General features: G+C 48.6%; 1 protein-coding gene and 1 long non-coding RNA gene across 3 annotated transcripts; both read left to right on the top strand.

Moving 5' to 3' along the window:
• The first annotated feature begins 16,075 nt into the window (after positions 1-16,075).
• On the top strand, positions 16,076-22,017 carry LOC133360801 (uncharacterized). 2 transcript variants are annotated; one of them, XR_009757299.1, is made up of 3 exons: positions 16,076-16,130; positions 20,041-20,265; positions 21,881-22,017. It is a non-coding gene; the product is annotated as an uncharacterized LOC133360801 (long non-coding RNA). The 2 variants fall into 2 exon arrangements; XR_009757300.1 differs by lacking the exon at positions 16,076-16,130 and adding an exon at positions 16,137-16,347.
• Positions 22,018-22,492: 475 nt separating this feature from the next.
• Positions 22,493-58,171, top strand: LOC133360783 (tumor necrosis factor receptor superfamily member 3-like). The gene is made up of 7 exons (XM_061579658.1): positions 22,493-22,596; positions 22,910-23,036; positions 24,497-24,545; positions 25,050-25,153; positions 25,544-25,634; positions 26,308-26,369; positions 55,993-58,171. Exons 1-7 carry the CDS (start codon positions 22,567-22,569, stop codon positions 56,211-56,213), a joined length of 684 nt encoding a protein of 227 aa, XP_061435642.1. The 5' UTR covers positions 22,493-22,566; the 3' UTR covers positions 56,214-58,171.
• Positions 58,172-72,089: the final 13,918 nt, after the last annotated feature.

The following is a 72,089-nucleotide window of genomic DNA, read 5'->3' as shown; positions in this document are numbered from 1 at the left end:
ATCGTCGCTGGACAAATCAAGAGGCCAGGCGAGGTGCTGGCCACACCACCCCTCGTGCTTTGTACTGGCCTTAATAGATGCTCGCTAACAGCACCTGCTCCAAACGCCTGGAGGGCTACCCAGGGTATACCTCTGTCCGTTTGTTACAGGATATCGTCGGGTGACCTGGTGCAATGCTGGATCTCCCACTCGGTGTGAGCGCTGCCGTCCGGACACTCCCAATCGGTGATGGGGCAGTTGTGGAGAGAGTGGAGAGTTTTCCATACCTGGGCAGTGTGCTTATGACCGGCTCCAGTTTAACAGCAGAGGTCTCACTCTGAATCAGTCGAACGGCAATATCTTTTCATCGGTTACGTAACACTGTGTGGAAGCTACCTGGTCTGTCACGCACGAAGCTTCAGGTCTTCTCGGCCACAGTCATTCCCTCCCTTCCCTACGCTTGCGAAACATGGACCCCCCTAATGGAGCATCTTTGCCGGTTAGAAACATTTAGGCTGGCCTGCCTACGATCCATCCTGGGTTTAACCAGGCTGGATTGTGTGAGGAGCTCACAAATCCTTGAAAGATCTGGGCAAAGTCCCATCGGTGAGCTCCTCTGGCAGGCAAGGCTGCGTTGGCTCCGGCTACCCCTGCCGTAACTGCACGCGGTGAGCTTCGTAAGATAGTGGGTGACGTATAGCGATCTGAACCCACGTTCTTCCAGATGCTGGTGCATTATGCAGTACGTGTGAAACAACCCAGAAATGTATCAGTACCTTTCAGGTTCTCTGATGAGAAAATGAATCAAATGTATTGAATCGCACAATATATATAGGGATACCTTGCACTTCCATCTGGTTAGGGATCAGAGCATGGACAAATGTCAAAAATGGACGAATGTCAAAGCAGAGACTTAATTTAGACTTGCTCATTAAGTTTGATTATGTCAAGCTTATCTTGCAAATTGAGAACGTTATTGTTTTTTAGCTTTACTATCACCACACTTAGGACCCATTATGAATATATTAAAGCACAAAAGTAAGTATTTTACAGTAATCACAAATAAAGCACAGTATTAATACTGTACACATGTGTTATAATCACGAAAATAACTATGAACACTGTAGTATTATACTGTTATCACAAAAATAACTATGAATTGTTCATAGTATCATCACATAAATATCTACAGTATTAATAATATATGAATAAACACAAATATAAAAGATGCTCACTGAACGACTTCTATTCAAAGACTGAACGAAAAACATGGCGCGTGGCGCGAACGTCGTGGAAGGTTTGGATGACATCGGACGAAAGAGGAAAACACGTGGACGAAAGTTTAAATGTGGTTATAATTGAAAACGGGCGAAAGAGTGAAGCGACGAAAGTCAAGTGGACGAAAGTCAAGGTATCGCTGTATTTTTATAGATCGCTCGTACTTTGGAGACCTTATTATATGGGTTATATATCATACAGACATTCTATGGCACTCGGAAGTAGTATTGGGGTGCAGTAGTGACGCAGTGATTATAACACTGCTATTTGAACCTGGCAATCTCAGTTCTCTGGGATGGCTTATGTGGCTAGTGGACATCTGTGAAAAAGAGCGTTACAGCTCAACGGATTCCTCCAGCCTAAATAAAGATTATTTTCCTCATTCTGAGTGATATCTCAAACAGTCCTGGGTCTCCCATCACCTACACCAGGGGTCCTCAAACTACGGCCCGCGGGCCACATGCGGCCCGCTGAGGACATTTATCCGACCCATGGTCACTAATTGGGCTGCGCTTGTGAGCACTAATTGGGCTGCGCTGGTGAGCACTAATTGGGCTGCGCTGGTGAGCACTCATTGAGCTGCGGCGGTGAGCACTGATTGGGCAGCGCTGGTGGGCACTCATTGTGCCCACCGCACTGCGATCTGTGAACAAAACTGCAGGTGTAATTAACTTTTTAATGGCACCCGCACCAGTGTGAGCCTGGGGTAAAAGCGGAGTTCCCCCAATCAGACTGCATTGATGGGCAGTGCAGTCTGTATGTCTCTGTGTGGGCAAAGTTATTGCTGGTATATTGTTTTTGTAGCGTTGTATATATATTGGTATTTTACTAATAGCAATTTTGACTCCCTAGGAAACAATGATGTCAAGAAAGAGAAAAATTGACTCGGAGTGTAGGATATTCAAATAACAGTGGACTTATGATTACTTATTCATGCAGTACAAGGAAAGAGCTGTGTGTCAGATATGCCAGAATATAGTGTCTGTGTTCAAAGAATACAATTTACGTCGACACTATGAAACTCAACATAAAAATAAATATGATTGTTTGGTCGGAGAAGTGAGAAAAGATAAAATATTAAAACTGAAAAATACATTAACAACTCAGCAAAATACTTTTGTGAAGCAGAAGCAGCTAAATATTTCATCACTGCGAGCAAGTTTTCAAGTTGCCAAGCTAATAGCGTGCACTGGCAGACCATTCGTGGAGGGAGAATTTGTTAAAGAATGCCTTCTTTCTGTTGCCAAAGAGATATGTCCAGAGAAGGCCGATTTATTTAGTACAGTGAGTCTTTCATGACCTACAATTACACGGAGGATTGAAGAAATGGGAGACAATTTGCATCAGCATTTGCAAAACTCCACAAAAAAACTTTCCTATTTTTCCTTGGCACTCGACGAAAGCAATGATGTTCGTGATTCTGCACAACTTCTAATTTTTATTCGTGGTACGAATGACTATTTCAAAGTCACAGAAGAGCTTGCTGCACTGCAAAGCATCAAAGGAACAACTACAGGAGAGGATATCTATGAAAAGGTTTGCCAAACTGTGAATGGTTTGGAGCTGAACTGGGCTAAACTAGCCAGCGTGACAACTGATGGTGCTCCTAGCATGGTGGGGTCTAAGAAAGGAGTAATTGCTCGCATTAACCAAGAGATGGACAAACATAACCATTCTCATCCAATAGGCATACACTGCCTCATCCACCAACAAGCGCTGTGTAGTAAATCACTGAAGTGGGACTCTGTTATGAAAATGGTGGTATCTTGTGTTAACTTCATTAGAGCTCATGCACTAAACCACAGGCAATTTCAGGAATTTCTGTCTGAGCTAAATGTTGACTATGAAGATGTTCTGTACCACACAGAAGTCCTTTGGCTGAGTCGAGGGAGAGTTTTGAAACGTTTCTATGACTTACTTCCACAGATTACAGATTTCTGCTTCAAAAAACAAAGAAGTACCAGAGCTCAATGATGCAAAATGGAAATGGCACCTTGCCTTTCTGACAGATGTAACAGAGCTACTCAACAGTTTCAATGTGCAACTTCAAGGAAAGGGGAAGCTCATCTGTGATATGCAATCACATGTCAAAGCATTTGAAGTAAAATTAGGCCTCCTCATCAAACAAGTGAAGGAGGAAAACTTCTGCCATCTCCCCACAACTCAAAATCTATTAGCGGAAAAACCATTGGTTGCATTCCCAAACAAAACATGTGTGGATTCACTGGAAAAATTGCAAAGGAGTTCCAATTTAGATTTAAAGAGTTTCATCTCCATGAACAGGACATACAGCTTTTCCGTAACCCATTTTCTATTGACATTGAAAATGTGGATACAATTTACCAAATGGAACTGGCTGAACTGCAGAATTGTGACTCTCTGAAAGACGCATTCAAGTCAAGCAGCCTTCATAATTTCTATGCATCTCTCCCCTCTGAGACATATCCTCATCTCAGGAACCATGCACTCAAAATGGCAACCATCTTTGGCAGCACTTATGTCTGTGAACAGACTTTTTCCAGAATAAAACATTTGAAATCTCCAACCAGATCTAGACTAACGGATGCACACTTGCATCACTTGTTACGACTAGCAGTGACAAATATGGAACCGGACATTGACCATCTCATTAGCCAAAAGCAGGCCCATAGTTCCCATTGAAATACTGGCAAGTTTGTTGATTTAACTTTACTTGTTCTTCATTTTAAATATTGTATTTGTTCCCGTTTTGTTTCTTCACTTCAAAATAAGATATATGCAGTGTGCATAGGAATTTGTTCATAGTTTTTTTTTAACTATAGTCCGGCCCTCCAACGGTCTGAGGGACAGTGAACTGGCCCCCTGTTTAAAAAGTTTGAGGACCCCTGACCTACACTAACCAGCATAATGAAACATGACCAAACAATCCCAATGGCTGATGACAAAAGGCCGTCATTCTGTCGTAGCATTGTTAGTCTAATTAGGATAAGGCCTTGAGATTCACATCTCATGTCCAAAATCATCAAACAGGACCAATAACTATTGTGTGAGACAACTTTTTGCTCATGATGCTTTGTGCGTTGGCTTCTCAGCTGTGGAGAGAATATGGGTCAGTTATCTCCATGCACAAACAGCAACGACACCGTCTGTGCCCAACAAAATGGTGAGACGATTCCCCGTTACAGTCCATTGGCCAGAGCAGAAATTGTAACCACCTGGGGTGGCAAGACTTTAGTGGTAATAATGTATTCATATGGCTAATTAGTTACTTCATAACTCACTTTAAATTGTTTCCAACATTTCACTGTTACTGGCCACGTAAAGAAATGTAAACGAGTAAAGTTACGCAACCTCAGATGGTACTGAAAAGTGAAATGTTTGTCTGGTCTCACAGGCTATTGACAAAATTGATACTTGCATCCTCTATATCAATGGAGCTCGCTCACAGTACTTGAGACTATACATAGCGGTGAAACCTACGCCGTAGTAAATGTGAACTGTGCTTTTGAATCATGTCATCATACGAAAGATTTACCTTACAGAGCTCACTCAAACCCAGTGTAACATCACCTCGTGTTAGAGAGCTGCCTCTCAACGTGGCACCACCCTCGCCTGGTATGCAGGAGGTCGTGGCTTCTATCCCGACCCTGACATCTGCTGTATATTTGGAGTTTGCATGTTCTCCCCATAGTCATGTGAATCAACATACGTTTAGAGTATTTGGCTCCTATACATTTCCACGTGATAAGCCACTTTGTTGAGCTATCATTTGTGGCCAAGTAGTTTCTTAACAAAAGGTCAATGGGGCTTACCTGATAAAATTAGATGGTGCACCTTTCTACATGCCTTGGTCGAAATGCGTTTGTCAAATAGGGCTCAGACCAGTTTGTTTTTCTTGTCCTCAGAGCTTGCATAAGTTAACTTATATGAACATCAATTTCAAGCTGAAGTTTGTTGCACTCAGGTCATTGTTGACCTGATTAACACCATAAACTCAGTACACTTAAAAACCTGGTTTAATACCAGATCGATGGAATCTGGATTCATACCCAGAATTTCTGCAGTGCCAGTTTAGTATTCTGATATTGTATTATCACCCTCAGACATCAGACAATTTAATGGAATTTGCATTCTGAAAGTGTTAGACTGAACAGTGGATGAAGACATGAACTGAGTAGTAATATGTGGTTTGTGTTTGTATGTAACTTTACAGGCGCATGTCTCTCCTCGAACATCATCATCATTGGTGTGACTATGGGACACCTGCTCCTTGTGGAGTGGTAGTCTGGTTGATTCGCAAGTACAGGAATTCTGGAGACATAGAACCTTGGCAAGACGTTTTCCTGTAGGAGAGATGGGGAAGCGACGTATCACATGGCTTGAATGAAAGTGAAAACTCTTAAGTAGCTTAGAGTTATCCCAAGCCAGGGTGTCATCAGAGACTTAGATATGCAGTCCATACTATGTCATTACGCCCTTTAAAAAGGCTTGTAATGCATTTCAGTAAATTATGCTTCTTATACAAGATTACATTTCCATATGAAAAAAAATTCTTCAGACCAAATCAGCTGGAATGTGCCCATTCTCTTTTTTATCCGAGAAGTCAAACAGGGTTTAGCCTGGTTACTACTTCAATTTGTGAACACGATACACACCTGGTTGATATATTATCTTCCTTCGTATGGCTGATGTCGATGCAGAGCAACAACTCCAATTTCACATTCAGGTGGACAAGCCAGATAACCACGTCAGGACTAGTGGAGTATATCATCTTCGCTGTGATGTCTCCTTCATATTTGTGGATCAGATAATGCTTCGTTATATGTTGTATGGTCTGTTATGGATGACAACAGTCGCACACTGGAGAGTTTTTAATGTTCCATTTGTGTATCAGGTATCTGCATCTGCCATGCATTGTGCAGATGCGATTCAGGGTGGACCATAAGCTTTGTGGAAGATAAAATCCAGGGATCTGTTGTGTTGGGTCTTTCACAAGGTGTGTATTGTGTTATTTTGAACTCCAATCAGCTTTCCAGGCTTTATCGGGGTTGAATTCGCATTCAGGTTAAGTGCGTGGGTCCAAAAAGGCTTGCGTGACTTCAAGCGATTTCGACGGATTTGATTGAGGTCTAAATGAATGGTAAGGAGACTGTTTCCTCGATGTGCAGGACTTTCCAGAGGCTTGCAGCATTGTGGCAGATGGTGGGGGAGAGATGTGTGGCAGCACGGGCAGCCAGGGTGTTGGGGTCGACTAAGATATATGTGTAGTGTAATAGTACCAACTGTTGTCCAGCAACGGCAACTGCGGTGGATGAGCAGTACACACGTCGTTGAGCATATACATGGGTGTGTCGGCAGGGCGGAGGAACTGGGGCAAGGGTCATAGAAGACCCCATCTGGAAGCCCCTGAAACCTGCTAGTGGGTTTGAGAAGGGAGGCGCTGCCAGGGCGGAGCCAGGCCACGCCGGGTAGCATAAAAGCAGCTGAGAGTGGGAGCTTGTGGCTGCCGGTTCTGGGAGTGGACTCGTCTCGTCGTCGCTGTCGTCTTCGCCGCCTTCATCTTGCCGTCTTCGCTAGATATTGCATGGCCAGATAGTTGTTGGCTGTCTCGGCCGGCGCTATAGGTGTTACGCGGTCAGGGTTGTGTTAAGGCTAGGCTAGATGACTAGGGAGAATGCGAGGGCGAACCTGTGAACCGGTGAAGGTGAAAATAAATAAGGTGCTCCTGAAAAACCTTGTCTCCCGCTCCGCTGACACTACTTATGTATCCATGTGGCTGTGCTGTGTTGATTAGCATAGGATAGTTCAGCAACATCTCTAGCACTGTTTTTTTTCTGTGCTCCCTGGCTTCACCCAGCCGTATTGATCAGCATGGTAGACTGATTAGCCAAGTATTTATCTTCAATGTCCAATGTTCGATTTATTTAATACATTTGTATTGTATTTATTTTTGCCAAGTTCAGTGCAGTATGTAATTCCATAATCTAGTCCCAGCAGTGTCAGAACAAGCATGAGCTCGGACCGATTGCGTCTCTGTTACCCAGGGGTAGTGAGTCTATGGCCCATGGGCCTACATATACAGATAGTCCCCGAGTTACGATGGTCCGACTTACGATATTTCTATCTTACGATGGCGATAGCGATACGACAAAATTGTTAAATATTTTAAATTTCGCGCGGCAAGCAAACGCAGCAGTGTACAAGGTACGATACTGTACGTTGGGACGCTGCCGGGATGTATGCATCTCCCGCCTTGTGTGATGCAGAGAGGATTGTTTCTTGAAAAAACTTCCTATTAAATTGCAGTTCATATAGGTAGGCTAAGAATTTAGCTTGTTTTTACTTTACATTTTACTGTGCAATACAGTATTGTAATTAATACATACGTACAGTATATAGTTTATACAGTACGGTACTGTAAATTGCTCTGTTTTGTTAAGTTATCACCATTCTTTAAGACTCCTGGGTAGGCTAGGCCATCTTCGACTTACGATATTTTTTACTTACGATGGGGTCGTCGTAACGCATCTCCATCGTAAATAGAGGACTACCTGGGAAATATGGCAAAGTGGATACACATCACGTGGATGCTGGGCTGCAAGCTCTCCCTGTCAACCTTCCTGCGAATAATGTACTACATACAATAAATACTGTAATCTTCTTTCGTATGGATTCATAACAGCAGATTAGAGATGTAATCTTAAATTTGTTATCCACTCAATTGTCTGTTCCGATGCAGAGTGGATTTTGCCTGTTCCTCCTTTAAAAGAGTGAAAACAGCAGCTGTTTACAATGTGGTCGATCGTTTGGGATTGGTGGCCGCACTCACATGCCGTTGAATTTTTGATGTGTCATCTGTGCACCAGGTGGCCACGTCGGCCATGCCCGGTCCTGATTCGGATGATGGTCGACCATCGGCGGCATGGAAGGTTGAAACCGGGAGGTTCAATGTTAGAGTCTTGTATGAGATGTTTATTTTGGCGTCGGCCGCAGTCCTAACTTGCTTCCATCTCTCGCCTTCATTTGTATTTGTGGCATGGAGTGAGGCTGCTGTGATCCAGAAGGGGTGGCATTATTTTAGGCGAACAGGCAGAACTTGGTTTATGTTTTGATGTATCAGAAGGTGCGGGTTAACGAGAAATGTTTGGTGCTCCCGGACGGCCGCTGTTTCATGACAGATTTTCGGCGAAGCGATGTGGGTGAGCACTGGGAGCCACTGGGTCAGCATCGACTTCAGCGTACCTGAGATGGTACGCGTAACAATGCGTAGTTGTGTATCTATAACTCGAGTGTTAGCGACGCTTTTCCACACAGGTGAGCAATACTCTCCCATCGAATACACGAGGGCGAGTTTGGCAGTCCGTGGTGTTTGCGACTCACAGCCCCAACTAGTTCGCGCCAGTTTCTGGATAATGTTCATGCGAGTTTTTATCTTGTTGCTGAACTACTCAATGTGTTGCCTGAAAGCGAGACTTCGATCGAGCACCACACCAGTGTACTTATTGCCTCCGCGTTGTTGAGATGGAATGCTGAGGACACTGTCTTTGTTGGATTTGACTTAAGTGGCCTGGAGTAGTAATAGTCTTCCGATTACTTTAGGTCGGTGTTCAAGATGTCTTGAGCAGTGTTTTGTGTCGTCGCTTGGCTGACGAGTGCTAGATCATCTGCCTGAATTAACCTGCAGCGTAATGTGGCCGGAATATTGCTGGTGTAAAGATTTAACAGGGCTGGTGCTAATAATGACCCCCGTGCTAAGCCATTTTGTAGAGTTTGTGGGCGGCTGATCTGGTTTCTTGAGATGGACAAGAAATTGTCAGTTGCTGAGCATACTGGCAAAGAGTCAATCCGTTTTTTTCACACTGATGGTGTTGGCGAGTTTAAGGAGGAGTCCTTGGCGCCAGACCGTGTTAAATGCAGAGGACAAGTTTATGTTTTCTGTTTATGCTGTACAAAGAGAGACTGGCCTGTAGCTGTGCGGGTCATTAGCAGGTTTTCCTGGCTAATGGAGAACAATGACTTTTCCTTTTCTCTAGAGTCTCGGTAGCTTGCTGGTGGCGATTTTTGAAAAGTTTTGCCGGCCAGGTTCTTCCTTTGCTGCCAAGGTGTTTTATGAATTCCGGGTAAATCCAATCTATTCCTGCGGCTTTACCTGCCTTTGTTACCTCCAGTGTGGCATCTATTAATTCAGGAAGTACAGCTGCAGAGGTGAGTTTTTAACCCTGGCGGAGAGTGTATCTTTTGCGGCTTGTTTTACTGTGCATTCTTTTTGTCGACTTCCGATTGTTTTTGCATTGCCAAGAAGCTGTGCCGCTATCCCATTAGCATTTGCCTTAGGAATCTGGTGTTCTGAGGGTGCCCCTCCACTGAGCTTCCGCAGTAACCATCCATGACCTGCGGCGGGAGTGTGTGAAGTCAAAAGACTCCATCAATAACTTTGCTCGTCTGGCAGAATCTAGTGACTGCAGAAGGGCTGTGGTGATCTCTGGGTCGCCGGTGCTTTGATGTTCTCGAAGGTTTTCACTTTCCGCAGTCCAGCTGGGGGTGTCGGACCTCCGATTGCCACGCAAGATCGCATCCCTCGCGACTTTATTCACGAGCATAATGAATTGCTCAAACTTTTCAGGGTTTTATGGAGATGTGGTACATGCTCTTTTCCACTTCAGCCTTAAAAAATTAACCCGTAAAAACAAAGTTTTTCACTATAAATCCTTTATATGCGTGGCGGCTAGAGTCCTCTCGTCCTCTGGCTTGAGATGGCTGCCACCTATGGGTCAGATGATTGCCTGCCACCATTAAGCAATTGGTAATTAAATATAATTTATTTCTTCCTAAAAAGTGTAAAATTTTTGAAAAAATTTTTCACGAAAATAAATTGTCACGCACAACGAGTCTGTGTGCAAAATGTCAGCTCGATTGGATCACGGGAAGTGGGTTAAAAAACGACCGAAAGATTTGCACGGTCGTAAGCGCGCGAGCAAGCAAGCAAGCAAGTGAACTTAATATAAAGGATTTAAAAATAGACCAATTGCCCGTGCAAAGTTCCAGCAGGGTTTTGGTGTACTGGTGATTACTGGGATTTCGTATCCAGTGTGAGTTCACCTATGATTAATCACATTTACAACTCTTTGGTTCTTTCGGTAAAGTCACGTAGAAAGAAAATAAATTAAGTAATAGAGTGCGACGATTCGATTGCAACACAAGCAACCGTCATCAGGTAGAACTAAATTTGAGAGATAGACAAAACACAGACACGGAGACACAGAAAAACACACAAGCAGAGAGAGACAACACATGACTTTACCGAAAGAACCAAAGAGTAATTCCTGCAGTCACGAAAGCTTCAAATCAAATAAATAACTGTACATTCTGTCGCATATGGGAACATAATAAACAATTTTGCATAGCTACGAGTGGCAAGGTGCTATTTAAGTTAATGCAATGGCGATCAGGCATTGGACCCCGAGTCCCACGTGAACAGTAGAGGACAAGACATGCCGCCAATTTAGATTTTGGAGGATTTTGGACCGGTAATCTGCATTCTACATTTGCTGCAATAATATCTAGCTTAAATTGAATCCTTGAATGTCAATGGACTGACAGGAACTCGGTAATGTTAATTCCCTGTTTATTGAGTTTTTGGTGGTAATGACAATATGCACAATTAAGACTTTGATTTTGAAGTTGATTTCAATATTTAAAATATGAACACTGGCACTCAATCCTATTTACAGAGGCATTTAGCTGCGGTGTTGTGATGTGGAGGGTGTCTCTGATTGCTATTGCAGACACTCAATTGCCCTTGTGAAGATGATCTTTGAAATAAAGTTTTGCCATTTCACAAACACCCCTCTGGTGTTCAGCTGTTGTCAAGTCACCCACTTCTCTGGAGGACAGAACACAACACAGAATTCCTATTCATCGTCTCTGAACTTTAATATTTTTATTGTTGTTGTTGTCTATTTAGCCGACCTGCCCCCCCCCCCCTAGAAGGATTCACGCCGTATTGTGCTGTGTATATATTTCTATTTTTAGTTATTACTCATTAAACATGAATATACATGCAGTATTTTCATTAAGTTGGTATATGTAGTGTATAATGTACTGCAGAGGTGTGGACTCGAGTCATGTGACTTGGACTCGAGTCAGACTCGAGTCATGAATTTGATGACTTCAGACTCGACTTGGACTTGCATGACAATGACTTTGTCCCACCTCTGAGGTGTGGACTCGAGTCATGTGACTTGGACTCGAGTCAGACTCGAGTCATGAATTTGATGACTTCAGACTCGACTTGGACTTGCATGACAATGACTTTGTCCCACCTCTGATGTACTGTATATAATATTTGACACTAAAATCAAGCATATCTACTTTTTCCGTCACACACATGGTGCCAATCACCAGACTGGTGCAAACTTTGGAGCAGCTTTCCGGAAATTGACAGATTACATGCCGGTTTTGCCGGATCAGCCCTGGACTGCCGACTGTATATGTAGAGGATGTATCGCCCATCCTCACACACTAGCACCATACAAACAACACAATACCTTCCGCACCCGGCATCACACGCGCCGCACACATCAATCACGCACACGGGGGATGCACCAGGGAAGGGTCAGAGGTCAGGGGTCACTCACGTCACGCACACGCGGCACACAGGTGGGGAATAGAGATGGGGGTGTGAGCACTGACGTGCACGACGCGCAATGTGATGGGTGGGTGGATGACCACTCCGATTGGATTGGTGCGGATCGTGGAACAGCGGGAAATCGGAGAAGGGTGATTGGTGAAGGGCGGAGAGGAGGTTTAAAAGGGACTGTTGAATGAAGGAACGGGTTGATTTCGGTAATGAGTGTTGCTGTGGTGTATTAGCAGTGACAAAGAAATACAGAACTTTAAATAGACCAGCCCAAGTCTCCTTTTCATATGCATCAATTAATCAATTAAAACAAATATTGTGATGACGGTAGATTCATTGAATTGTAAGTGTGTTGATCGATTATTCTCGAGTAGTGAATGTTGCTTGCGGTACAGCCACTACACAATATATACACACACATTACAGGGAAACACAAATATACTTGTGAATCAAATGGTGCCTTTTCATTTAATCTCAGAGCACCTGAATGGGTTCCTTTCATGATTCTCAGTGGCCATCACATTTGACGTGAGGAGATGAGAGTGTTCTTCTTGGTTCTTTCGGTAAAGTCACGTAGAAGGGAAGTAATAAAATAATAAAAATAAAACATAATAAAACAATTCTCACGACGTTTCGGCCAGAACGCAAGCAGCCGTCCTCAGGTGAAAACTAGGTCTGAGGACGGCTGCTTGCGTTGTGGCCGAAACGTCGTGAGAATTGTTTTATTATGTTTTATTTTTATTATTTTATTACGTCCCTTCTACGTGACTTTACCGAAAGAACCAAGAAGATGAATCCCTGCAGTCACGAAAGCTTTAAATCGAAAAGAGATGAGTGATTACGAGGAGAGCGTAGTCATGTGATTGTGGAAGATTCAATACACAGTGAGGTATTGCATAACTCAACTCCATTGTGATATAACTATTGGGTATCACACTGCAATGGAATGACGCAATACTTCGCAAGTATTGCGTGTAATACCTCTTGTGCTTACTTCAGGTACCGCATGCAATACAGGTATTGGGTGACAAGGCAGACCACAGGTTGAGTGGGCGTGGAGATACACAAGTTTGATGTAGGGAGGTTACTGCCGGTCATAGAGCGGCATTGTGAAATAAAATAAACTCGTTTAAAAAAGTTTTGTAAAAACAACGGTTTTATTAACAACTTCATTTAACTCACGACAAGGCCGTAGCCATGGAGTCAGCATTGGGGGGGACCAAATCTTTCAGGGGGTCTGGGGTCCCCCCCCCCCAGAAAAAAATATCTAAATTTGAAAACTCATTTCCTGCCTAAAATATTAAAAAATTCACTAGCACATGAGATGGACTTTTTTTACAATAATGTCTAATAGTGCATTGTATTACATTGCTGTTTTTTTTTACCTTTTCTTCTTTCATTGTATGTAATTGCAGAGATTAGGGATTCATAAAGTACAACCATAACCACAATCATATAAACATAAATCTATGCATTGTTATATGAAGAAAAGTCCAGATTTTGTGGTCAAGGTTTAGCAAATTGTTGTTTTTATTTACATAGCATCGCAATTATAAAAAAAAAAATTATAGCAATATATTGGGGGGACATTTTGAGCATATTTGATTATTGGGGGGGGGGATGTGTCCCCCCTCAATGTATATTATAATTACGGCCTTGACTCACGGTCGAGAAGTGCGTCAATGGCACCTGAGACACGCGGCGCCTGTGTTTCGACAGTTTAGGGACCGCGGGGTTTTTGACCGACACAAATATAAATAAATAAGGCGTCCATACAAAATGTTAATTGCTTTAAAGTAGCGAATTAATGTATTAATTGATGACGATTTTGATTCAAGTATGCATTGTCACCGGATCTGAGTACGTGTGCAAAATGTGGAATTGATTGGACAACGGGAAGTGGATGAAATTTTGATTACAAGAATTGACCCAGACCAACAGAGGAATCAAGTTAAGTAAAACCGTTGAAAAAACACTCTAAATCATAACAAACCACTGATGAAGGCGAGTAGGCTAAAATTACGTGTTTATATTTCCATTATTTACGTACAAAATAGGGTTTTTAATTAATTCAAATGGCTTGCCAAATCTCATCATGTGATCACGATGTATCGGGATTGCTAGTCCAGGTTGGTGGGTTCGTAGACCGAGTTCGAGTATCCTCACTCCGGTTTAGTGGCTCACGCGTTTCTCCGTGTGGGGCAGCGCTCGGCAGCCTGCAGCTCTTCAAGGACTGCTCCGTGATGTCATTTATTAAGGAACACCATCTCGTATTTATTACGAGCATTTCGGCTCTTGAAATATTGAGCAGTTTTGATTTCGAAAAGAATGACTCTTGTTGTTATTGTGGTTGCCGACCCCTGGTATAGAGTATTCATGGTTCACAAAATGCGATGAAATGTACACTTCTGTCTTAAGAGAACGGGAAAATAGTGGAAACCATACGGTCTAATTAAACACATCACAATGTTGGAAAAAAGAATAGCAATAATACATGAGGTGCTAAGATGTGTAAACACCAATTGACAAATTGCAAGGCATCATGAGGTATTTTTGGTGTATGAATATCCTAACACCTATTATATTAACGGAAAGAGTAAAGCCTATTTTTTTCATTATGATACTGGCAAAAAGGGTTCCATATACATTACAATGGTTTTCATCAACCCTATCCATGAATCATTATTCAAGCTCACGAGCTTCTGCATTTGTCCCGATTATTATGTGCAAAGTGGCATCACATTACCTGGCTGTATCGCTTATAAGCAAAGAATACCATCAAAACCACTTCAATTTCAATATTGCCTGCATATTAAAACTGATTCTGAAATGGGGTGTTTCTTTGATACTCTACACTGGAATCTGGACTGACCTCTAGTAACCTGCAGTCAGCTACACCCAAGCAGCTTGGCTTCTCAAACAATGCATCATTTAAGCGATATTTTTTACCTATAGTAACACCCAACATTTTTCAAAAATGCGGAAGCAACAAACAGCACTATTTACAAGTTACACACGCTTTGGGAAAACAAAACGATGAGAGCAAATTCTAAATTCGATCATTATGAAAAAAGCAGCAAACAGAGAATAGTTCGCACCTGAAGTGTGATGGTTGACCACAGCTGGGATGAGACGAATCAGTCTGGCGGACCAAGTTTGGAACATCCATTGTGAAGAAATCAACGAGTTAAGTTCGTTGTAGCATCAGCAACCACGGTCGTAGCGATGAGTAATAAGGAGGCGAGTGACAACCATTGAGTGACTGAAGTGAATCAGTGAGTGTGGGATCATCAATCAGCTTGACTTTGTCGCGTGTTATTGTCCTCCAGTGGGTAAGAAATGGGCGATACATCCCAGATGACATCAGCAGTCCAACTTCGGCCAATTTGGTGCTTTGTATATATATTCATGTATTTGTATTGCACTGCAAACGCACGATGGAATGCCGTCCTGTATGCACAACAAATCCAAATTCGCTTGGTCACAACTAATCCCAAATGCACATTTGGGACTGTTACGTCTAGCACAACACATCGGTGTTCGATCGTGCTACGGTGTCCATGCGAGCTGCTTTGGCCGTCTTGTTCCTCTTCACCCTGTGTAATTGTACCTAACAGTGTACACACATATTCTACACGTTGTAGGTGTTAAGGTGGTTGCTTATATTCAATTACGTATTTTGCTTATGTATTACTTGATAACCTTGCAAACGAGATGATCCATCTCAAGGGAATATGCAGGGGAAATGTCATTAATTAAGTGATGTATTGGTATTCGTTGAACAACCACCTCGCCCACGCACCGCTGTTTAAATCGGCACTCATGCTGCAGATGCGAACCTATCCCAATGGAGCGGTGTAGTGAGGGAGTCCAGGCGGTCCGCCAACAAACGAACAGAGGTCACCGGGGGTCACTGACCTGGAGACAAGAAACTCAGGAGCACGAGTCACGAAGAGCTCGTGTCAAGCAAGGATGTTTTGGTCAGAACACAAATATGTAAACAGAGAGCCTAACTATGACATCTATTTTGTTGAAGTGACGGTTGCAAGTCACGCAAGACTCGTGTTGAGATTGTTTTTTACTTCAACGTGAAAATTCCCCCAACACGGGGCGGTGACTGAGTCACGCCATTTATCAGAACCAATCGCAGCTCTGGGGGCGGCTGTTATGACTCACCACTTTAAAGGGCAAAATTCATAGATGAAATAGACGGCGACTTGGGAGTTGAGTTCGAGACTGTCACACAATCACAAAGGTAAGCCAACATTCACACTGTAGAGCCCTTTGTAAATCTACTGCTGGATGACTTATTTGACCATACTTCACCACTATGGTCAGTGCCGGTTGGTGAAGGCTGGCAGCATAGATATTGGAGCGTAGTACAATACAAATATCGATTTTTGCTGGAGAGCCCTCCCCTGACAACGTAGCTCTCCTGAAAAAGAGCCACATAATCGAGGAGGCATTACTTGGTAAGATAAACATCTTTTACTTTTATTAGTATATATCTGTTAAGAGATGTGTTTACGTTTGCTATACTATGGACTCCTTTCGTGTTTTTTTCATTGTTTGTTATTACAACGTTCTGACCCGCCTTGACTGGACATTTATGAAAAAGAGCTTTATAGCTCATCGGATTTCTCCAGTATAAATACATATTCCGATTCGGATTACTGAGGCATTGCTTTATGGTAATCGATGGGATTGATCGATTACCTATAACCGGTTATAATTAATCAATTAGAATGATTCGATCACGCCAATACCTTGTGGAAGGGGATAGGGGTAGTGTGGTGGACGGGGGAGGGGGGTGGAGGATGGCGAGGCGGGGGTGAGTAATTTGCAGATTGGAGAATGTCATTCAAATTACATCATTAGACCTCCTTTGCAAGTAACAAAATATAAGAATAGGGTCCTTCTTAATTCAAACTACCTGATTATTAACGAGCAATGAAAGGTAACGTATTATTTAGTTCAAAGACAATAACAAAAATAATAACGTACTTACATGAACATTAGAACCTGGATAAAAGGTCCGAACAAATCGATGAATCGTCTAAAAGTTATGGCTTGCTAGTTGATGGTATCGATGGTTGGGGTGCTTCACAACACGTTGCTTGCCCCAACTTCCTGTGTTCGGGAGTAACCCCGGAGAAGAATGCGTTAACCCCTTTCCTCACGTGCTCCTCACGCGATCCACATCACGAGGAGCCGCGCCCCAGCGTGACGCGGTGGGGGCTCCTGGGGGTTCTTCTCGGTCAGTGGAAGGACCTGGCCACGTCAAAACACTCGATCCAATGTAAACACGCGACCATAGCCTGCCCATGTTAGTAGCAAGACAAGGCTCCCCCAAGTCGATCATAATTGTTTATAAGACCCACCCCCACCCACTTGCCCATATTTTCTGCTTGGTTTATTACATATGTCGTGTTGTTATGTCACGTGGACAACTTCTTTGTGGTGTCACTTTATTTGAACAAACTCTTCGCGTTCAACACCACGTAGCTCCGTCGCAACTTTCCTGCTGCCTGCGCCGCTCGCCCCGCTCGCTCCGCTCTCTCTTGCGCTGCTCGCCTGTTTCGCTTCGCTCACTCCGCTCTCGCTCTCCTAGCCTCTCTACTGCTGGCTTGCTCTCTCGCTCTCCTAGCCTCTCTACTGCTGGCTTGCTCTCGCTCTCCTAGCCTCTCTACTGCTGGCTTGCTCTCTCGCTCTCCTAGCCTCTCAACTGCTGGCTTGCTCTCGCTCTCTCCTAGCCTCTCTACTGCTGGCTTGCTCTCTCGCTCTCCTAGCCTCTCTACTGCTGGCTTGCTCTCGCTCTCCTAGCCTCTCTACTGCTGGCTTGCTCTCTCGCTCTCCTAGCCTCTCTACTGCTGGCTTGCTCTCTCGCTCTCCTAGCCTCTCTACTGCTGGCTTGCTCTCTCGCTCTCCTAGCCTCTCTACTGCTGGCTTGCTCTCTCGCTCTCCTAGCCTCTCTACTGCTGGCTTGCTCTCTCGCTCTCTCCTAGCCTCTCTACTGCTGGCTTGCTCTCGCTCTCTCCTAGCCTCTCTACTGCTGGCTTGCTCTCTCGCTCTCCTAGCCTCTCTACTGTTGGCTTGCTCTCTCGCTCTCCTAGCCTCTCTACTGCTGGCTTGCTCTCTCGCTCTCTCCTAGCCTCTCAACTGCTGGCTTGCTCTCGCTCTCTCCTAGCCTCTCTACTGCTGGCTTGCTCTCGCTCTCTCCTAGCCTCTCTACTGCTGGCTTGCTCTCTCGCTCTCCTAGCCTCTCTACGGCTGGCTTGCTCTCTCGCTCTCCTAGCCTCTCTACTGCTGGCTTGCTCTCTCGCTCTCCTAGCCTCTCTACTGCTGGCTTGCTCTCTCGCTCTCCTAGCCTCTCTACTGCTGGCTTGCTCTCTCGCTCTCCTAGCCTCTCTACTGCTGGCTTGCTCTCTCGCTCTCTCCTAGCCTCTCTACTGCTGGCTTGCTCTCTCGCTCTCCTAGCCTCTCTACTGCTGGCTTGCTCTCTCGCTCTCCTAGCCTCTCTACTGCTGGCTTGCTCTCTCGCTCTCTCCTAGCCTCTCTACTGCTGGCTTGCTCTCGCTCTCTCCTAGCCTCTCTACTGCTGGCTTGCTCTCGCTCTCTCCTAGCCTCTCTACTGCTGGCTTGCTCTCGCTCTCTCCTAGCCTCTCTACTGCTGGCTTGCTCTCTCGCTCCCCTAGCCTCTCTACTGCTGGCTTGCTCTCTCGCTCTCCTAGCCTCTCTATTGCTGGCTTGCTCTCTCGCTCTCCTAGCCTCTCTACTGCTGGCTTGCTCTCTCGCTCTCGTAGCCTCTCAACTACTGGCTTGCTCTCTCGCTCTCCTAGCCTCTCTACTGCTGGCTTGCTCTCTCGCTCTCCTAGCCTCTCTACTGCTGGCTTGCTCTCTCGCTCTCGTAGCCTCTCAACTACTGGCTTGCTCTCTCGCTCTCCTAGCCTCTCTATTGCTGGCTTGCTCTCTCGCTCTCCTAGCCTCTCTACTGCTGGCTTGCTCTCTCGCTCTCGTAGCCTCTCAACTACTGGCTTGCTCTCTCGCTCTCCTAGCCTCTCTATTGCTGGCTTGCTCTCTCGCTCTCCTAGCCTCTCAACTGCTGGCTTGCTCTCTCGCTCTCCTAGCCTCTCAACTGCTGGCTTGCTCTCTCTCGCTCTCTCCTAGCCTCCCTCTGTACCAGCGTGGACGGCACCCTCATGTTCACCTTCTGAAGCGCTCGCTCGTCACCGTGGCGTGCGCGATGACACCACAACCACGTGACTTTTCTTTTGTATTGTGCGCGGTGCTTTTAGCGCCACAGCGCGTCGATTTGGAGCGTTTATTTTTTATTTGTTTGCTGGTGACTGTGTTTAATATTGAAATCGCCTCCAGTGCTTTTGCTGCTGGCGGCAATAAAAGTTGTTTAAAAGTCAAAAGTCTCCTAGCCTCTCAACTGCTGGCTTGCTCTCTCTCTCCTAGCTTCTCAACTGCTGGCTTGCTCTCTCACTCTCCTAGCCTCTCTACTGCTAGCCTACTCTATCCTCGTCTCTCCAACCTCGCCCTTGCCCCCAAGTGGTGGTTAAGCCATCACCACTGGAGCGGGCGAGGCGAGCGGGGCTTGGGACTTCTCTTTTTGTCTTCACTCTGACCAACTCAACTCCTCTCTCACACGCTCCCGTATTTATCCTTCTCTCTATTAACTTCTAAATCATTAAGCTGGCGACCCCCGTAGCCACAAGCCCGTGGCTTCAGCCGTTATCGGTGGGGAAGGTGGTGGGGCCACCTTCTCCAACCATTATATAAACTGCAGTGGTAACTCCTGCAATCTCTCATTTACTTGATACAGCTGTCGTGGCTGTGACGGTACCACCTGAAGACGGAAGCTTGTGTTGCCTCCGAAACGTCGTGATTTTTATTTTATTTTACTTTTTAATGTTTTTACCTACGTGACTTTACCGAAAAAAACTAAGAATACCCTTCCTTTATTTACAGCACAACCAATGTATACTTTGTCATCGTTAGTAACATTTTAATAAATAGTATTTATCGTTGTAGCCAGAGCACCACCTTTGGCATTATTCAGCCGCGTTGCTGTTGAGATATACCTCGAGAGGTGAGGCTCATCTGGCCTGAATTGATGAAGGAAATGTATAACCTGCTAAAGCTGCCATCTCCCACGTTAGATGACGATTCAAGGACGTTCTTGAACGCAGGAGATCGGGACAGAACCGCGTATCCCGACCTGCAGTTAAATAATCACCAACCCCACTCATCGGCCTCTTGGATGCAGCCCGGCACGAGAACGTGACGGTGGTGTTGGCGAGACGGCGACGAGAAAGAGAGGCCATGGCCGAGTTGGGAAGGGAGAGGCAGGAGCCCCAGGTGGACCCCGTGACCTCTGTCCCCAGGTAATGTAAACGCGGGCAGCAGCGCACATCCTGCCCACCGGACTCCCCCTACACTGAAGCTGATGTCACTGCTGAAATTCCTCGGTAAATTTAAATTGAGGGCAGAGGTGACATCACACCGAACCCACCTGGAATCCGTGTGTTTACTGTGTCTATACAAGATACACCTTTGCCTTGTCTAACTGCACGCTTGTATTTTATGATAACATTTCACAAACAGGAAATACGAGTAAAGAAGGCACAACGCAGTTTACTCCAGATATTATCTCGCGCTAAAACAAGGAGCGCATGTTATTACTAAGGCATTGCATACATGAATTGGTGTCATCGGATTAGCTGCCGCGTAGGATTAAGGCGACTTGCACTATCAAGCAGAGGTGGGACAAAGTCATTGTTATGCAAGTCCAAGTCGAGTCTGAAGTCATCAAATTCATGACTCGAGTCTGACTCGAGTCCAAGTCACATGACTCGAGTCCACACCTCAGAGGTGGGACAAAGTCATTGTTATGCAAGTCCAAGTTGAGTCTGAAGTCATCAAATTCATGACTCGAGTCTGACTCGAGTCCAAGTCACATGACTCGAGTCCACACCTCTGCTATCAAGTACCCTAGGCCTATTAATCACCATCTGACATCACAATTTTTTTATTCAGTCAATTGCGTTAAAAGTGAGGAACAAATTTCAAGTTAATTCACAGTACATACATGAGACAGTAACACGATCCATATGGATTTGAGTTAGATTCAACTCTACTTTGAGTTGTGTGCTTGAACGGCCGACTGCGATAATCAAAGAGGAGCAGTGTTCAGTGATCTCCCAAGCACGTCACATACGTGACAGTCGTCGCGCATGAGCGAGCAGGTGGGTTCGGGGATTATAATAAGTGTCCAAAACACAAGGAATATTCATCAGTGCCACGCATGTACCACAGGACATTCTTTGTTCAAAAATCAAGGGAGATAAACCGCACACGTGAAAGTCAAACGTATCACCTGGAATTAACTAATACACATATACAGGTAACAAGGTCCATACGAAGTAAATTCCATCAACCCAAAATAGCTTTATTCACTCAAACGCTCACAACGTTGATTAAAGTTGACCCAATATAACAGTGTTCCTCTCAGGTATTTGCCCGATTAAAAACAAGAAAATGTATCAAAGAGTTGCAAAAATCTCAGACACGAAAATCAGAGGAACATGGAGGGACTAATTGGGATGTAAGGACATCCCCGTAAGCCGTCGCGTGTTGTGTTTATCTCATTTGTTGTGCCATGTATCGGTGCGTTCTCGCCTGGTAAAGTGTTTTATTTTTTTACCTCTGCGCATTTCTTAAATGCCCCGCCTGTACTCACCCAGCAGGATAATCGGGTAAACCACGGTCCATCGTCAAGTTGTGTCTGGCGAGGTAAAATTAGGGTACTCGCACCTTTGTCAAGACGCCTGGCCAACGTGAAGAGCGCGAGAGAGTCGGCCACAACGCCCTCTACAGGGGGCTCTATAGGCCCATCGTCCAGCTATGGCGTGAGCGAGTAATTGCAGGGCTGCACCTTGAACTCTTTGTTACTACTGCTGCTGCAGTGGTCATTGTTGTGTTTGTTGTGTTCATGTTTAGCGTGAATCATACGCTTGCGAAAGGCAAACAATGGCAACCGAAGATCATCCTGATCCAGTGCTGGGATTTGCCTCATTGCAAGTTGAAGCGAAGGGAACACTTACTTTCTCCTTCTGGTAAGCAGTCCTGCTTAGGAGCAGACCCGCAGCACCGACCAGTAGATAGTGCATGGCTCCATTGTTTTACATCATCAGCACAATTCGTCACGTACACCGTACAATTACCTGGCATGACAAATCGAATGAGAATCATGGACGTTGACAACTCGAGCAAACTATGAAAAGTTATACAATGATGGAGAGACGCATTCTTTGAATTACACCGATAAACAGAAAGACGATCAGACGGATCAGAGAACACGCGCCAGGCGAGAGGTTGTCAATAACAGTGCATAGGGGTGAGCAGGGCGCGGCGTGAGGGGAGACGATGGCCGATGAGTTGGAGCCATGACATCAACTCCTGTGGCAGTTAAAGATGGATTGTTGCATCGCAAAACCATGAGAGATGGCTAAAACTTGGGCAATGTTATTATTGTGCCACAGTCTCTAGGTCCTGGCTACTGCTGCTGAATAAGTGATTGATGCGTTTGCTGGTTTTTGCCTGTGGTGGATGTCAGGTGGTGACCATGCTGAGCGACGCTGCTAAGGTGCCACACGCCTGCAACCTGTCTACTCAGTACGAGCGGAATGGACTCTGCTGTGACAGGTGTCGTCCAGGTGAGCGGGCGGTGTTGGCTGCAGCGCCTTTTTCACCCTTCACCATTTTCTATTATTGCGCATGATGGCATTGTGTGCATGAGCTGGTTGCGAGTGTCTAGGACTGCTGGCCACGAGAGGGTTTCAGGAGAGAGAGTTCGTGCGGTTTTGAAAACATCAGCACTGGAGAGACAAACGTCTTCATGCCACGTGGTGCATGCCACACCACCTCCTCGTGGTGCCAAGCCGGCCTGAATAGGAGCTCGCTTACATCACATGACCCACTAGCCTGTTATTAAACATACGGGGGGGGGGGGTGATCTGTCTTTGACAGGTCATCACAGGGTGTCCTGGTGTGACGCGAACGCTCCCACTGTCTGTGCGCCCTTGCCCTCAGGGCAGATTCAACCCAGACTTCAACACTCTTCATTCCTGTAACTTCTGCAAACTCTGCAACACCGGTAAGATCACGAGAAACACATTTGCAGTTTACATTACATATATGTAAAATCGTGCTCCATGCATTAACAGTATTTGGTTTGGGTCTGATGAGATCAGATTTTGACAGATTGTGTCATGACACAGGCTATGTTTGTGAAAACGAGCTTGGTAGCTCATCGGATTCCTCCAGAATAAATGAAGATTCTAATGCCGATTCTTATTTGGATATGATTTGGTTAAAACCAATCAAAACGTGGGCCACCTGGTGTCAGATCCGCCACATGTCAAATGTAGATCTGCATTTCCAGCAGAAAAAAACAGCTTTTTTTCTTTTAGTCAATTGCGAGATTCCACGAACTTCATGAACAATTCACGGTTTGTGTTACCTTCGTGCAAAAAAATCGTAGCGTTAGTCACGTGACCTCTTTCGAATTCAAACTGGATTATCGATCCAATCCACAAATTCTCAAGTTCTCAAAACGTGACAGTGACTAGCTAAACTGGATATCATTTGAATGATTGAATATGAAATATAAAGAACGATAATGAGCAATGAAGTGTGTGAGTGAGACTTCAGCAAGTGAACTGCAGGCACAGTAAAAGCCAGGCATAGACAAAGGGAGGTCATTCGACATCATTGCTGATCTTGAGTTCACGGGAGGAAATTAAGGAGATATTCAGATAGAGGGGCATTACATAATCGAACCACAGTAATGCTACAGCCATCAGTGAATCCATGGCTGGATGAGGGCTTGCTCAAGCTATGTGCATTGTTTGACCGATACTTTAAATAAACGGAGCAGTGCAGGATGTTGATGGCGAGGAGACACAGAAGCGATTATTAATTCATTCCCACTGATGTTATCAATGTCGAAGAATCAACATTTTTAGTGGTAGCTACCCTCCATTACAAATGTAGTGACTGACTCAGAGACACTAAGAATAGGAGGCACTCTGTTTATTAACACGGCCTAACAGTTAACACTTGATATAAATCCGTCTATAGTCGACTACGGTTCCCAGTCAGGATAGTTGGTAGACCGCCTGACTGGCGACGCTGAGATGTTGAAGATGGAGACGATAAGGACGGTGAAGACTTCAGCAGCACGACGGGGATCCCACTGCAAACGACAGCCACGAGGTCCCCTCCAGGGGCCCCTCTTATACTGTCACGTGGCCTGGCTCTGCCCCTGGCCACGCCCCCTTTCTAGAACCTACCCGCGGGTTCTTGATGTGTCCCTTCCATGACCTTTCCCCGAGACCCCCTTCTGGTGTATCACCTCACCTGCTCCCATCAGGGCTGCTGTAAGCTGCAGATCCCCTTCCATGCCAGCAGCCAGCGCTATGCTGCTACATAGCTAATTCTATGTCACTACACAAAGAACAAACATCGTTTATATTCGAGTGTTAAATGTTTTCATTGTTCCATTGATGCATTCGTGTGGATGTGTGAGCCTGCCTATGTCCGTATCTTTTCCAGGGTTTCGGCAAGTTGAACAGGAGAGGTGCACACCCAACCATAATTCAAGGTGCGTCTTTGAGAACTATAAATTAGGCTTACGCTGCTGATCTTATGTTCACTAAGGTATCTTTATTCACTGCCACTTGTTCATACTGCAGATAATTGCCAAATACATTATTCTAGAAATGAATCTTAAATATGTAGTTAAATAGCTCTCAGAATATACCTCTTCTCCATTGCCCATCTCCTCACCCCTCCACTCCTTCCTGGCCCTCCCCTACCCTTTGGTGATCCCTCAGTACCCTCTGTCACGGTAATTCCTCAATTTTCACACCCTGTTGCCATCCGAATCATTCCATTCTGTCGCCGTTTAAGAAACTATGCCAGGCACCTGAAGTGAACTCGCTCCATATCTATAAATACATTACATTAGATGTGGATGGTATTGATATTTTCCCTTAGCGGCACGTTCAACCTCAGCGACAGTCACCGCTCAGCTCTCTAGCTCGGTTCACTCTAGGGGACTGGACTCGTGTGAACGCGGGTTGAGGTAACGCGTGCTTGTGCACAGGTGCGGCTGTTGGAACGGCACCTACGAAGTGCGGATCCCAAAAGAAGGCTCCCTGTTCTGGTGCTGCCCCCACTGCCCTGCAAGACACGAGTTGGCCAAGCAGTGTGAGTCTCTCCAGCACCTTGCTCAGTGCTACAACAAGCATCTGGCAACCAGAAACGTTCGGTTTCTTGTTCTTTGCTTGTTGATGATTATTGTTGTAACTTGCTGACCTGATCCTATGGAACATCTGTGAAAAGAGCCGCATAGCTCATCGAATTCCTAAAGTCTAAATACAGATTCTGATTGCAAGTTCAATCCTGGTTGGGGGTTGACTCAGCCCATTATCCTTTGTGATTGGTAAAATGAGTACCACTTGATGTGAAAGTCAACAGTGATTCTTCTGTAGAGTAACAAACCTCTCCTATAGTAAGTGCGATTTCTTCCATTGGCTTACAGCTGTGAGTGCAACATCACCTCCACTGTGTTGAGTTGTTCCTGTTTCTACTTCTCAGGTCACTACAGGGACTTCATCAACTCGTGTGCCCCGTGTCCTCCCGGCTCCTTCAGCGACGGCTCTGGGTCCCCCTGCAGGAATCACACGCGGTGAGTCATGTGATATGGGCAGGGTAATTAAAATCCTGAACGTGCCCATCACACGATGTGCCTTTTACAACGACTGCGATGTTGCCTTCAACACGAGTCACGTTGCTCTGGCACATCGAAATACTAGGTGGGGAATCGAAATACTGGCTTTGGCCGTGCTTGGTAAGGCAACGCCGTGGTACTAAAGTAGCAGCTTGTGTCTAGACAGTAAGAGAAAGGTAAAGGTGCAGCGCTGCAAGTGCTTGCTTACAGCAATAGAGGCAGAAGAGCCCTACTCGAGGGGTCCGTCTAAATCCCTTGCAGAGGGCATTGGGCCTACTCCACCCTGCTGGGCCACACTTGGTGAAAGAGGTGGGGCTACCCACACTTTAACCCACCACACATAATGAACTTACCCACTAACTGTCCCATACCCATTCATAATTCTGGGTGGACATAAATCGTTCGCTTTAGTAATCTTGACCATTGATTGCCGCGTCTTCAGATCAAACCCGTTACCTATAGATTGCGAATCCGGTGCCCCAGCGATTAGACCATGGAAGCATCCCTCTGTTGACACTGTACAGATATGTAAAGTAAATGATCTAGAGGAGCACTGCGAACATTTGTACTAATTGATGCCAGCTTCCTCAGTGGATTTACTTTCTCCTGGAATGCATTGCTGTATGTGCAGGTGTGAGGTGGTGAAGCAGCCTCCCACCAACACCAGTGACGCGGTCTGCGCCGACCTCACAGGTGAGAGCTCTCGCTCACAGGCTCCGGGATTAAACGCCTCACTTAGCAAGAAAGCGCAACACAGCATCAATATTAAACATTTATCTTCATTGACCTGCCCCTATCACTACCCCTACTCTTACCTCTATCACTATCACTGCCCCTATCACTATCACTACCCCAACCCCTCCTTAACCACTCCTGCCTGTTCTCCTGTAATCATAACTACACCACCACTTTAAATAACCCCACTCTTTATTGTAACTACTATCATGCAATGTACAATGTTATAATTATTTCAAAGCACTCTGGACCATACATATATACTTCTAAATACAGCTACACCTCAAGCTTCCATCACCTCTCCAGGAAATCCTCACGATTCTCAATGCTATGCAGGAGGATCCCGGCAGGTTTACATCCTCACCTGTAGGGACACAACTCGTGCCATTACCTGCTTCTACCCCAACCACGTTAAATGTCGGTCTCTAAACTTGAAAACATTCCCAGGTGTGATGGTTGGATTCGTTGCCAGAGTCACTGTTGTGCGATTTGGCAGGCCAGGTTACGTGTTGGGTGTACCATGGTGGGAGTGGCACGGGCCCTGTCACCTGTGACAAGTCGAGCTGTGGCTTGTCTTTATTTTGTAGACAGACCACCATTAGGGTTTACACCGGGTAGTGCCGTTTTTTTGTTTAGTTTGTTGTCCTTCTCTGCACCTCCGATTAGTACGGTTGGCTACGTACGGTGCAAAAGAAGTTCAACATACATACAGCGAGCAGAAAAGTGGAATATGGCAAATAAACGCATACAAAATTACACAGGGCAAATATACACACACGCACATGGGCGCACACTTTGAACCAAGTTTTTCTTAACCACCACGGGGTACCAAAACTGTCTTGGATAGCGTCTCAGATATGGGGAAAAGTGCTCACCATCGGCAAACTCATTGTCACTTCACTGTGGTATTGCACACTCGGGAATTTACCCTCGCCCTTGGTCATAGTCTGTGTCTGGAGATCATTGGAGGAGCTCTCGGGCCCACTCACGACTTCTCTCCAAGTCACCCCGACACCACGGAACTCCCCCACGCTTGCTATCACTGCACTCCGCCCCTCCACAGCAACAGGGGATCTGCTTGGCGAGTTCAACAGCACCATCTCCTCCTGGCCACAGCGTGGCGCTAGTGGCAGCCTTTGCCTTCTGGCATTTGGCCCCATTCTGCTCTGCTACCAACTTCACCTTCACAGTGCTCTGGTCCCAAAGGCCACGAACCCACGAAACACGAGTTCCCGTTAAATTTCGATTTAAAGCTTTCGTGACTTTAGGGATTCATCTTCTTGGTTCTTTCGGTAAAGTCACGTAGAATGGAAATAAAAAAAATAAAAATAAAACATAATAAAATAATTCTCACGACGTTTCGGCCACAACGCAAGCAGCCGTCCTCAGGTGAAGAACAGGTCTGTCAAGAAGACAGAGTCTGAATGACAACCTCAGGCTTGGAGCGTCTTTTTTAAGCTGGGATGGAGGGGGGGAGAGCGCCTTGACAAAATAATTTGCATATCAAGAGGAATTTAGCATACTTATGGGAAATGCAGATATGCGATTAGTACTACTTGTGAAATGCGTAGGAGGTTTGGCGAGGGGTTTAAAGTCATTATGCCCGTGCATTATGCAGGATTAGCAGCATCAAAGGGAGGGGGTAGGGGTAGCATTAATAAAGAGAAGGAATGGTAATAGTATGTATCTGCAGTTACTAAACCAACACGTAAACAACTAAAGTATAAACTACATAGTATCATCAGTATACTAAATATACTCTTCAATAAGCTGAGCTACTAACAGTAAGTAATACATTACAATTCTACGTCGCAAAAAATATAATATGCGTCCAGCTAAACTTTATTCTCTTACATCACACGGGTATACCCCGTACTATATACTGCCATAGACAAACCCAACATTAAATTACATACTGTATTATAATAGTTTAACACGTAGGCTTTCGCGACCAATGTTATTCATAATCAACGTTTTTGGGTTTAGATCGCGTTATTTATAAATGTGTCGTAACCCTCCACCACCCGACACGGCCAATCAGTAAAAAAGTGTCACGTTAACAAAAGACAAATAGTTCACTGCTTTAGCCCACCGGTGTGTTGAAGCCACAACATTTACAATTTGAGTACGACGTTTTGCTGGTAATTGCGATTTAAAGGTTTTTATTAACTTCTCAGCGGGTACAAGGAAAACCAAAGAGAGCACTGAAAACCACTCCTTCCCGGGCGCCCCGGTTGGCCCCTTCGAGTCTCCATCACATCCGCGGGCTCCACCCACATACAATGCAACAACAAAAAAAGCTCGCCGCCATAACGCACACCGCCCCGTTCCCCTTATTCACATTCATCATCACCAAATACCCATGCGCTGCTCCATCACATCGCCTTCCCCCGATCGAACACGTACATTCCTCGCCCACACGACTTAGCAGGCCGGCTAAAATGTGCGTGGCCATCCTTCACTATCCCTTCCCTATACCCACCGGTCCCCTCGCTACCCCACCCCGGGTAGGGGCCACTTCCACTTCACACCTGCGGCCTTGTATCCCAGCCTAACCCGGTCTACTTCCATCACCCTTTCTAGCAACCTCCTCGCCCAGTAGCACACCTCCAGCGGTGATATAGGAGACCCATCCAACTCTCTTCTGCGAGCTCCCCACAAGGCCTCCTTTGTCGCGCCTATTATGGCCCACGTTCGATCTCTGTCATCTCCCCGCACCTCCCTTAAGACTCCCCACATAATGTCCCGACTTATCACCTGCGACGGGTAAAACCAGGACAACAGCGGACTGCTCAGTCTCCACACCTCCTGTGCGAAGGGACACCTCACCATGACGTGCACCGCATCCTCATCTGTGTTGCAGCCCCTCGGGCATTTGGGCGAACGTGCCATTCGGCGAGAAAACATGAAGCCCCTCGTCTCCAATCTATCCCACACCGCCAACCAGGACAGATCTCTCTGTTCTTTTGTGAGCGCTGTTGTGTATGTACCCCCTTTTTATTTTTTTTTAATATTATTTTTTTTTTAAGAATTATTCTGCCAACATAGATAATATCGTTTTTTTTTAATAGACGCGGCCACGTGGGAACGAACACGCCCCCACACTTCCACAGAGGCCCCCACACTTCCACAGATGCGCGCATACCTCATTTCAAAGGAGAGAGGACATGAAAGGGGGGGGCAATAAGGTAATAAAAAAAAAACTCCCCTAAATTCACACAAGAGGAACAAGGGAGGGGGGGAATTGCAGGCGGGGGGTTGCAGAACCAGGAGACACGGAGGAAGAGATAATTATATTCTTAACAAAGAAACAGCATCGACGACAAAAAGCACAGATGGGTCTTTGAACCATGTTAAATACACAAGTTACCAACTTAACCATAAAGATTAAGCAAACAGTATCCATCCTCACTCCAATTGAAAACCAGACGACAATCTGAACCAGAATCGCGACCCATCATTGTTAATAAATACTGACATTATTTACCTTTAAAGAATATCTACACGGCCGGGCCGAAGCATCAAAGAATAATTATGGCATCGATTTCGCTCCAAAACAAAATTCCTAGCCGGGATATCAGATCAAATAATCACAAGAAGTCAAATAATAAGTACGGAATTAAAGTAGAAGAGGAATCAAGGGCGGAGAAGGCTCTCAAAATTAACCAAACACAACACCCATGGGAAGCGAGCAACACGGCCGCCTTTGTCTTTCCGAGAGGATCTCCACACACAGGCACCAAGCTAGGAAATGACACCCATAAAGGGGGCAATGGCTCAAAGGAAATTAACACGTCTTCGAATAAATAAGCGCATGCGCCGGGTGCTCCCACCGTGGAAACAACCGCCTTTGTCTCCCCACAACACGGACAAACACGCACGCGAACACGACAACACGCACGCGAAACACACGGACGGACACACACACGGACGCAGATGGTTCAGCCCACAGGAAGGTTTTATGACACAGCCTTTGAACAACTCGGGAAGCCGAGTGGAAGTTTCCGATATAAACCGAAGGAAAATCCATACAACACAGATCGACAGGGGCTCTGGCCTCCATCACAGTTCGACAGGGGCTCTGGCCTCCATCACAGATTGACAGGGGCTCTGGCCTCCATCACAGATCGTCAGGGGCTCTGGCCCCCATCACAGAGATCGTCAGGGGCTCTGGCCCCCATCACAGATATCGTCCGGGCTTCGGCTCCAACACACATATCATCCGGGCTACGAGCCCATCTTCGGCTCCACCACAGATCTTCACGAGCTCCGGCCTACATCTCATCTCGTCTCCGGGCTAAGGCCCCACCAGAGTTCTCCAGGGCGACAACCATCTCTCCTCGTCGCCGCCAACGAAGAAGCTCCTGTCATTCAGAATGACGAGGGTCGCGGAGTAGCGACGCGTAGCTACAAGCCGAGGTCTGCACCACCTGAGAAGAATCGCTACCCTGAGTCGCAGAGCTGCGAGTGAAGCCAACAAAGACGCCAACGTCCACCCTGCCACGAACGAAGCATCGCTCCTCGTCAGAGTGACGACCAGCGAACAACCCGCAGGAAAGGCGGAGATCGCTGAACGAGCGCCAACTTGCGCCACCTTGCGCCACCGTGCGCCACCGTGCACCACTTTGCGCTGAACGTGCGCCACCGTGCGCCACCGTGCGACACCGAGCGACAACGAGCGACACCCAGATCGACCAGCATCAACCCAAACCGACTCGTCATCCCGCCGTGGAGAAAAAGAGTCCAAGTCTTCTGAACGAGCGCCGCCGCTCACCTCACAGCGGAGAAAGTCTCAGCTGCCGCTCGCACAAACAACAGAGGTCGTATCGCTCCCCACATACAGACTCAAGAAAACACAGAGAAAATCTTGTCAAACCAGTTTCCTTTGTCCCAGAATCTCGCCGAAGAATTAATTAAAACAGAGCCAGATTCGCTCTCGCGCCCACACGCCCTCACCCACCATTGTATCAAACATTCCGTTAAGAGGATTTTTATACTTGCCGATGAATCTATTGACATATACTTTCGCCTCTTGGGTATAATAAGTGCTATATTACCGCCATAGGAAGTGTGTCATGCTTGTTTTCAAACTCGACCAGTCGCCGATTGTGATCGAAAAAAAAACGAACTAATGAAATGCCTGGTAGGAAAAGTAGAGGTTACAATTGATAGAAGTGTTTTTAGTCATTCAGTTCGTTAAATGCATAAGTGTTTATTCATTCATTTTAGTCAAATGCATAAGAGTTTCGTTATTCATATTGCATAATTGCATAATTTCACAAATGCATAAGTGTTTATTCATTCATTTTAGTCAAATGCATAAGAGTTTCGTTATTCATATTGCATAATTGCATAATTTCACAACTGCATAAGTTTGTCGTTCATATTAGTTAATTGCATAATCTTGCCCATGAATTATTGACGCATGTTTGACCTGCATGATAGAATGTCACGTGTTTGTTAGAATAAAATTGTTAACACAGAAGCATATTGAGTGTTCTTTCCAAGTCCATGCAAAACCATCTTATTCATAAGAGCTGTATCCTGCGATGAGATATGAAAATGGAGACCTAAAATATTATAACACACACTAGGATAATCGGTAAATGAATCTATGATAATCGTGTTATCCTGATTGATAACTCTGGATAAACGAAGCTAAGCCTAATTATCACAACTGCACACATTAACATCATCGCAAACATCCGCATAAATTACTACGATTATCTCCGTGATTATCATAATTTATGCATATAATTACACGCATTATCATAATTTATGCATATTAATACACATACTATCATAATTAATGCGATTTGCGCATTTTTCGGAAAATTATTAATTCTTATTATTTTCATCAAAATTTCATAATACCAACACATACAACATAATGGGTGGCGTCGTCCGGGATCTCTCGCAGACAGTGTTTTGCATGGATGATGGAATGAATCACTTCGTGTTAACCAGAATATCAGGATCGAACATTGCATGGTGATTGTGAACGGGCGGAAAACAAAAAAACGCCCTCTAAGGTTAAAACCCAGAATAGCAGGTTAAAACAGAGACAGTGGAATTAAGATAATATCGTATCAAACCAATTGCATCCTCTGATAAATGGTGTTAGAGGTACGCACTCTGAATCGGAAAATAACAGATAGCTCGAGTCAAATTGACTACACTCTGTGAGATAATTGTTTTATATGCACTCTGAAAAGAAATGTCAAAGTAACTTCCGCCATACCTAAGATGCTAGGATTGAGAATAATTTTTGAATGGGTTACGGGATACGGGGAGCTCGTATTTAAACGTACCGACCAATCTGTTACAAAGCAGTACAGTCAGAGAGACATATGGGAAGGGAGCTGTATCGATAACACGAACACCCTTCGGGGGAAACTAATTGACTGGATAAAATGTAACGAAGGCGAACACGATGCAAAAACTGCAGAGAAGGCAGGACAGGACTCATACCTTCTCACACAGGCATACAGACAGGGATTGTGGAATGAGGAAAAATTCGGAAAGGAAACAGGAGAGAAATCGTCTCTAATAAACGAGGAGAAATGTCCTCACATCCTCGAGAGGGATGAGAAATCAGTGCTCGCGACACCAGCGAAACTCACAGATGTTGACCAACAGAATAAATATGGAAGTAACATTAAATCACACTCTTGGGTACGTGGACAGAGTCCAGGGACTAATCGCACAAAAATTATGGATATCGAACAAAAAATCCTTGATAAAGGGAAACCCTCACAATTCGAGAGAAGGGATGGAGAGATACATATGCAAACAAAAACATGTGAGACTGACAACTTCACAGATAGAGGGAGGAAAAATGTTAAAGTAAAGTCGACAGGACATGCTCCACTAAGGGCAGAGGCAAAAACTGAAGGGAAATGGCAACACGAGCGACACGGCACTGGGCGCGCACACAGAAAATGCACACCACTTAAACACAAGCGACACAGCACAGACCAAAGTGACAGATTGCCTGATGATAACTTGTTTGATGATGACGCTGTCGGCAATCAACTTTCGGAATACCTATTCACCAGTAAAACCCTTAAGTTGATGGACAAGGCTCTAGTCAGAATTCCCGATTTTGACCCCCACAATAAGACTATGGATATCCACACACATATCGCGACAGTGGAAGAGGAGGCAATGATTAGAGGACTGAGGAGACGGGATGAAAAAGCGAGTTTGTTGAAACGGACCTTACATAAAGAATCTATTCCATGGGTAAAGTCACTACCACACAAGGTTAGAAATGATTTTAAACAATTGAGCCTGGCAGTGATTCGGAAGTTTGGAGAATATTCGACACTCACTGAGGGGTTTTATGCTGTAAAATCGATGACCCAGGGCATGGACCAAGATCCACGTGACTACCTCGTCCAATTTAAAAGAGCGTATTATGCAGGCGATGTGAATCAATACCACGAAGGAGATAAAATGTTCAAAATTATGTTTTTTGAATCCTTGAGCCCAGAGATTACAGGAAGGGTGAGAATGGTTTTGAATCCAGAAACCGCATCCTTACGCCGCATAGAGAGCAAGGCGTACATGGCATGGTTATACAGAGCTAAGAATCATAATTCGGATCCAGAACACAGGGAGAGGGATGAGGAACCCAGCCTCTCAGAGAGGAATAAAAATCACCGAGCAGTCCCACAATGCAAGACGGAGCAGAAACGCACGCACCCATGGCAAAATAACCCAGAGAGAGGTTGGCACGAGAATGAGAGCGGCACAAAGCCGAACATTCAGGAGAATCGCAGGAGGGGGAGGTTCAGAATAGAACCATACCAACACCCCATGCCACGACACACACAAGATCAAAATTACCCACAAAGATGGCGAGGTAACAATCCAGGAAAAATTTGGCACCCAAATGGGAGAAATACTGGGCTAAAAATGTACGAGAATCGCAGGAGGGAGAGGTTCAGAGCAGAACCATATCAACACCCCATCCCACGACACACGCAAGGTTCAAATTACGCACAGAGATGGGAAGATAACCACCTAGCGGGAAGGTGTTACACAGACCGCGGAGGTATGGATGCGAACATTCAGGAGAATCGCAGGATGGGAGGTCAAACACAATCGATCCAATTCCGACCAATTCCTCCACCGGCTATACCAGGAGGGAATAGAGGAATAACACAGAATGCGGTCCAAATACGTGATGAACCATCCACAGTGAGTGCGAGCGAGCGGCCAACACGCGCCCCACTCGCCGAGGTGTTAAACCCTGAGCAGGCTGCAAGTGACAGGGCTGAATGGAAGAGTGATCGGACGGTGGATAGCAGACAGCAGAGACAAAGAGAGAACACAGAGACACGCCCTGAGGAGCGCAGGCGTGAGCCTTTGAATGGAAAATATCCAAGGGAAACCAAAAATTATGTGGATCGGAGTGCTAAAATGGAGACGAATGTCCATGACGTATCGGGAATGGTGTTGAAATCCAACACACTCGTAAAAACAAAGAGGGCAACATTACGAAGGACAGAATTAAATCGACACACTGACTCGGCAAATGTGCATGTAATCGCAGAGAGAGCGAATGCCACGAACCAAGTGTCAAAGTGGGTCGTGTGCGCGAATTCTGGTTACGTGCAGCACAATTTTTCACCACACACTCCCACGACGCGAGAGAGTGAGAGAGGAAACTACAAAAACGAACCCGAAAACCGTGATCAAATTATCAAAGTGATAAGTGGTAAACCAGGCAACATGAGGAAGGTAACGCATAAATGCGTTCGAAACCGCTACCTAGCGTTTCCCAGGATTTAACAAAAACAAAAATGAATGTTCGTCAGAGTTATGATGTATGAGAACCGATGTAACGCAATATCGATGTTAACGTGTGTTATTTTCTTTGCTTAATTCAAATGTAACCAGGATTTAACAAAAACAAAAATGAATATTCGCCGGAGTTATGATGTATGAGAACCGATGTAACGCAATATCAATGTTAACATGTTGTTATTTTCTTTGCTTATTTCAGATGTAACCAGGTTAAGATTGTAATACGTGCACGCGCGTCGTAAGAAATAACCGCCGAGAGTAAGGGCGGCTGATGGGATGCATGACATAAAAAGGGGGCATTACTTTGTTTGAAAATTCGCCAGTGGCCAAATCGACCCCTGATAATTTTCAAAAGGGCGGACTGTTGTGTATGTACCCCCTTTTTATTTTTTTTAAATATTTTTTTTTTTAAGAATTATTCTGCCAACATAGATACTATCGTTTTTTTTTTAATAGACGCGGCCACGTGGGAACGAACACGCCCCCACACTTCCACAGAGGCCCCCACACTTCCACAGATGCGCGCATACCTCATTTCAAAGGAGAGAGGACATGAAAGGGGGGGGCAATAAGGTAATAAAAAAAAAACTCCCCTAAATTCACACAAGAGGAACAAGGGAGGGGGGGAATTGCAGGCGGGGGGTTGCAGAACCAGGAGACACGGAGGAAGAGATAATTATATTCTTAACAAAGAAACAGCATCGACGACAAAAAGCACAGATGGGTCTTTGAACCATGTTAAATACACAAGTTACCAACTTAACCATAAAGATTAAGCAAACAGTATCCATCCTCACTCCAATTGAAAACCAGACGACAATCTGAACCAGAATCGCGACCCATCATTGTTAATAAATACTGACATTATTTACCTTTAAAGAATATCTACACGGCCGGGCCGAAGCATCAAAGAATAATTATGGCATCGATTTCGCTCCAAAACAAAATTCCTAGCCGGGATATCAGATCAAATAATCACAAGAAGTCAAATAATAAGTACGGAATTAAAGTAGAAGAGGAATCAAGGGCGGAGAAGGCTCTCAAAATTAACCAAACACAACACCCATGGGAAGCGAGCAACACGGCCGCCTTTGTCTTTCCGAGAGGATCTCCACACACAGGCACCAAGCTAGGAAATGACACCCATAAAGGGGGCAATGGCTCAAAGGAAATTAACACGTCTTCGAATAAATAAGCGCATGCGCCGGGTGCTCCCACCGTGGAAACAACCGCCTTTGTCTCCCCACAACACGGACAAACACGCACGCGAAACACACGGACAAACACGCACGCGAAACACACGGACGGACACACACACGGACGCAGATGGTCCACCCCCACAGGAAGGTTTTATGACACAGCTTTTGAACAACTCGGGAAGCCGAGTGGAATTTTCCGATATAAACCGAAGGAAAATCCATACAACTCAGATCGACAGGGGCTCTGGCCTCCATCACAGATCGACAGGGGCTCTGGCCTCCATCACAGATCGACAGGGGCTCTGGCCTCCATCACAGATCGACAGGGGCTCTGGCCTCCATCACAGATCGACAGGGGCTCTGGCCCCCATCACAGAGTTCGTCAGGGGCTCTGGCCCCCATCACAGAGATATCATCCGGGCTACGAGCCCATCTTCGGCTCCACCACAGATCTTCACGAGCTCCGGCCTACATCTCATCTCGTCTCCGGGCTAAGGCCCCACCAGAGTTCTCCAGGGCGACAACCATCTCTCCTCGTCGCCGCCAACGAAGAAGCTCCTGTCATTCAGAATGACGAGGGTCGCGGAGTAGCGACGCGTAGCTACAAGCCGAGGTCTGCACCACCTGAGAAGAATCGCTACCCTGAGTCGCAGAGCTGCGAGTGAAGCCAACAAAGACGCCAACGTCCACCCTGCCACGAACGAAGCATCGCTCCTCGTCAGAGTGACGACCAGCGAACAACCCGCAGGAAAGGCGGAGATCGCTGAACGAGCGCCAACTTGCGCCACCTTGCGCCACCGTGCGCCACCGTGCACCACTTTGCGCTGAACGTGCGCCACCGTGCGCCACCGTGCGACACCGAGCGACAACGAGCGACACCCAGATCGACCAGCATCAACCCAAACCGACTCGTCATCCCGCCGTGGAGAAAAAGAGTCAAGTCTTCTGAACGAGCGCCGCCGCTCACCTCACAGCGGAGAAAGTCTCAGCTGCCGCTCGCACAAACAACAGAGGTCGTATCGCTCCCCACATACAGACTCAAGAAACACAGAGAAAATCTTGTCAAACCAGTTTCCTTTGTCCCAGAATCTCGCCGAAGAGTTAATTAAAATAGAGCCAGATTCGCTCTCGCGCCCACACGCCCTCACCCACCATTGTATCAAACATTCCGTTAAAAAGGATTTTAGACTTGCCGATGAATCTATTGACATATACTTTCGCCTCTGGGATACAATAAGTGCTTTTTATTACCGCCATATGAAGTGTGTCATGCTTGTTTTCAAACTCGACCAGTCGCCGATTGTGATCAATACATGGGCGAACTAATGATGCCTGGTAGGAAAAGTAGAGGTTACAATTGATAGAAGTGTTTTTAGTCATTCAGTTCGTTAAATGCATAAGTGTTTATTCATTCATTTTAGTCAAATGCATAAGAGTTTGGTTATTCATATTAGTTAGTGCATAATATCGCAAATGCATAAGAATTTTAGTTATTCAATTTAGCTAAATACATAGTCTCGCAAATGCATAAGTGTTTATTCATTCATTTTAGTCAAATGCATAAGAGTTTCGTTATTCATATTGCATAATTGCATAATTTCACAAATGCATAAGTGTTTATTCATTCATTTTAGTCAAATGCATAAGAGTTTCGTTATTCATATTGCATAATTGCATAATTTCACAACTGCATAAGTTTTTGTCGTTCATATTAGTTAATTGCATAATCTTGCCCATGAATTATTGACGCATGTTTGACCTGCATGATAGAATGTCGCGTGCTTGTTAGAATAAAATTGTTATCACAGAAGCATATTGAGTGTTCTTTCCAAGTCCATGCAAAACCATCTTATTCATAAGAGCTGTATCCTGCGATGAGATGTGAAAATGGAGACCTAAAATATTATAACACACACTAGGATAATCGGTAAATGAATCTATGATAATCGTGTTATCCTGATTGATAACTCTGGATAAACGAAACTAAGCAAATTATCATAACTGCACACATTAACATAATCGCAAGCCTCCGCATAAATTACTACGATTATCTCCGTGATTATCATAATTTATGCATATAATCACACGCATTATCATAATTCATGCGTATTAATACACACACTATCATAATTAATGCGATTTGCGCATTTTTCGGAAAATTATTAATTTTTATTATTTTCATCAAAATTTCATAATTCCGACACATACAACAGCGCCGTTGATGAAGTGTTCCTCCACACTTGACGGTACATAGTCCTCTTCGCGCCCATCACCACCTCGCAGGCCTCCCCTTCGTTTACTTTGGCCAATACCTCCTTGGAGTTCCACGGTCCCCCTCTCTGACTCAAATTGTACTCTTTTATGTAGTCACCCACCGCCGCATTCAGCCATCCTTGTGGCCAGGCCAAGGGCGTGCCCGCCGGTAATTGGGTCATCCCAAGCCCCCTCAGGAGCCACATCAGGCGATACCTTAAATAACACGCGGCCTTCCCCCGGGGCTCTTCGGAAAAGAATAACCTCAAAGTGTTGCACACAAAAATTGAGGACAGCACACGTGCAATATTTGGGGCACCCTTCCCCCCGTTCGACGCGTTTACACATCACCACCCTCTTCACTATCCATTCCGCCTCCCCAAATGAATTTAAACAACAGCGATTCCAGGATTCTTGCCTCCCTCCTACCTGGCGGGTACACATATGCGAGGTAGTTGAGTGTTGGTAAAACCACCACCCTCACTACCAGAATCCTCCCTTCCATCGTGAGCCGTCTCCCGGCCCACTTGCCTAACTGTCCCTTGACCTGCTTTATCCTCCTGTCCCAGTTTCGTTCCGCCGACCTCTCTCAGCAAAAGGACACTCCCAAGACCTTGACTTCCTCCGTCTTTATCCCCAACTCAGGCGGCCGGCCCTCAAATAGTCTCGGGTCCCCGAAGGCCATCAATTCGCTCTTTCTCGCATTCACCTTCAAGCCGGAGGCCAGGCCGAAGCGGTTTGTCTCCTTCATGGCCCCCCACACTGATGCTACGTCCCTACAGAGCACGACTACGTCATCCATATATAGCGCCACCTTCCCCTGTTCCTTATTCCCGGGGATGGTCACTCCCTTAATCTCCTCATTGTTTCTTATTGCCTGTGCAAGGGGTTCCATACACATTACAAATAGAACCGCGGACATCGGGCACCCCTGTCTCACCCCTGACTCTACTGGAATTGTCCCTGAGAGCTCCCCATTTATCAGTAGTCTGGTCTTGAGCCCTTGGTAAAGACGCCTCACCCAATCGACCAAGGGTCCCCTCACTCCTATTTTTTCTAACACTGCGAACATATACTCGTGCGAGAGGCGATCGAAAGCCTTCTCAAGATCCAGGCTAAGAAGCCCTAGGGGGCATCCCCTCTCTCCTTCTACCTCTATTGCCTCCCTTAAAAAAATCAGGGAGTCCGAAATCCTTCTTCCTGGCACCGCACACGTCTGGTCGGGTTCGACTACTCCCTCCACCACCTTCCCCAGGCGCGTCGCAGCTATTTTTGCCATAATCTTGTAGTCCGAGTTCAGGAGCGTAACTGGACGCCAGTTTCCCAACTCTCTCCGGTCCCCCTTCTTATACATCAGTATGATGAGCCCCTCACACATTTCTTCTGGCACCAGTCCACCCTCCAGCATTTCCCTATACATCTGCAGCATGTCCCCTTTCATTAAATCCCAGAATGTAATATAGAATTCTGCTGGAATTCCATCCAGTCCTGGCGTCCTATTCTTATTCTGCCTCCTCACTGCCTCCTCCACTTCCTCCATCTGGATCCTCCCTCCCAGTACCTCTGGGTTCTTAACCTCATGTCTTAGCTCCCCTAGTAGTGCCTCCCTTATTACCTTATCCGTTCCCTTCCTCCCATACAACTCCCCATAGTACTCCTCCGCTATCTCTATCATACCCTTTGTCGTTGCCTGCCTGCCTCTGACCGGACTCACTAATTCCCTAAGTGTGTTGTCTCCTGCCTTGCATTTCTTAAAGAAGAAACTCGTACATTTCTCTCCCTGTTCCGTTTCCCTGACCCTTGCCCTGTATGCCATTTGTTTGACTCTTTTCTCCAATACCGAGGATAACCTTCTCTTCAATCTCCGTATATCCTCACCCACCGGGAATCCCAGCTCAAGTAACCTGTGCTTCTTCTCGATTCTAGCGTTCCACAGCTGCAGTTCCCTGTTTACACTCCTCCTTCTACTATTTGTCTGGAAGAGGGCCTTTATCCGTCCCTTCACCATGCTCCACCACTCCACCCTCGTGGCAAAGCATTCCTGCAGGGTCGTCCAGTCTTCGTACTTCCTTACAAAGTCTTCCACAACCCTTCTGTCTTCCAAAAGGCTCACATTCATTTTCCAGGTTCCCTTCCCCATCTTCAGGCCACCTGGAATACCGAGCTTTGCCTTCATCAAATTGTGATCTGACAAGGGGAAGGGTTCCAGGTCTGCTCCATCCACCTTCACATTGGCAGACACAAAGATGAAATCTATTCGTGATTGCCTTCTACCGCCCTTATCCGACCACGTGTATCCCGGTCTCACCGGGTGTACCTTTCTGAATGTGTCAGTCATTTTAAAATCCTCTATCAGCTCCTTCAACTTCCTAGAGGAAGGGTCGAGCCTCCTCTTCCCAGCCACCGATAATAGGTCTGCCAGGCACAACGGGCAGTTAAAATCACCCCCCATTATGACTTGCCATCTCGTCATGAGTAGGGTCGCTACATTATTCCATAGGTCCACTCTTTCTGTGCACGTCGTGGGGGCGTACACATTTATTAGTCTCAGGTCTGCCTCTCCATAAGACACGTCCACATAATGGAGGCGGCCCGGGATCACCTCTTGGGACCCGACTATCTGTATACCCCTCCTGCCTAGGAGGGTAACCACCCCCGTGCATCGATTTTCATTACTCCCGGACCAAAAGTAGTAGCCATCCCAGCTCTCCAACAGCTCCTCCCGGCCCAGGGTGTATGGTAGGTGGCATTCCTGGAGGAAGACCACCTCCCACTTGGTAGCCTGTAGCAGTTATATTATTGCTCCTCTCCTCCCCTTTCCCTTCAAGCTCCTCACATTTACGGACGCCACGGAAAGTTCCATGTTGGGATGTGTCTCAGTCCGAAGTGGCCTTCTTCGCTCGCCCTCCGTAACCGTCTTCAGTCGCCAGTTCCCGCAATTTCATTTTGCCCCTTGTTCTCAAGGGTTTCCCCCTGCGCCGGCTCTCCACCCTTTCCGCCATCCCCTCCCTCGAGGCCTCTGCGTCTGGCGAGGAGTCCGAGGATTCCGTGCTGCCTGAAGGGGCGCCTCTTTTTGGGGCTCTCCGTATCCTCATTTTCCTTCCGATTGGTCCCTCCCATGTCTCGCTACCGCCTTCCTCCTGCTGTCGTTCCCCTTTTCCTTCATACTCCTCCACCGCCTCCGCCCAGTCTTCCACGGTCGTCTCGGAGATGCTGCCCATGTCGTCGCTCCCCTCCCCCGCCAGCCCCTCTTCCTGCTTGCTCGATGTCAATTCTGCTCTTTTTGCATGTTGCTGGTGGCTGCTGCTCAGCCGCCTCCCCACGTCCTTCCCTCACCAGTTCCTTATCCAGGTCCAGTTTGGTCCCACCCCCTTCCTCATCCCTCGCTCTTCCTACCCTATATGCCCTAACCTTGTTGGCGTATGACTCCGGATAATTCTTGTACATATGTTCTCGGCTAACACAGAGGTTATATTGTGCCGGAACACTGCATTCTTCTACCTCGTGGTCCAGTGCCTTGCATCTATAGCAGACTTTTGTCTTGCACACTGCGGCCAGGTGACTGCTGCCCCCACACCTCCTACACAGTTTAGGTTGTCCGGCATACACAACATATCCCTGGTTGCCTCCTATGTTCAGGGCACTCGGGATGTGTCTCAAGGTCCCTCCCTCTGTTTTCAGCCGCACCCTCCATTGTCTTGCCCCTGTCCATATCCCCACTGAGTCCCTTACCTTTTTACAGCCCGACAGTACCGAGCAGTGCTGTCTTAGCCAGACCTCCACGTCGTGGTCATGTAGGGCTTCATTGTATAGGAAAATCGTCACCACCTTCGTGTCCAGCTCTGATAACAGTTGGAGCTTCATTGATATCAATGGCTTCTCCTCCGCTTTTTCCTCGAAGCGGGTCATAAATCTTTGTAGCAGGGGGCTTGAGTTGAAGCTTACATCAAACGCCCTCCCTCCCGGCAGAGTTATCAAACAGTACAAGTCTGTCGGCTCTATTTGTAGCAAGCCCATCATTATTGACCGTACGAAGGTTGCTCGGTCAATGGTCACTTCTTCTGCTACCTCGTCCTTCATCATTACTCTGACGCAATTATGTCGTTTGACATGAGGTGGTGTCAGACTCACCCCTGCCACGCCTCGCCATTTCCCGTCTCGTTCCCGGGGCCTCCCAGCTCCCACCGGTCCAGCGTCCACTGTCGCGTTCTCCCTCCGGGCCTCCCCCTGCCCCAGGGTTGCTGGCGTCTCCCTGGCTTCGTTCCCCACCCTCCGCTCAGGGCCGCCCGCCTCTCTGCTTCTGGATGCCATACCTTTTTCTCCTCGGCCTCCCTCACCCACTCCATCAGCTCCCACCCTCCCATCCAGTTCCTCCATCCTCTCCTTCTGCCGTGCCTCTGCCACGTTCCCCTCCATCCGTCTCCGTGCCTCCTCCACGCATCCCCCTGCTGCCAGCGGGTCGGTCTGGTTGCCCCAGTCCCCTCCGGCGGCACAGGTGGTGTCGGTGGCCCTCTGCTTTCGCCACGTCTTCTTCTTGTCTCCTGCAGTCACCGTCTGGCCGACTCTGTCGTCCCTGGCTCCCTCAGCAGTGCAGGTGGCATTCATTCCTCTTGGTGCTCTCCCTGCTTCCTTTTCATCTGCTGCGAGCATAAGCTGGGCGGCACGGTCATCCCAGTCTCCTTCAGCAACTCGGGTGGCCCTCGTGGTCCTTGACTTTCGCCGTTTCCCCTCTTCGTCTGTTGCGTTTTCCATCTCCATTCTCCAGCAGTCCCCACTTCTTGGCAGCATGGTCATCCCTGGCCACACGGTCAGGGCCCTCGCAGGCCTCGGGGCTGGTGGCTAGGTCTCACTTGAGATCCGGACGGGCTGGAAGGATCACCTCGATGCTCCTGGTATCTCCCCTGGCAAGCCAGGGCGTATTTAAGGTTTTTATTTCATTTCAATCAAGAGCAGGCCTCCGCCTTGTACAGACAAAATAACAGAAAAAGACAGGAAAACACATGAACGTAACCGGAACAGGGGGTCTTTTTTACAGCAGATGCACCGAGTACGCCGCGGTCGAGTTCCCCTCTTCCACACCCTTTACTCCGAAAAGGCAAGAAGTCACCGTCCCAACGGAGGGGGGGGGGGGTACGTTCATCCACCCATTCTCGTCGAAGGGGGGGGGGGGGGGGTCGTTCCGAATTCAGCCTATCCCGCACTTGGGTGGCGGCCATCGCCACTTCGCGTTTGTGGCACGCCTGCCCTTCGTCTCCCGCTCCACCTCCACCACCCTTTCCAACAGCCCCCTGGCTAGGCGGCATACCCCGTGGGGCGACATATAGATGCCTTTAACCAGCTTCTGGCGGCCCGTCCACAGGGACTCTTTTATGGCGCCTATTACGGCCCACGCCTGAGTCCAAACCTCGCCCGCCCTCTGTCTGAACCTCCCCCAAATTAAATCAGACACCGTTGTCTTTACGGGGCAAAAATGGGACAGCAGAGGCCGGCATAACTCCCACACCTCCTTGGCAAATGGGCACTGTATGAGGGCGTGAGAAGTGTTCTCACTCAGGTTACAGCCTCTCGGGCAATCAGGAGAGCGGGCCATTCTACGGGAGCACATAAACTGTCGGCATTCCAGCCTGTCCCATGCTGCCAGCCAGGATAAATCCCGCTGTCTTTTTGTCAGGGCTGCCGATGTTACATTCTCCCAAATTTGCCGGTGCCCAGCGCCCCGTGCACCTGGCACCTCTGAACAGACCTCCTTTTTGGAGATTTCCGCCAGGACTTCCCTGGGGACCCAGGACCCCCGTGTCCTGACCGGCTCGTACTTTGTAACGTATTCATTCACCGCGGTGCACAACCACCCCTGGGGCCAAGCCAGAGGGGTGCCGCGTGGCAACGAAGCCATGCCTAGCCGCCGCAGGAGCCACGCCAGCCTGTACTGTACAAGATACGAGGCTTTCACTTGGAGGCCACTGGAGAAATACAGGCGCAGGGTATCACAGACAAAAATCGTGTCCAGAATGCACGCGACGTTCGGGGCCTCCCTCCCACCGTTCTCGGCACGTTTATACATTATCCCCCGTCCAACCCTGTCCATCCCATTCCCCCAGATGAACCTGAAGAACAGGCGCTCCATTCTTTTCGCCATCTGCGCGCCCGGCGGGAAAACGTAGGCCAGGTAGATGAGCGTCGGGAGGATTTCCACCCTCAGGACCAATATTCTGCCTTCCATTGAGAGGCACCTGTCTGCCCAACCAGCCAGCCTGCCCCTCACCATGCTCTCCTTTCCCTTCCAATTCTTTGCCACCGAGTCTTCCCTGTAAAATGTGACCCCCAGGATTTTGATCCCCTCCTCCTGGACTGTTATACCTGGGGTCTCCGAATATCATCATCTCGCTTTTTCTTACATTGACCTTAGATCCCGAGGCCAAGAAGAATTCATGCGCGAGGCCTAGGGTCGCCCATACCGAAGAGACGTCCCCACAGAAAATAACGACATCATCCATATACATGGCGATTTTTGCTGGTTCAGTGCACCCTGGCATGCACACCCCTCTAATCTGCCGACTTCTTCTGACTGCCTGGGCGAAAGGCTCCACGCACAGTATGAAGAGCACTGGTGACATCGGACACCCTTGTCGTACGCCGGACCCAATTGGGAAGCCCTCCGATAGGACCCCATTAATTAGCAGGCTGGCTGCGAGGTTGTGGTATAGCTTCCTGATCCAATCGATCAGCCGTTTGCCCACCCCCATACGCTCCAGGACCGCGAACAAATAGTCATGTGAGATGCTATCGAAGGCTTTTTCCTGATCTAAACTTAGCAATCCCAATGAGTTACCCCTCTCCTGTGTGACTTCCACTATCTCCCTCAAGAGGACAAGGTTGTCAGATATTCTCCTCCCCGGGACCGCGCACTTTTGGTCTGACCCAACCACCTCCCCCACCACCTTCCCCAGCCGCGCCGCAATAACCTTGGCTAGGATTTTGTAATCGGAGTTGAGCAAGGTGATGGGGCGCCAGCTCCCAAGGTCGCTGCGCTCCCCCTTGCTCTTGTATACAAGGGTTATCACTCCTCTTGTCATCGATTCAGGCACTGGGCCTTCCTCCAATATTTCTTTATACATGTGCCACATATCCTCTTGGATGGTACTCCAGAACATGATATAAAATTCCGCTGGTATCCCATCCTCCCCTGGTGCTCTTTGCCGATGTAGCCCCGCTACCGCCTCTTCCAGTTCTGCCATCTGGATAGGCTTGTTCATCTTACCCAGAGCCTCGATTACCCTGTCTACCTCCCCTAGCATGGTGTCTCGTGGCCCCACCTGTGACTGTCTACTCGTGTATATTTCCTTAAAGTAACCCCTCGCAGCCTCTACTATTTCCTCCGTTTGCGTAAGCTTACCTAGGCTGGGTCTTATTAGTTTGCGAATTGTGTTGTCCTCTTTCCTGCATTTCTTGAAAAAGAATCTCGTGCATTGCTCACCTTTTTCCACCTCCTTCACTCTCGCCCTAAAAGCGAGCTGCGCTGTGCGCCTCTGCAATAACCTGGAAACCTTATCTTTCAGCTGGCTTATTTCCCCCATGACTGGAAATCACACTTCCAGCAGTTTATAGGCTCCTTCCAATCTCCCATTCAATTTTCGCAGAGCACCCATCACACTCCTCCTCCTGCCCAGGATCTGGAAAAAGTCCCTAATTCGCACCTTTACCATCCCCCACCACTCGGCCATAGTGGAGAAGCAGCATTGTAGGCTCCTCCACTGCTCATATTGACTGACGAATTCCCCCACAACCTTTTTGTCTGCCAGCAGCCCCGTATTCAGTCTCCACATCCCTTTTCCCAATCTCAGGCCTCCTGGAATTCGGAGCCTCGCGGCAATCAACTTATGGTCAGAGAAGAAAAAGGGTTCAATCTCCACCCTCTCTGCCTTCACTTTAGCAGAGGCGAAAAGATAGTCGATCCTCGAGTGTAAAGTGCCCAAACAGCTGGACCACGTGTAGCCCGGCCGTTTTGGGTGCTCCAACCGGTAAGTGTCTTTCAGTTCGAAGTCACTAATCAGGGCAGCTAACCTCCTGGAAGAGGGGTCTAACCGCCGGCCTCCGGTGGCTGGCAACGTATCTGACAGAGACAAAGGGCAATTAAAATCTCCCCCCACAATTACGTGTCTTCTTGTTAGTAGCAAGGCAGCCACATTCTCCAGGAGCTCCACTCGTTCCGGGGAGCGCATGGAGGCATACACGTTGATCAGACGAACCGCCACGCCATCGTATGAAGCGTCAATATATTGGAGTCGTCCCGGGACCACCTCTCGGGCCTCCTGTATTTCCACGTTCCTTCTTCCGAAGAGAATGACAACACCCGAGTTCTTATTAACGTTACTAACAGACCAGTAGCATCGTCCATCCCATTCCCTGGCAAGCTCCTCCCGACCGAGGGAGTATGGCAATCCACACTCCTGCAGGAAATAGATGTCCTTTTTCAAGCCCTGTAGGTAGTTCAATACAGCCCTCCTCTTGGCCCTGCCCCTCATCCCCCTCACATTTACCGAGGCTAGGGAGAGGTCCATTCAGATTTGCCCCCCCCCGCCTACTCAGGACACTTCGTCTAATATTTCGTAGCAGTTTTTATCTGCCAAGACCAGCAGCTGCCCCACAGTCTTGAGTTCCGGGGCCGACCTTCTCCCTTGGTTGGTCTTTGTCCTCACCCTTCCATCGTCCGACGACCTCGCGTCCGTCGAGGAGTCTGTTGCATCCAGGTCCCGTTTGTGGGCCGTCCTCGCTGGGCCACGCGTCGCTTTCCGCTTCCTTTTCACCACCTTCTTGAATTCCTCCCTCCTGGTGCTCTCCCTCTGCTGCTCCTCTCCGTCCTCCACCGCCTCCGCCCAGTCAACCACCGTTGGGTCGGGGGGTTTTCCCACGGACTCCTCGTCCTCGTCCCCGGGGTGCTCCACCTGCCGGCCCGTGGGATCCGCGTCTTCCTCCGACGTCATCTCCCCCTCCCCTGCCTGCCCACCTCTCCACCACCATCCTCCATCTCCCCGCCAGGCTGCGTTGGCTTCAGCCCGTCCTCGGCCACCTCCCCTTCTCCATCCCCATCCGCCACCCTGCTCCTGCGTGCGCGGACCTTGTTTGCGTATGACAGCAGGCAGTCCCTGTACAGGTGGTCTTTACTCCCGCATAGGTTGCACAATGCCTGGGGCGCAGCATTCTGACACAACGTGGTCCCGTGCCTTGCATCGGAAGCATATCCGTGCCTCAGCACGCTGCAGCCAGATGTCCGCTTCCCCCACATCGCCTGCAGAGCTTCGGCTGTCCCGCATACACCACGTAGCCCCTATTGCCACCAATGTTCAGGGCGCTCGGGATATGTTGCAGAGCCCCTTCTGCCGTTTTCAACCTCACCCGCCATTGTCTGGCCCCCGTCCAGATCCCTAAAGAGTCTTGGACCCGCTTACAGTCCGAAAGCACCAGGCAGTGCTGCCTCAGCCACACCTCGACGTCGTGGTCTGGCAGAGCCTCGTTGTAGAGAAATATAGTGACCACTTTCGTATCGAGCTCAGAGAGCAGCTGGAGCTTCAGCAGCGACAGTGGCCGTTCCCCCGCCTTTTCCTCGAACAAAGTCATAAAACGCTGCAGTAAGTTATTTGTCTTAAAGCTCACGTCAAAAGCCCTGCCACCTGGCAAGGCTATCAAGCAAAACAGATCTGCTGGATCCACCTTCAAAATTTCTACCATCACCGTCCGCACGAACCTCGGTCTGTCGATCGTGACCTCCTCTGGCACATCCTCCTTAAAGGACACCCGCACGCAGTTATGCCTCTTAGCGTGTATCGGGGTGAAGTTCCCTACCGGTCCTCCGCGCCACCGCCCTGTGTGCTCCTGGGGCCGCCCTGCCCCCACAGGTCCCGGACTTGCCTGGACAGCGTCGCTTTGGGCACCTTGCGCCTGCAGGCCCGCCGAGCTCGGTGCTTCCTCCGCCTCCTCTCCTGGGCTGGCCGACACCATTTCACTCCTCGTCGGCTCCTCTCCCTTCCTCGCCTGCTGCCACCAAGCGTCCTCCTCCGCTCGCCTCGAGGTCGACGCTCGCACCTCGTCCCTCTCCTCTGCGGGTCTCCCTCCTCCAGGCAGTCCCACCTCACCATCCTCTGCAGCAGTCAAACTGGCCCGCTCACCTCGGCTCACCACCCCAGAACGCTTGGTCGCCATGGCCCTGAGGGCCTGCGAGGCTGCCACTGGCCAGGCAGCCAGGAAGCCGAGACTAGGCACGACACCAGCAGAGACACGGTAGAGAAAAACCAGCCGCGGTCGTGATTTAAGGTTTTTATTTCCTTTCAAGCAGGAGCAGGCCTCTGCCTTGTACAGCAAAAAGAACCGGAACAACCACATAAACGTAACGGGAACAGGGGAACCCCTTCACTGCCGACCCACCGAGCTACGCCGCGATCGAGTTCCCCTCTTTCACACCCTTCACTCAGAGAGAAAAAAACCCAAAAATTCACCGTCGCAAAAAAGAAAGGGGGGGGGGGGTACGTTCATCCACTCATTCTCGAAAGGGGGGGGGGTCGTTTCGACTTCAGCCCATCCCGCACTTGGGCAGCGGCCACCGCCACTTCGCGCCTGTGGCTGCTCCGCCCATTGTCGCCCGCTCCACCTCCACCACCCTCTCCAACAGCCCCCTGGCCAGTCGGCACACCTCGGGAGGCGACATATAGGCGCCCTTAATCAGTTTCTGGCGCGCCATCCACAGGGCCTCTTTTACGGCACTTATGACGGCCCATGCCTTAGCCCAGACCCCACCCGCTCTCTGCCTGAACATCCCCCAAATCATATTAGGCGCTGTGGCCTTTACGGGGCAAAAATGGGACAGCAGGGGTCGGCTTAACTCCCACACCTCCTGGGCAAATGGGCACTGTACGAGGGCATGAGCAGCGCTCTCTCCCAGGCCGCAGCCTCTCGGGCAATCAGGTGAGCGGGCCAATCTGCGGGAGCACATAAATAGTCTGCACTCCAGCCTGTCCCATGCGGCCAGCCAGGATAAGTCCCGCTGCCTTTTCGTCAGGGATGCCGATGCTACGTTTTCCCAAATTTGTCGTGCCCGGGTACCCCGAGCACCTGGCACCTCTGTGCAGACCTCCTTTTTCGACATTTCCGCCAGGACTTCCCTGGGAACCCATGACCCCCGCGTCCGGTCCGGCTCGTACTTCGTGATGTATTCATTTACCGTGGTGCACAACCACCCGAGGCCAAGCCAGGGGGTGCTGCGCGGCAACGACGCCATGCTTAGCCGTCTCAGGAGCCACGCCAGTCTATACCGAACATAATATGAGGCTTTCACCTGGAGCCCATTGGAGAAATATAGTCGCAGCGTATTACAGACAAATATCGTGTTAAGGATGCACACGACATTCGGGGCCCGCCTCCCACCGTTCTCAGCACGTTTGTACATTGTTTCTCTCTTCACTCGGTCCATCCCTCCCCCCCAGATGAACTTGAAAAACAGGCGCTCCAACCTTTTTGCCATTTGCGCCCCTGGCGGGAACACGTAGGCCAGGTAGATAAGTACCGGGAGGATTTCCACCCTCAAAACCAACATTCTACCTTCCATTGAAAGGCGCCTGTCTGCCCAACCAGCCAGCCTGCCTCTCACCATGCACTCTTTTCCCCGCCAATTCTTAGTTGCCGAATCCTCCCTATAGAACGTGACTCCTAAGATTTTGATCCCCTCACCCTGGACCGTTATACCTGGCGGGCGGCCCTCAAATAACCTGGGGTCACCGAATATCAGCAGCTCACTTTTGCTTACATCCACCTTTAATCCTGAGGCCAAAAATAATCTATCCGCAAGCCTTAGGGCCTCCCATACTGAAGCAACATTCCCACAGAAAATGACAACATCGTCCATATACGTTGCAATTTTTGCTGGTTCCGCACACCCTGGCATGCTCACCCCTCTAATCAGCCGACTTCCCCTGACAGCCTGGGCAAAAGGCTCCATGCACATTATGAATAACACCGGCGACATCGGGCACCCCTGCCGCACACCGGACCCAATTGGAAACCCCTCCGAGAGGACTCCATTTATTAGCAGGCTACCTGTGAGCTTATGATATAGCTTCCCTATCCAGTCTAAGCTGTTTCCCCACCCCCATTTGCCCCAAAACCGCGAACAAATAATCGTGCGAGATGCTATCAAATGCCTTCTCCTGATCCAAACTGAGTAGACCCAATGAATTACCCCTCTCCACAGTGGTTTCCACCACCTCCCTCAACAGAACGAGGTTATCGGATATCCGCCTGCCCGGAACCGCACACTTCTGGTCAGACCCCACCACCTCCCCCACCACCTCCCCCAGACGCGCTGCGATAACTTTGGCCAGTATTTTATAATCGGTGTTCAGCAGGGTGATCGGGCGCCAGCTCCCGAGGTCGCTGCGCTCCCCCTTCCCCTTGTATATAAGGGTTATGACCCCTCTTGTCATTGAACCTGGCACAGGGCCTTCCTCCGTAATTTCCTTATACATCTGCCACATGTCGTCCCTGAGGGTACTCCAAAACGTAACATAGAATTCAGCCGGTATCCCATCTAAACCTGGTGCACTGTGCCGACGTAATCCCCCCACCACCTCATCCAATTCTGCCCTCTGGATATGCTTGTTTATCTCCTCTGGAGCCTCAATAACCCTATCTACCCCCCCTAGCAGTGTGCTCCGCGCCCCCTCGTCTAACGGCCTGCTCCTGTACAATTCCTTGTAGTAACCCCTGGCGGCCTCCGTTATCTCCTCTGTGTTCTTGAGTCTACCTAACCTGGGACATACCAATTCTCGGATTGTGTTGTCCGCTTTCCTGCACTTCTTAAAGAAAAAACGCGTGCAACGCTCACCCTCCTCGACCGCCTTCACCCGAGCCCTGAATGCAAGTTGCGCGGCCTGCTTCTCCAACACCGCAGAGATCCTATCTTTGAGTTGCTTTATTTCTCCCATGACGGGGAATCCCAGTTCCATCAGTTTATACGCTCCCTCCAATCTCTCATTCAATCCCCGCAACACAACCCCTACGCTCCTCCTTCTACTCTGAGACTGGAAAAAGGACTTAATTCGCCCCTTCACCATTCCCCACCATTCAGCTATCGTGCCAAAGCAGCACCGCAGGCTCCTCCATTCCTCGTACTGCCTGACAAATTCCTCCACCACCTTTTTGTCCTCCAGCAGTCCCGACTTCATGCGCCAGATTCCCCTCCCCAACCTCAGCCCATCTGGGATTCTGAGCCCCCCAGCTATCATCTTATGGTCGGAAAAAGAGGAAGGTTCGTTTTCCACTCTCTCCACCTTAACCTTGGCAGAGACAAAGAGGAAATCAATCCTCGAGTGTGCGGTTCCCAAACAACTCGACCACGTGAACCCTGGTCGCTTTGGGTGTAACGACCGGTAAGCGTCAATCAAATCAAAATCTCCAACCAAAGCCCCCAGCCTCCTAGAGGAGGGGTCCAACTTTCGACATCCGGCGACTGGCCGCGTGTCCGCCAGGGTTAGAGGGCAATTAAAATCACCCCCCATGACGATGTGTCTTCGTGTTAGCAGCAAGGCTGCCACGTTCTCTAGCAACTCCACACGTTCCGGAGCGCCTGTGGGGGCCTACACATTGATCAGCCGGACCGCCGCCCCACCATATGCAACATCGACATAGTGGAGTCGTCCCGGGACCACTTCTCGGGCCTCCTGCACCTCTATGTTCTTTCTACCTAGGAGGATAACCACTCCTGAGCACCTATTAACATTGCTTCCGGACCAGAAGCAGTGTCCCTCCCAGTCCCTAGCCAGATCCTCTCGACCAAGGGAGTATGGCAAGTGGCACTCCTGTAAAAAGTAAACGTCCTTTTTCAGGGACCGTAGATAATGTAGAATGGCCCCCCTCCTAGCCCTGCCCCACATTCCCCTCACGTTTACTGATGCTACGGTAAGGTCCATACCCAGCATTGTCCCTCCCTACCCAGACCCGTCGTCCAATAGTTCATACAGGTTTGTGTCAGCCAATCCCTGCAATTGTTCCCCTCTCCTAGGCTCCTTGGGCAGCCCTCTTCCCTGGTTGGTCTTAGCCGCCACGGCACCATCCTCCGACGACCTCGCGTCTATCGAGGAGTCTGTTGCCTCCAGGTCCCGTTTGCGGGTCGTCCTCGCTGGGCCACGCGGCGCTTTCCGCTTCCTTTTCACCACCCTCTTGAATTTCTCCCTCCTGGTGCTCTCCCTCTGCTGCTCCTCTCCGTCCTCCCCCGCCTCCACCGCCTCCGCCCAGTCAACCACCGTTGGGTCGGGGGGTTTTCCCACGGGCTCCTCGTCCTCGCCCCCAGGGTGCTCCACCTGCCGGCCCGTGGGATCCGCGTCTTCCTCCGACGTCATCTCCCCCTCCTCCCTCTCGTCCTGCAGTGGCGTACCCTGCCTGCCCACCTCTCCACCCCCGTCCTCCATCTTCCCGCCGGGCTGCGGTGGCTTCAGCCCGTCCTCGGCCACCTCCCCTTCTCCATCCGCCACCCTGCTCCTATGTGCGCGGACCTTATTTGCGTACGACAGCGGGCAGTCCCTGTACAGGTGGTCTTTATTCCCGCATAGGTTGCACAATGCCGGGGCGCAGCATTCTGTCACAACGTGGTCCCGTGCCTTGCATCGGTAACATATCCGTGCCTCGCACGCTGCAGCCAGATGGCCACTCGCCCCACATCGCCTGCAGAGCTTCGGCTGTCCCGCATACACCACGTAGCCCCTATTGCCACCAATGTTCAGGGCGCTCGGGATATGTTGCAGAGCCCCTTCTGCCGTTCTCAACCTCACCCGCCATTGTCTGGCCCCCGTCCAGATCCCTAAAGAGTCTTGGACCCGCTTACTGTCCGAAAGCACCAGGCAGTGCTGCCTCAGCCACACCTCGACGTCGTGGTCTGGCAGAGCCTCGTTGTAGAGAAATATGGTGACCACTTTTGTATCGAGCTCAGAGAGCAGTTGGAGCTTCAGCAGCGACAGTGGCCGTTCCCCCGCCTTCTCCTCGAACAAAGTCATAAAACGCTGCAGTAAGTTATTTGTCTTAAAGCTCACGTCAAAAGCCCTGCCACCTGGCAAGGCTATCAAGCAAAACAGATCTGCCGGATCCACCTTCAGAATTTCGACCATCACTGACCGCACGAACCTCGGTCTGTCGATCGTGACCTCCTCTGGCACATCCTCCTTAAAGGACACCCGCATGCAGTTATGCCTCTTAGCGTGTATCGGGGTGAAGTTCCCTGCCGAACCTCCGCACCACCGCCCTGCGCGCTCCTGGGGCCGCCCTGCCCCCACAGGTCCAGGACTTGCCTGGACAGCGTCGCTTTGGGCACCTTGCGCCTGCAGGCCCGCCGAGCTCAGTGCTTCCTCCGCCTCCTCTCCTGGGCTGGCCAACACCATTTCACTCCTCGTCGGTGCCTCTCCCTTCCTCGCCCGCTGCCACCAGGCGTCCTCCTCCGCTTGCCTCGAGGTCGACGCTCGCGCCTCGTCCCTCTCCTCTGCGGGTCTCCCTCCTCCAGGCAGTCCCACCTCACCATCCTCTGCAGCAGCCAAACTGGCCCGCTCACCTCGGCTCACCACCCCAGAGCGTTTGGTCGCCATGGCCCCGAGGGCCTGCGAGGCTGCCACTGGCCAGGCAGCCAGGGAGCCGAGACTAGGCACGACACCAGCAGAGACACGGTAGAGAAAAACCAGCCGCGGTCGCGGCCCTCCTCATCGGGCAATTCGCCAGAATGGTGAGGCTCTGCTGTGTCTCCCGTTCTTATATAGAGCAGCAGCAGGGTGACGTCATCATTAACTCATTAATTCATCAGGTGCAAAGATTCAAGGGGGGAGTGATTGTAATTATATACTAGATTAGTAATCAGGCTATTGTTACGATGCGAGTTGTATATTAGTAATCATTTGGAATGTGTTTTATTGTGATTACGCTACATTAGTAATCCGTTAGTGTTTGTTTCCCTTATAAGGAATTGTAATGTATCTTATTTAATAATACGCTTCCAGGCCGCACTAAGCCTGTAGCTGTCTGAGCGATTCAAGTTATTTCTGTTTCTCTCAATTTCAATCGATTCTCTAATTAGTCTTTGCCAGTAGTAACTAGTTTTACACAACAATTCAACGTTGTCAAAATCAATTGAGTGTCCCTGTTGGCATGTATGTTCTGCCACTGCCGACAGTTGTGTTTGTGATAGTTTAATATTTCTCTGGTGTTCTTTTAGTCTTACACTAACGTTACGCCCTGTCTGTCCAATATAGCATCTGCCACATACACAATTAATCCGATATACACCTTCTGTTGATAATTTAGGTAATTCGTCTTTAGTGCACGTTACTAGTTGTTGAATTTTGTGTACTGTACCAAATCTTACTGTAATGTTTTGCTTTTGCAAAACACGGGCTAATTTGTCAGTTACTCCTGAGATAAATGGTATTTTTATTGTTTTAATAATCTGATCGCTTTCAGCAGTGTTGCTTTGCGATCGTGATTTGGCATTTAGTGCTCTGTTAATTTGAGCATTATTGTAGCCATTCTGTCTTAGTGCTTCTTTAACATGTTTAATCTCTCTCACTAGACTTTCACCATGTGACACTGTTTTAGCCCGAGCTAAAACAGCTTAAAAAAGACGCTCCAAGCCTGGGGTTGTCATTCAGACTCTGTCTTCTTAACAGACCTGTTCTTCACCTGAGGACGGCTGCTTGCGTTGTGGCCGAAACGTCGTGAGAATTATTTTATTATGTTTTATTTTTATTGTTTTATTATTTGCATTCTATGTGACTTTACCGAAAGAACCAAGAAGAAGAGTTCTCGTTACTTTAAGGATCCTGGTGCTGCATACAGCGTATTCAATGACACTGTTATGCTGCAGAGTGTAGTATTTGACTCAGCATAATGCTCAACAGTTCCTGGTGCGCTGCCGAGTCTACTCTGCTCACCTTGTGTCTCTACTTCTGCTGGTGCTGCTGATGATCGTGTAGCTCGCCTCCTCTCTGGGAAGCTGCCGGTGTCTCCAAGTCCCCTTCTCTGAGCTTTCCATCTCTATAAAGCTCCTAGCCACCCCTAGCCAATGGGAGAGCAGCTACACCCGCAGCCATATACACCTGGCTGCCTACCTAATTGCACCAAATAAAAATTCTTTGTTTCATCAGTTATCATCGAGTTAGATTGGTCAATGCCCATTATTGTTGTATGTAAAGTACTGTCGGGTGCTGTGCATGAAGAGCGCTATAGAGTACATATAAAATGTGTCGTGTATTTTTATGTTTTCCTCCATACTCCACACGTGTGTTGTGTCACAGATAACAAGGATGGCTCATCTGACATTACTTTATGGGCATCAACAGCAGCAGTAGTTGTGTTGCTGATCCTCCTGGCATTGGGAATTAGCTTGTGGATTCTCAAGCGTAAGACCGCCACCACGGAGGACCCTCAGCACCGCGAGCTCTTCCTGGAGGGAAGAGACAAGAATGGCTCTGCAAGAAACTACTTCATCAACTGCATCGGTCATAATGAGTCATAAATGCGCACAGATGCACTGCAACATCACGAAGGCAGTGGATATGATAATGGATCTGGTTAGGTTTCCCCACTGGAACAAAACTGGGACAGAGAATTACTCCAAGGGCATTGAGTGCGGTTTATGAAACAGTGATATGCAGGAGAGGTGTAAGCCGCGTGTGTGCGTACACACGTGCAACCATCTACCCAGACCTTTTCACTCCAGTAGTTTAAAATGTTAAGCGGAATTAATGGGGTTAAGTGGTATATTGTACCTGATAATTCACTGTTAAGTTACATTTCAAAAATAATACAAATTATAGACACTTAGAACGTCACAGATATAACCTTAACTCAGCCACATAAGAGCCATACCTGTATAGTGTAGCACAAGTTGGAGACGAGGTAGTTGCAGAAGGCACCTTCTTTATTAACACTCTTGAGGTTCAACAGGTTCTCCTCGTTCCTTCTTGATGTCGTACAGCCCAGCCTAGACACAACCCTAACCGCGTTACACTGACGACGTCGACCAAGACAGCCAAAAACTATCCGGCCGTGCAATTATCGAGTGAAGGTGGCAGCGACGAAGGCTGCGAAAACGACAGCAGCGGCGAGATGAGTCCACTCCCAGAACCGGCAGCCTGGAGCTCTCGCTCTCCACATCTTTTATTCTACTCGGCGCGGCCTGGCTCCACCCTGGCCGTGCCTCCCTTCTTGTACCCACGAGCGGTTTCCAGGGGCTTCCCGATGAGGTCTTCTGTGGCCCTTGTCCCAGTTCATCTACACCCGTGTATATGCTCAACGGCGTGCGTGCTAGCTGTCCACCGCAAATGCCGCTGCTGGACAGCAGTCGGCGCTGTGTCACTACATTTGTGTATGAAGCAGACCGGAGTACAGGACTGTGACCACTTGCATACACACCACGTGTACACTCGAGCCTGTACAGCAGGGGTCCCAGACTCCAGTCCTCGCGGGACCCCCACCACCACGTTTACCACTTCACTCGCCGTTCATATGCAAATTAACTCGTGCCACGCTTCTCTACGCGCCCGATGATTGTTAAACATATCCCATGTGACGAACTCGGAAATTAACGATATGTGAGTCGATTCACATTACGAGTGAAATCTTTGTGTGTATGCACGTGTGTTCCACGTGACAGCATTATTTGCTAAGTGCGTTACATAGCGGGGCGCCGTGTTTAACAATCATCGGGCACGTGCAGCGTGTTTGTTTTTGGGAAGGAGTAAATTGGTAAACGCGGAAAGACGGAAGCGTGGTGGTGGGTGGTGAGTACAGAGCTGGAGTTTGGGCAAACCGGCTTTGTGACATTTGCGTTCCTGCGCTTACTGCACGTGAAAGCTGGCATGGGCATTAACCACTGAGATGAGCTTAAGGCTTGGTGTCACAGCGAGTGATGTTGATGACATCGCTTAGGATTACGATTGGCAGTGCCAGCTGAGTTGGCAATTGGAATCTCTATATTAAAGGAAGGGCTGTTAATTCGTCTTCATATTGTTTCACTTGAAAGAACTGCACGTCATTCTTTCTGACAACCTTTACAATTCATCTCAGCTATATAAAGTGTTATATCTCTATATAGTGAACGTTATTTCAAATAACATTTTTGGTTAGAAAGCGTATGTGGGGGACCAAAAATCAAATAAATCAGTGTTCAGAATTCTCTACTGACAACATCGACTCGACAATGTGCGAAGTTCAGGTTTGTAGCCCTTGTAAACTGCCAGGTGGCTAGCCACCCCTCCCATTGGGAGATTAAAAAAAAGGAATTGTATGGGTATGTTCACCTAACTTCAATATATATTTTACTTGCACCTTTATACAGCGTATATATTTTTACTGATTGTTAAACTATGTAGTAATAAATTTCGATTTAAAGCTTTCGTGACTGCAGGGATTCATCTTCTTGGTTCTTTCGGTAAAGTCACGTAGAAGGGAAGTAATAAAATAATACAAATAAAACATAATAAAATAATTCTCACGACGTTTCGGCCACAACGCAAGCAGCCGTCCTCAGGTGAAAACCAGGTCGGTCGAGGCGACAGCGTCTGAATGAAACAGCACACGTGCTTGGAGCATATATATAAGCTGGGTTGGAAGGGGGGGAAAGAGCGCCTTGACAAAATAATTTGCATATCAAGAGGAATTTTGCATATTTATGGGAAATGCAGGTATGTTATTAGTACTACTTATGCCCGTGCATTATGCAGGAATAGCATTTCTCATATCCCCTCCCTTTGATGCTGCTAATCCTGCATAATGCACGGGCATAAGTAGTACTAATACATACCTGCATTTCCCATAAATATGCTAAATTCCTCTTGATATGCAAGTTATTTTGTCAAGGCGCTCTTTCCCCCTCCTTCCAACCCAGCTTATATATATGCTCCAAGCACGTGCTGTTTCATTCAGACGCTGTCGCCTCGACAGACCTGGTTTTCACCTGAGGACGGCTGCTTGTGTTGTGGCCGAAGCGTTGAGAATTATTTTATTATGTTTTATTTTTATTATTGTATTACTTCCCTTCTATGTAGTAATACTTTGTGGTGAAATCATTTGAAAACATCGTGTTGAATTTGATATGTGATGGTACTCAATACCACTTCTATGCAGATAAGACATAAATTTACATTTCATCAAAATTGAATGCTGCCTTTGCTCTTTCACAAAGTGCTTGCAATCTACAAATTGTATAATAAATGAAGTACGAACACCGAGGTGTTGCTTGTAGTTTCTCACCATCCCACTCATTCTGGTGGCAGTGCGAATGTTCCTGTTGATATACAAGTGACAACTTTAGCTTCCCACTTCATATGCGACTCAGCCCAGTCATTCACAGGTCATGTTAAACAATATGGACGATAACAGTCATTTCACATCGTAGGTCTGAGTCTGGTCCTCGCTTCTCTTCACTGACATCCTACAGAGTTCGGGGTTGACTTGAAGGTTCTCTATTATAAGCTGCCATGTTCTCAAAAGTGGACAACGAAGTCATCACGCGGACTTATTGAGCCCCATCTGTGTGACCATCCAGAGGGCTTCATTCTCCATGGCTGGTGCCCTGTGCGTTCCTCAAACACGGCTCCACACAGTGCGTTGCCGTGCTGCTGCCTAGCAGGATTTGGGTGGAATGCATTTCAATGGCAAGAATTGGTGAAGGACTCTTTCAATAAAAGCCATTGAGACCAATTCAACAGAAGCTTGTACTACCAGACCACTCGGCTAAATGGGTGGAGCGCGTGAATAATACATGAAGGTACTCAATCAGTGTAAAAAAGATTTCTGAAACGTTGGACTTGTAATGCACCCCATTATTGTAGCGTTACCTCTCCCAATGGTCACTGTCAGATTGTCACGTTCCCTGTTGGTCACGGTCAGATTTTCACGTCCCCTGTTGGTCACTGTCAGATTGTCACGACACGCCCCACCTGCCCCCCGTCCTCTTCCGGCCCTTCTATGATTGCTACATCTGCCCTCGGTCACCCAGATGGGCAGGTACGTATATACGTATGTTGACCTTCTTTCGCACCGTACGTAGCCAACCGTGCTACCCTGTACCTACGAGGTACCCCTCTACCGATTATTAAATTGTCGCGTCCTCTGCAGACCACTCTCAGAAAGGTGATTTAAGTGACACTTTCAAAGCGTTTTGGATCTGTACATTGTGACGCAGTTCTACACTCACTCTGCAGATGGCAGCCAATACCAAGGCAAGAGAGGGACAAGAAACTTCCGTTAGTGTCAAGACACGAGGATGTGACGAGAATAGTTTTCATTTTAAACATGCGTTAAAAAATATAGCTGAATATGGAAAAACTGAATGTAAGAGTCATTTAGCACTTCAAGCAAGCACATGCTGCATCAATTTCACCCGAAAACTTTGACGTTTAAATAATTCCCTCTCTAAATATCGGTGCGGGCCATTACAAATGATTGCACCTCCATGAGGGTGTCGATTTTGAAGGACTGGAAGGGTGACGAGATACCCGTTCATTAAGATGTGAAATGCAGTTACCTAGATTGCTTTTTATAACAAGTTAACATTTAAATATTTAGTTTTAGTAATTTTTTTGAATATTTTTTTTATAACCCTTGGCTGTTGAGTGTTTACAATTCTTCAGATATTACACAAATTACTACCATGGATGACAACGAGGCCACAGAAGAGGTTCTAGAATAGATGTCCCTACCATCGACCCACTGTTAATCTGCTTATGGAGGAGACCATTGAATTCCAATGACCATTGTGCATATAATCTCATCATGAAAAATCAAGACTGAGTAGAAGTTGAGATATCCCACACCAAGGCGTAAATAAAACATATCTTTAAATTATTTTAAAACCATTTACAAAAATAGGAGCGGCCACACTGAGGTTACATGGAATATCACCTTTGTACATTAGACATTGAGAGGAGAGTCGGTTTGGGTGACCATCAATCTCCAAAGTTATTCACAGCGCTGTTTGGAGATATGAATGATATCGCATAAAAGCAATATTTGAACCTCCTGATAATACCACACACAGAGCTTGTGTAATCATAAAATCGAGTCCAATCTCATCAGATCGACACGCGACCTGAACGGAAACCGAATGCTCTAGATGGGTGAGGTGGATTCAGGGGCCGAGTGTGGAATGTGTCGCTACTCACCTTAGGGTGCAGTGGAGCGAAGGATGATGGCGGTGGTCCGGGGAGGCGTCGTCGTGGCACGCGGCAACCCGACGAGACGTGCCCCGGCAGGCCGCAGCTGTAGCACATGACAGGGTTGCTCCCGGGATGGGGAAATGTCTTCTGCCGTCGCTGGTCGTCCACCCGTTGCACCATTCTGTCCCCTCGCCCACCTCCTCTCTGGGTCGATGTGCAGGTTGGGACGGGCTCCATGTCTTCAGGTGTATCCGGCCCCTCACGGGGTGCGGTACACGCCGCCAACCCCTTGTGCCGTTGCAAGAGCTGTTGAGCCTGGATGCATCTCGCAACCCTGATGGACGAAAGATTGTCGTCGTCTACAGCTGGCAGGACGATGTTGAGGTCCTTAGCCAAAGCAAGCAATCTCCGTCGACCAACGAGTCGACTCCGTCGTGGTTCATCCTCGGAAAGGCAGCCTTCGCTAGCACCAAAAGTGCACTATGGAAGGCGAGGAGAGTCTCGGCTTTCCCCCCTCTTCCGCGTAGCGAACTTGTGGCACATGTTCGACAGTGGTTCGTAAATTGCTGCTATTTGGTCAAGGTTTTGAGTCAGTGTGACCTTCTCCGACGGCGGGATGATAAGAAACATCACCAGAGCATCGTCATTAAGGGCGGCAGGCAGTGCTCTCAGTGCCTCCACCTCCGTCCACCCCGCCAAGTCGGCGTTCGTCAGGAACTGCCGCTTGAAGGCCACCCAGCCGCCGCTGGCGGCTGTAAATTCTTTCACGAAGGGAAGTCGTCGCCGGAGAGATGGAATGTCCACCGGCGATTTCAACGGAGCTTCGGATTTGGCCGGCCCAGCGCTCCGCCCTTCTGAGAAGATGGCAGCCACAAGCGCGGGCTGCACCACTGAGGTTCCCGCTTGGTGGAAAAAGGTGGTGGAAACTTCGTCCCCGCGTGGCTCCGTTGCTCCCTCTTCCACCCCTGGCTCCACGGGGTGGAGTTCCGCGAGGATAGATGCCGCGGCTTGGAGCAGCTCTGCGAGGCGGGTCCAGACGGTGCTCTGCTCCGCCAGCAGCGCTTCGCCTCCATCCTCCGGGGTCACCATCCCTGGGGCTGTTTGGGTGATGAGATCTTCATCTTCGTCGTCTGACGTCCTGGTAACTGCCCCTTTACCAGATCACAACCTATGGTGGTGGACCACCAGGCTAACTACACTAATTACACTCGGACTAGCTACAACGGACAGAACGCTGGCTTGGGTCCAGGTCCACATGTTGGTGACTCTTCTCGGATGTAGAATGTAGAACATAGATCGTCAGGATAACAACGGCAATGCTGAACCCGGGTTCCTCTGGGAACCCGGTTTATATCCTCACTGGTCGTGGCTGGCTCTGCCCTTGGCCACGACCACCTTCTCGAATCCTCTAGCAAAATTTCACTCCGACACGTGACCACCCCTAGCCCCCACTTGGGGCCCCTGTGTAGACTTTACCTGTCACATGCCTTCTAGGGTCAACCAGAGTGACATGGCGTACATTAACCCCATTCATGGCCGGCACTCTCACACCCTCTCCTATACTCCTGTAATGTGGGCGTAAACGGCCTCGCGGATATGACGTCACGGGGGGAGGAGTTAGGTCACGTGGGAGAGAGGGATCAAGTCTTAAGGGGGAGAAACCGGAAGAGAAGGGAGAGAGTTGGAGGGTGGCGAGATCGCCACACACATAGAGTAAGACGCGGCACCGTCGGCCAGCGGTGACCGAGCACGGGGGAACGGGGAGCAGCGGTGAGGCTGCAGTGAGGGCAGCCAGAGGCCTGCACGAGGATATCAGCAGCGGAGCTGCATCGGAGTGCAGTGAGAGGCTACGGGAGCGACGGCAGCATCGAGCTGCCAAGCGGAGAGTCTCTGAGAGAGAGCCGTGTGGGACAAGTGTAAAGAACCCGAATAAAGGACAACGGAGACAGACACAGTGATCAAGTCCTTTATTACACTGGTGTCAGAAGTGAAACGGCATGTCAAAACAACTAAGAAAAAAAAATATTCCTGCGCCATCATCTGCTACATCATCCGACGACGACGACCTTCCTCAGGCGGTGGACCTGCCTGCGATGGAGGAGGAGATCCGTCCTGGAACGAGTGCGGGTCCGGGAGTCCAAGATGTCGCCGCGTCGGTGGACTCGTCTGCACCGGAGGACGCGGACTTGCGATGAAAACAGATGGCGACGCAGCTGGAGACACTGAAAATCGTGCTGGCGCAATTGTGTGAGCTTGTCACGCCGAGGACGGCGTTGGGGAGAGCCGATGGTGGTCCGCAGGCCGCCGCCTTGCCTTCGCTGTCGGCGCCATCGGCCACGCGGCACGAAGACGCCATCTTGGGCGTGGCAGGAGAAGAACGGCGGGAAACCGCCATTTTGCGCTCTCCGCGGCGGGAGGCCGCCATCTTGAACACGTTGCGATGCGACGCCATTTTGAATATGCCGCCTGATGAGTCATCGGCTGAGGACGGCGCGCCAAGGAGTCGCAGTCGTCATCTTACAACCGTTAAGGAATTCTCCATCGGTGGCGATTGGAGTGCTTTCGCCTGCAGATTTTTGGCGGCGGTACGCTATGCAAGGTGCATTGACGCTGAGGCATTGGAGGTTCTGCTGACTCTTCTCGACGACGAATCGGTGAGATTCTTTCGTTCTATAAAGGCCGAGAAGAAGAAAACATTGAGAGGAGTTTTCGACGAGATGGCAGATGCATACGAGCCACCGGATGATGCTCATCGCCGGTTTGTTCAACGACAGCGAGCACCCGAGGAGTCGCCGGTGGCATACAGGGGTGCGGTATTGGAGTTGGCCATGGCCGCATACCCGGAGACGGAGCCTGACCTGCTCGAACCTCTCATCTTGAGTAAGATGCTTGAGCTGTCCCGGGATTTGGGGATTCCTATGCCGGTGTGTGGCCACGAAAAGCTGACATCCCGGGCGGCCGCTAAGTGTCTGGATGCCCAGTTCAACCTGCGCCGTTGGAGGCAAGTCACGGCGTGGACGGGGGGGCCCATCATCGAAGGAGGTGCCATGGGCTGGGATCCCAAAAAGGCGGTGTACGTGCCTGACGGGGGGGGGGCCCGCAGGAGCTGACAGCCGCCTCTGCTTCGTGGTCGGGCCGCAGTGGGCCGGGGACGTGAGCTGCGCCGCCGACACGGGCGCTTCGGGACGGGGGGCCTGCGGCGCGGCGCAACGACATCGACAGCTTCCGCTGCGGGCGTAAGGGCCATTACGCCAGGGACTGCTGGGCCCGTGTCCCAGGTCCGCCCCAGCAGGAGGCCTCGTCAACGGACGCGCCGCGGAAGGATCCTCCAGGACAGGCAAGTCGGTGCGCACCAGACACCTGGCAAGGCTTGACACCTCACTCATCCGGGTGTTGTTAACAACGGGAGGCCATCGACTGGGCCATGTCGCTCGGTAACGCAGTGGCGTAAATTGGCACGGCGGGTCGTCGCGGCCGCTACTGGTTCGTCCACTGTACCTGGTTCTATACAAGGGGTGGACGTGCGTATTTTGGTGGATTCCGGAGCGTCTGCGACCATTATATCGGATGTAATTTTCCATCTGTTGGGCTTCCCACCAGAGGCCGTGCGTCCGGTTTACGGGTCGTGCGTCGCTGCGAACGGGGGTAGCATGGGCATTGTGGGCCAGGTGGACGCTAAAATATCTATCGGGGGAGTGTTGGCCTCGGGAATTGTATTAATTTCGAGGTCTCTTGCAGTCCCTTGTTTGTTGGGAACTGATTTTCTGGCCAAGATGCCCATTCTGATTAGAATTAATGAATACTGCATTGAATTGCCGGGTGGCCGTAAGATTTCGTTTCTGCCGTCGCCCTGGGGGCGACCTGCTCCGGTCGCCCAGGTGCAGGCGCTGTCTGAAGTATCTGTTGACATTCCACCTGGCTCACAGATGCTTATCCCCTTGCGATATCGGAAGCCTGTGCCTGGTTGGCAAGGTGCAATTGGGGTTTTGTTGTCGGCGTCCGCCACCATAACGGGCGGATCGGCGCTGGTTGGGGCGCAGACTATTGTCCGGCCGGACCAGCAGCCATTTTTGCAGGTGCTTAATGCGAGTACCGAAAATGTATGTGTTCCGGTTGGTACGGTTGTGGCACATGCCACTACGGCGTTTACGGCACAGGATTATCTGGGCAGCCAGGGCGTGGTTGCCGGGGTTTCAGAGCCGGGAGCTGCGGATAATCGCTGGATCGCCGAATTGTGTGGGGAAAATCCTTCCCTTTCCGGGGAACAACGTTGTACGATTCGTAAATTGTTATTGAGTTATTCGGATGTGTTTAGCTCCGACGATTTGGATTTGGGACGCACCTCGTTGCTTTACCATCATATTAACACAGGGGACGCTGCCCCTATTCGGTTAAACTCACATCGGATGAGTCCGGCCGAGCGAGAACACGTTCGAGGGGCAGTGGGTGACATGTTGGCTGCGGACATAATATCTCCATCTAACAGCCCATGGGGCGCGCCTGTTGTTTTGGTTAAGAAGAAGGATGGCAAATTGCGATTTTGTGTAGATTTCCGGAAATTAAATAAGATATCTGTGGCAGATGCGTACCCCCTGCCGCGTATGGAGGACTCCCTCGATGCCTTGTCGGGGGCGAAGTTCTTTTCTACGCTAGATCTCTCTTCGGGATTCTGGCAGCTTCCCCTTGATGAGCCCTCGTGGGAGAAAACTGCTTTCCGTACGCCGCAGGGGTTATTCCAATTCAATTGTCTTCCGATGGGGTTGAATGCTGCCCCTGCCACATTTCAAAGGTTGATGGAGCTGGTATTAATGGGGTTGCAGTGGGAGACATGTCTGATATATTTAGACGATATTATCGTCTTCAGCCGCACATTTGATGAACATTTACTGCGGTTGGAGGCTGTGTTCGCCAGGATGCGTTCCGCTAATTTGAAATTTAAGCCTTAGAAATGTCACCTACTGCAATGGTCCGTGCGTTACTTGGGGCATATCGTAAGTGTGGACGGGGTGGCCACGGATCCGGACAAAACAGCGTGCGTCCATGACTGGCCAACCCCGGCCACGGTGGGGGATGTGCGTCGGTTTTTGGGGTTTGCCTCATATTATCGGAGATTTGTTCCGAATTTTGCGACGATCACGAGGCCCTTGCACCTCCTTACGGGTAAATGACGGAAATTTGGTTGGGGACCGCCAGAAGAGGCGGCTTTTCAGGGCCTGCGCGATCTAATGGCTACGACGCCGACGTTGGATTATCCGGATTTTGATCAACCCTTCATTCTGGATATGGACGCGAGTGACACGGGCATTGGGGCGGTGTTGTCTCAGTCCAAAGAGGGTGTGGAGCGCATGGTGGCGTACAGTAGCCGGGTTTTGCCTCCTGCAGAAACCCGCTACTGCGTCACTCACAGGGAACTTTTGGCTGTTTTTTTTTCTTTGCCAATTTCGACCATATCTCTATGGTCGTTCGTTTATTGTGCGCACGGATCATGCGGCCTTGCAGTATGCTCTTAAGATGGACCAAACATCCGGTCAGTTGGCGCGTTGGTTGGACACGCTGCAAGAATTTTCCTTCCAAATTCACCATCGGAAGGGGGTGTATCACGCGAATGCAGACGCGCTTTCTAGGTTGCCGCAGCGATCCCCTTGCGCGTGCACGTCTGGGACGCATAGGTGTGCGCCGATTCAGCCTCCCCCTCAGCCGGTTGCGTTGGCAGTCGAGGTGCCTGATGCTCCAATGGAGCCGGGACCGGCTGATGGGGTTTTGAATCTTCCAAGGGCTGTGTGGATTCGGGAACAAATGTTGGACGATTCATTGGTGTCTTTACGGAAGCGGCCTGCGAAGGAGAGTGGGGGTCCGGGTACGGGCGGTGTGCCGGAAACCGCTCTCCGCGATGGTCGGCTCATGTGGAGGGAGGGATTACAGGAACGCTGGCGTCTGGTTGTACCGGCGTCCTTGCGGTACGAGTTGATTAGGACTCTGCATTGCAACACGCTCTTACATCTGGGGGTGCTGAAGACCCTACTGACGTTGCAACAAAATTACTTTTGGCACGGCATGGCAACAGATGTCGTCGGGCACGTTCGCGCGTGTCCCGATTGTGCCCGGCGAAAACCACCTAAACATCCGTATGTGCCGCCGATACAGTCTATTCAGGTGTCTCGAGTTAATGAATTGGTGGCGCTAGACATTTTGGGACCCTTCCCGCCATCCGCGAGGGGTAATAAATACTTGCTGGTTGGGGTGGAGTACCTCTCCCGCTGGCCGATGGCCTGGCCGTTGCCCGACCAGTCGGCGGCGTCTGTTACAGACGCCTTTCTATTTGGGTACGTTATGGACAAGGGTGCGCCGGAGAGGCTCCTCACAGACCAAGGTCGGAATTTTTCTTCTAAATTGTTGGGGGAAGTGTGCGTGGCTCTTGGGACTAAGAAAATACGGACATCTCCCTACCACCCGCAAACGGATGGTATGGTCGAACGGCTAAATCGGACTTTGTCCGCCATGTTGTGTCACACGGTGAGTGAACAACAATCTGATTGGGATTTGCATATCCCTGGGGTACTTTCGGCGTACCGGATGACGCCGCATGCGGCTACAGGATTTTCGCCGTTTTTCCTTATGTACGGTCGTGAAAACGTGCCGCCGATGGATGTGCACTTGGGAACTGGAGTGAGGAGACCTGCTAAGCCTCTTCCTGATTACATTCAGGACACCGTTCGCCGTGTTACTGAGGCGCGGGAGGGGGCCCACATGGCTACGGCCAAAGCCCAGGCCCGGAACGAGCGGTGTGCTCGACGCTCTAATGGGGAGTGCCCCTGGAAGCTTGGGGACCTGGCCTGGCTCCATTGCCCACAGGTGCGGCCAGGTACCTCTCCTAAATTACATAAACCATGGCAAGGGCCGTTCGCCTCATCGAGGTTCCCAACCCACAGTCGGCGCGTGTTCGGGTTGGATCTCGGCGTTGGTTCGTTCACACGTCGCGCTTGAAGCCATATGTGGCCCCTCTACCTGATGCGTCATCTCCTGATGTTGCCTTGCCGGGGTCTGTTGCTGCCGACTCACCCTTGCCTGTGCCTGTTGTTCTTGCAAGAGCGCCTGTCGTGGCTGTTACAGACAAGCCGGCCGTGACACCGCAGGGGACGAGGGGCTCTGCTCGGGGGGTGCCTGCCACGGCTGCGGGAACTCCGAGCCCCGCGGCCCTTCCGACCCGCTGCGGACACGATTGCGGGACACCTCCGACGCTGAGCCTTCGGGGATACGGGACCGGGACGTTGGCGGGCCTCCAATAGCGACAGGAGGACTTCATCCTGTCGCTCCTAAAACCCCGTCACGTTCCCGGTCTGCGGGAGGGCCGCCGACCGTCCGGGATGGGCCGGCGACCCGCACACGCTCGAAATCCCTTACATTTCGTTGAATTTTATTGTTGTGTTCTTGTTCTTACTGTTATATTTATTGTATGCTTCGTTGTCCTTCAATGTGTCTCGGTCGTGTTCGCTCGCATTACTTGTTGTCGTTATTGTTCAGCCGAGGTCGGCTGGATTTTTCTCTACGGGGGAGGGTGGTGTAATGCGGGCGTAAACGGCCTCGCGGATATGACGTCACGGGGGGAGGAGTTAGGTTACGTGGGAGAGAGGGATCAAGTCTTAAGGGGGAGAAACCAGAAGAGAAGGGGGAGAGTTGGAGACAGAGATAGAGTGAGGCCACGCAGGGCGGAGGTTGGAGAGTGGCGAGATCGCCACACACACAGAGTAAGACTCGGCACCGGTGGCCAGCGGTGACCGAGCACGGAGGAACGGGGAGCAGGGTGAGGCTGCAGTGAGGGCAGCCGGAGGCCTGCACGAGGATATCAGCAGCGGAGCTGCATCGGAGTGGAGTGAGAGGCTACGGAAGCGACGGCAGCATCGAGCTGCCAAGCGGAGAGTCTCTGGGAGAGAGCCGTGTGAGACAAGTGTAAAGAACCCGAATAAAGGACAACGAAGACAGACACAGTGATCGAGTCCTTTATTACATATGCATGATTGCAGCTCACGTTTTGAGCATATCATAAATTCTCAGGTCATAGCAGTGGACATTTTTGAGAGCTATGCGATCGTGTCTGGCAACAGGCACGACTTGCCAAGCGTTCCTTAATTTGGATTCCCTCTATTCTAATCTGCAAGCTTGGATGTTATCACTAGTTGATAGGTTACCAGTTTGATACTTTCACCATCAGCTGGGCAGTGGTGGAAATGCATGTGACTGGCTGTAATACAGTGCTGTGGAGGAAGCGAGAGTTGGTGGATTACTGCACAAATGTTTTGAAACATCCTTCCCGTATTCGTCTAGGAGCAGCCGTATCCCTAGCTCACCAGCACACAGCTGTACAAAGTGGACTATTCGCTATCTGTTTCCATCTGTACGGGAATAGAGTGTTGCTCTCTCGCACCAGGCGTGCGTTATCTCAGCGTGCTCCGGTTTCCTTCCACGAGAATCAGAAACACAATTCTTCATTAAAAGGCTAATGCAGGACGCTCCTGAAAAAGAGTCATGCGACTCAATGTGGCTATTCTTGATGAATAAGTAGACAATTATTATCCGTATCAGGTCTTACATTACGACAGGGTCTTTTATCTCAAATATTATTTTTTCTCATAATAATGACTTGTTATACTCACACGAAAAATATGATCTTGGCCATCTGGGAAACTACTGGACATCTGTGAAATATAGCTTTATAGCTCATCGGATTCCTCCAGTATAAATATGATTCTGATACACTCCTTTGCCGAGAAAAGTACTGTGCATGTCCCATTATTATTCAAAACAACCTAAATGTAATCGACATGCATCTGCTCAACGTGCTGATTGATACTTCATCATCAGTTCCCGATAACATGCATAAAATTCTTGATTGCGGTTACAAAAACCTGTCACGTTCTTCTAAAAAATAAAGTCAGTAATAATATAATTCGGTTCTGAAAAACCACTTTAATCCCATTATATTTAAGAATGCATTTATTTTTCAATTTAAAACCATCGTGACTGCAGGGATTAATCTTCTTGGTTCTTTCGGTAAAGTCACGTAGAATGGATAATAAAACAATAAAAATAAAACATAATAAAATAATTCCCACGACGTTTCGGCCACAACGCAAGCAGCCGTCCTCAGGTGAAGAACAGGTCTGTCAAGGAGACAGAGTCTGAATGACAACCCCAGGCTTGGAGCGACTATTTAAGCTGGGATGGAGGGGGGGAGAGAGCGCCTTGACAAAATAATTTGCATATAAAGAGGAATTTAGCATATTTATGGGAAATGCAGATATGCGATTAGTACTACTTGTGAAATGCGTAGGAGGTTTGGCGAGGGGTTTAAAGTCATTATGCCCGTGCATTATGCAGGATTAGCAGCATCAAAGGGAGGGGGTAGGAGTAGCATTAATGAAGTGAAGGAATGTTAATAGTATGTAGCTGCAGTAACTCAACCACCAGGTAAACAACTAAAGTATAAACTACATAGTATCATCAGTATACTAAATATACTCTCCAATAAGCTGATCTACTAACAGTAAGTAATACATTATAATTCTATGTCGCAATATGCTTCCAGCTAAACTTTTCCCATAAATATGCAAAATTCCTTTTGATATGCAAATTATTTTGTCAAGGCGCTCTCCCCCCCCCCTCCATCCCAGCTTAAAAAAAGACGATCCAAGCCTGGGGTTGTCATTCAGACTCTGTCTTCTTGACATACCTGTTCTTCACCTGAGGACGGCCGCTTGCGTTGTGGCCGAAACGTCGTGAGAATTATTTTATTATGTCTTATTTTTATTATTGTATTATTTCCATTCTACGTGACTTTACCGAAAGAACCAAGAAGATTTATCACAAATATTCGCCCTGACATCATTATGGAACAATAAAGCATGATAGAAACAAAATCACAATCGAAAAGAGAACGATAATGCAGATATTTATTGCAAACAAATCATATACCCTAGGAAACAAATCATTTTTCAGGTGAAATGTAGCAGATGCAATGATGGTGGTGGTAGTGACGATGGTGTTGGTGGTCACAACAACGATTATATTGTTATCAACGTTTTTATTTTATTTACGATTTTAAGGCGCAACAGACCCACAAAGGGATTCAGTGTGCCATAAAGTAAAATGTATAAACACGCAAAAACACCCTCTCTAGTTGATCTAACATAGCATAGGAAATAAGTAAAGTTGTAGTTTATTTCTATTGGCGTTTAAATAATGCCCCAAATGCAATCCCCAAATGCAGGGCAGTGTTTTTCCTTATTCTTCTATTTCAAATCTGTGTGTATTAGCCACTGATGACAACGGTCTAAATACTCGTGAGATGTACACGGATGATTGAACCTTCGTCATTCAGCATTGTGCCCGTCACTTTGAGTTTTAATTCATCGTTGGTGATTGTGACAGAGGTAGGTCCGGCATTCGTCTTTTAAAAATCCTCTGAATCTTTGGATTTGTACATCTCGGCCAGGAGCTTGGCTGGTACTGTATCGTAGTGGGTGGCCTTCAGCTGTATGGCCATTTGTCTACTGAAAAAAATACGAGAATGTGGATTGGAGAACATAATGTTCAGGATCATGTTTTCTCCCTCAATGGAATAGCTCAGTACTCCAAAACACCCGCACGGTCGGATCTCATGCTTGCGATAGCCACAAGCACACGTTTCTCCTGGGTTGATTTCGCCATGCGGTGGATAGGCATCCACTCTGGATTCCAGGAATGTCCTATAATAGATGTTATAATTCGTTTTGTTCTTTCATATGCCATGTAAGCCATTATTGTCATACACATGTTTATGATTGTAAGATCGACTCGTCATGAGGAGGGCATAGCAAATGGTGAATTGGCAAAGATCAAGTCATATGTCCCAAGTTAAGGTCACCAGATCATAAAAGTATTATCAAACTTCACGATACCAAAACAGCTTGTCCTGTGTAGAGGGAAACAAATCAATTTTAGTCGTAATTCAGGTCCTGAAAATCTACCAGCCGATAGCTGGTGGATCTATGGATCCTGATATTGGTCTTGCCTTCAACAGACTACTTGAAGTAGTTATACTAATGTGGGAGAGCAAAAGTAACAAATCATAGGGGATTGAGTAGCGATCCCACTAAGATAAGCCAGTGAAAGTGAGAAACACATCAGAGAGAAGACAAAGGTGAAGCAGATAGCAGAGGTGAACACAGAGGTAGAGTGGATAAATTAACAACTGT

Source organism: Lethenteron reissneri, chromosome 69, assembly GCF_015708825.2.
Source record: "Lethenteron reissneri isolate LAM-NWPU_2019-01 chromosome 69, ASM1570882v1, whole genome shotgun sequence".
NCBI classification, from domain to species: domain Eukaryota; kingdom Metazoa; phylum Chordata; class Hyperoartia; order Petromyzontiformes; family Petromyzontidae; genus Lethenteron; species Lethenteron reissneri.
The sequence above is the reverse complement of the archived record's forward strand: the minus strand, read 5'-3'. Positions and strand labels throughout refer to the sequence as shown.

Excerpts from the sequence above, each read along its gene's own strand:
- LOC133360783 (XM_061579658.1), top strand. The coding sequence starts at position 22,567 with ATGGACTCTGCTGTGACAGGTGTCGTCCAG. Across the intron at positions 23,037-24,496 it reads CTGCAAACTCTGCAACACCG|GGTTTCGGCAAGTTGAACAG; the intron begins GTAAGATCACGA and ends TATCTTTTCCAG. Across the intron at positions 24,546-25,049 it reads ACACCCAACCATAATTCAAG|GTGCGGCTGTTGGAACGGCA; the intron begins GTGCGTCTTTGA and ends GCTTGTGCACAG.